This window comes from Cavia porcellus, unplaced genomic scaffold (genome assembly GCF_034190915.1).
Source record: "Cavia porcellus strain 051 isolate PalLab524CR breed Dunkin Hartley unplaced genomic scaffold, mCavPor4.1 scaffold_10, whole genome shotgun sequence".
Taxonomy (NCBI): domain Eukaryota; kingdom Metazoa; phylum Chordata; class Mammalia; order Rodentia; family Caviidae; genus Cavia; species Cavia porcellus.
This window is the reverse complement of record NW_026947493.1, coordinates 68,675,940-68,748,028: the sequence shown is the minus strand read 5'-3', so window position 1 is coordinate 68,748,028 and position 72,089 is coordinate 68,675,940. Positions and strand designations below refer to the sequence as shown.

At 39.8% G+C, this 72,089-nt stretch overlaps 1 non-coding gene across 1 annotated transcript; it reads right to left on the bottom strand.

Annotated features, from left to right (window-relative positions):
* Positions 1 to 48,843: 48,843 nt before the first annotated feature.
* LOC111754710 (U6 spliceosomal RNA) lies at positions 48,844 to 48,950 on the bottom strand. Its single transcript, XR_002789379.1, has one exon. It is a non-coding gene; the product is annotated as a U6 spliceosomal RNA (small nuclear RNA).
* Positions 48,951 to 72,089: the final 23,139 nt, after the last annotated feature.

Below are 72,089 nucleotides of genomic sequence, written 5' to 3'. Positions count from 1 at the left end.
TTTCTAAATTCCCTTTCAATTCATTGAGTCCTATTTTACAATGAATATATCTACGTCCAAAGGCTTTTCCTGTGGGCACATGCCACTAACACTTTCCCACTCCTGCCATCCTCTACATCCCGAGAAGCTCTGGTGGAGTCTTGCTACATGCAAACACATTAGCAGACTCCAGTACAAAGGAGTGTGAGTGAACAGAAAGATGAACACCACTCCATCTCAGACTTGCCAAAGTCCCCGAGTCACGTGAAATCTTCCTGTCCTGGTCTCTTTAATTAATCCAGAACAGGAGCTCAGTACTTTCATGGGAGTTACTTTTTAGGAGGCTTATTAAGAAGCTAGTATGTGCCCAGCACGAAGTTTAATCCTGAACATTCTTATAAACAAAACCAGTCCCTACCTCAAGAGATTAAAGATCTTAACTACACAAACAAGGTCCCTTTCCTCAAGTTTCCCCAGAATAATTATCCCAGGGAGTTTATGTGAGAGAGAAGAGGAGGGGTTGGGGCTAGTATTGAAGAGAGGAGCATCCAAGGGTTTCCCTCTCCTACCTGTCTGCATAGAAGTCTACAGTTAACTTGTGTACCATGTGAAGACTGCTTTCCCAAGGAGCAGGCTTCCACCAATCGATTTCTTTAGACCACACCTAGCACCAAACATGCTGGTATCATGTCTCCTGCGAAGGAAGAAGAGACAGTATTCCTCTCCCCTCAGATGGCAAATATTTCTTACTGGTATTCTTTTACCTTTCAAGTTTTCACTTGTTCTGGGGAAGAAAGCATTTTTTAACTTAAGATAGGGACTTCCAAACATAAAAATATCAAAATGCACAAAAGTATACATTGAAATTATTCACCATTTTGTGATACAGGCTTGGCCCAAAATTGTAAGGCTGCAAAATAAAAGTAGGCTCAGGACAATAACCTCAAATTACAGACAGTACAGTTGGCCCCCACAGTCACCAATTCCCTACTTGAGGATTCAAAACACTGTGGACTTAAAACAATCAAGGATCAGGAGTGTAGCTCAGTGGTAGAGCACGTGCTTAGCATGCATGAGTCCCTGAGTCAGCCACCAGCACCAAAAATAAAAATCATCTATATTAGACCTTGTTTCTTATCATTGTTCACTAAACCATACAATATAACAACTACCTTGTGTTAAGGACAAATAATCTGGAAATGATTTAAAGTATACAGGGAATATACATAGGCTATATGTACTTACTCTACCATTTTGTATGAAGGCCTTGAGACTCTGTTGATTTGGATATTGAAAAGAGGAGGGAGGGCTTAGTTACTTCCTCACTGCTGAAACATAATGCCCAAGACCCACAACCATGAGGAGAGCTTTATTTTGGCTTGCAGTTTGTAGAGGTTTCAGGCCATAGTTGGCTGGCTGTAAGGCGGGGCAGCATGGGAGAGGAGAAGCAGCTCGTGCTATGGGAGCAGGAAGCAAAGAGAGATGGGGGAGGAGGGAAACATGCCGGACCACACCCCCATTGCCCTCCTCCTCCCCAGCTTCCCCCCTCAATATCACATTAGCTGTAAGCTCATCCAGTGGCACACAGCCCTAATCCAGTCACACCCCCAAAGCCCACCCACCTATGAGCACATGAGACTTTGGGGGAACCTCTAGATATGAACCATAATGAGGGATAAAAGGGTACCCCAAAATCAGTCTCTTACAGGTGGCAAGGGGTCACTCTAGCCCAGGGCTTATACTCTGGTATCGCCATCTCCCCCAGATGCCATGACAATTCTTTCCTGTCAGGGACTCAAAGGAAGATGCCACCTCATACAAAAGAAATATAGCCATGAGGCATTTTGCTGCTCACTCATGAGGACTGCTGGCTGTCCCAGTGTCTGGTGGAACAGAGCAGACCTTGGATCTAGTTCAGGCCGGTGGGCTCTAAGAATAAATGAGGCCCCTCACTTCCAGACTGAAATACAGCGGAGCCAGCGGTAGCATGTGACACTCCCATTCTCTCCTGCACTTCCCAAAGCATTACTGTGACGTCAAGCAGCCTCTATTTCTAAATCAAGACCTGGAAGCAAGATGCCAGAGAGAACTGCCAGACTTTGCTTAAACAAGAAGTAAACTTTCTGGGTTGGTCCCCTGAGATCTGCAAGTGTGTGCATCGCTGCCACAGAGCCTCATCTGACAAATGTGACCAGGCAGCCAGAAGCACCAGCCACTCAGCGGGAGCTCAGTGGGACTCTGTGGGAGGAACAGAATGCAACAGCTTCGCTCTCAGACAGGACTCTCTGACCTTTCTACAAGATTATCTGGGCTAGAAACAACCAAAAACAGTAATTGTATAACAGGAAATAAAAGGAAGGTGTCAAGGAGAAATGCCAAGTAAAACAAGCTTGGAAAATTTTGGTAGACAATGGAAGTTCCCTCTGATGTAGACACACGCTGATGCTCTAAAGATGTGCAGTTGGGAAAGATACTGTTGGAACAAACTCGGGACACGATCAGGAGGCTTCCAGCACAGCATGGACCCTCAGCCCAGGCCCCACCTTTGATGTCAGGCCAACAGGAGGTGTATTAGAAAGCTTAAAATGTGGGAAGCCATGGCCAAAACTGTAAGTTTATGTTCAGAGCTTGGTATCTCCACATAGCTGTCACAATCAGTATTTGTTATTTATTTGCTCTCCTGACCCTCTTTATTCCACTCCAGGTCCCATTTGTCTGAGGCCCCCAAATGTTGGAGCCATCCTGGTAGTTCTCAACCCCAAAACACCTTCCTTCTCCTCTCTTCTTATCTGACCTGAGTACAATCCTCATGGGGCCCAGCAAACCAGGACATCAACTTACAGGAGCCAAGGTGACCCAGCTACTTGGAGATGAAAACGATGTTCTGATAATGACACCATAAGAGGCAGCATGGTGGTGATTACTGACAGATGTAACCACTGAATTTCAACCCTCAACTTGAAACCAGGGAGGAGATCCTTTGGAGAGAAGAACTCTTTCAAGGCTTTTCAAGTCATCCTGGGGAGACGTGTCTTCTCTACCCTATACCATAGGGCCAGGCATGGTGGCCACAGAACCACCCGACCCCTCCTATCGATGCTGCAAACCCCTCAGTCCTGCTGCCTTGAGCTTCCATCAGTGTGCACCGTGACAAATGTACATCATTCTCTCTGTGACTTTGGAGGCAGAGAAAGCAGCAGACACCTGGGTTTTCTGCCACTGAAATTGGAAAACAGTCTTGGAGAAAAAAGATGTCAAGGTCCAGTGGGACATATTTTTCCATCAAAACATTGTAAAATGAGTAGAGGGTTCACATGACGCTCACGTCTTGGTATGTGTTTGTTGTTTTTAGAGCAGCAGGCTCCATATTTGAAGTGATACTTGCATATACGGTGTACACGTTACCATGGCAAACGCCATGCATTTTTTTTTTTTTTTTTTTGTACTAGAAGGGTAAATAAGGTGCAAATACTGCATTTTCTGTCACCATAGAAATGCAAAAACCTGAGTCTTCGTCATTTCGGATTCTTTTAGGTCATTATTTGGGCTGATTCCCTGCGTGAATATTCCTATCAACAAGCCTCACTGCTGCTGTAATTATGCTCCCCAACCATCACCCTTGATTTGTCCTTTCAGACAGAAAATCACTGATCCCTGGGGGAGAAAATTCCTTCCTTGCTTTTTCTTTTTTTCTCTTTCTTTATTCCCAGATGTGAAACCTATATTTCCAATGTTAAAAACATTAATATTAAAAGCACGTCTTAAAGCCATGATTCTTTTGTCTACCTGGACCTAAAGAAAGATACGTCTTTTCAACGTCTCAGAAGGCTCTTTATCTATTTTTTTTAGGCAAAGACTAGTGCTATTTGAGTTATTACCAAGAAAAATGTTTCGATTCCTAACTCTGACATAGAAAATAAGAATTCTAACATGGTCCTGACATCTTCATCACAATTATGATTTAGGTGTTTCTGGCATCTGTGCCAAAACTTATGGTGTAGCTTCTGCTAGATTTATATCTATCATGAACAGAAGTCTAGATTTGGAGATTTAAACCACTTATTCTAAGTGGTTTGCTTCTTATCAACTAATCCACATATTGATTATTGAATGAAGTTAATGGAGTTGAAATTAACCTCCCAGGATAATATTAATGTCTAGTAATAATATATAATTTTTTAAAAGTCATTTAATAAGCACCTACTAAATGCCAGGCACAGAACAAGGCACTAGAAATTCAAAAAAATAAGTAAGAGAATCCCTATCTCAAGGAGCTTGTAATTTTCATAAAGCTTCAAAGAGTTCTTTGGGCTTTTGTGTTTGGTTAAAGTTAGATTAAATGACCTCTTGTGTTTCTTCTAACCTTAAGATTCTGAGATACCAAACTTACTTAACTTGACTAGAAAGTTCAAGACTAAATGAACACCAACATCAGAAAGTTGCGGTTTCTCTGTTCAAATTCTTTCGCGCATTATCAATTCTGAGTTACGCCAGTGGCAGGCAGAGTTGCCCGGATCCCCTCTTGGTGTGAGGTGCAAAGTTTTCCTTCCTGCTCTCTCCTTGCTTCGCCCCAGGCCCATATGATCAAGTGCTTAGAGTTCTAGCCAAGCAAGCACCCCGGGAGAGAGGCTTGCCTAATTCAGTCAGAATTTTTCTAGCAGAAAATTGAAAAAACAAGACTATTCTGTTCTAACATAAATGTGAGTTTGGGGTTTTAGGACTTTTAGTCCCAAGGAGGTGGGCCTTATTTTTTTAATATGGGGTACTCAAAGTTGACCCCTACTCCACCTAATGTCTGGAATGTATGCAAGTGTCCCAAGCCTTTACTTCTGCTGTCCCTAAGGAGAGGGTGGACAGTTCTTATCAGAGCCTGCCACATAGCTGGAAGGCAGCTAGACTGCCCAGGCGAGCCAGAGCCCTCCGCAGGCTCTCAGGGATAGGAGTGTCCCAGGAATAACACAACCCACCCCAGAGAGAAGGGAGCCAGGCAGCTGCCTCCATCAGCAGTGTCCCCAGAGAGTGGGAAGTATGACGCTGGAGAATCCAGGGGCAAAAAAGAATGAATAAGTGGGCAAGTTGACCCAAAAACCTGTTGAAAAGTACTCAGAGGTCTTTTATTAAAATCAAAGAGCCACAAGGCTGATTTCAGATGGACTGAGGCCTTAGTGTATGTTCTCAAGATGAGACCTCTGGCATAGAAACACAAGACATCAGCCTGGGGTGGAGAAGGAGACTCTGGAACCAGACAGAGACCCAGGACACAAGCTCGGGTGTGAAGGTAGGGTCCACGTGACACGCCTGACTGGCAGACCCGTCATTGGCTCGAGGCAAGACAGCAGATGCCGTGGGAGCCCCTAGTAGGCTGCAGGGCTATAGAAGGAGAGGGGAGATGCCACTTTGCCCCTCTCTTCTAGAACAGCCGGGTGTTCGGGATGTGCTGATCGAGCTGTGACTTGCCATGCCAGCCTCCTTGCTGGCCTCTTGCCCCCAGATGACTCCCCTGCCGAGTCCTGTATGCACCTCGTATCACCTGCATGGACACTTCCTTACCACACCGCCTTCCATCTCCCGCTTCTCAGCTCAGCCACCTTTAATGTGTCTAGCAGAAGCCGAACACTGGAAGCCTCTGAGCTGAATCCAGAACACAGATGGCTTTCGTTTGGCTCACGCTGTGTTTTTCAAAATCTTGATTTAGATACAATATTTCAAAATAGAGATTTCACCCACATGCATACACACAGGCATGCACATGCACACACACACACACACACACACACACACACACACACACACAATCCAAATTTCCAGCTTCTCTTAAAACCTCAGAAATTCTGACAACTCTGGCTCCGTGTCCCCACCTGGCAATAAGGAGCAGACATTGACCAGACCCTGACCAACCGTATTCATACCATCTGCTTTCTGTGGCCATTCTGTCCCCACCACCTGCTCTGCATCCTCCTCCACCTTTTACCCACTGGGTTTTACCCACCCTGCAGTTATTAAAAGTTTGTTGACCCTTGACTTACAGGATGAATTCTAAACTAGTGTTCTAGGACACTCTGAGTTGGGCCATGCACAAATCTACTGTCCAATATCTGACCTCGTTTTAAAAGTTTCCTGTATGATGGCCTTTAAAAATATTTTCTTTCCCACCTTGTGGCATAAAAGCAGTGTTACTGATTACTCACCATGTGCTGGACACAGAGAGAGAGCAAGATCTACATGGCGCCTGCACTCCGGAAGCTGATATGCCAGTGGGCAGACTATTGCACTGAAAAGCGTTATAGAGAGACAGCCACTGTTGTGCCGGAAGGGAGGGGCGCTACGGGAGTTCTAAGGGTACTGAGCCATCTAGAGGGGTGCTAAAGGAAGCCATACCTAATTCAAGGTAGGAGGTGAGCAGAGAGTGACCCAGGGAAGGGATATGTCCAATAGCAAGGTTTAAGGGCAACAAGATAGAAGGGAGTCAGGTTTGGGCACCATGGACAATGAGAGTCACATGCAGGCTCAAGGGATGTAGGAGCTGGACCTGCAGAAGTAAGCAGGCACTCTGTACAGCTTATCCTGAGAGCCCGGGGAAGACATGGAGAATTTTAAGAAAGGGTGTGGCACATTCAGCTTTGTGATTTAAAAAGAGGAATATAAACTGCTTCTGGAGAATAGATTGGAAGGGACGGGAGGAAGATAAAAGACATGTCTTAGGAGGTCAGACACAAAATGTTGTGTGATTCCGTTTATTTGAATTAGGCATATTCTGGCTCAACAGATACAGCCATCCCACATACAGTTTCCAAAAGTGTATCACCAACAAGGCATTACTGGGGGAAAATAATATCAACAAAGACACGTCTGGCTCCATGTGTTTCATCCCTAGCCAAGCTGTAAGCCATCAAGTTTGTGGTAATTCACTATGGTGGACCCAAGGAATACATAGATTCGGCCTCTCTGATCTTCAGTTTTCTCATTCCTAAAACATGAGTAATCTTAGTAGCTGTACCTTAGTGGGTAGTTAAAATGAGGTGATACATAGAAAGCATACTCAAAATATGGCAAGTACTCAATGAGGGCTAACCATTCGTATTATTACATATTACTGCTAAAAGTAGTATTGTAGAGGTATAGAAGTCAGATCCAGATGGGAGGGAGAAGTGTCTCATAGAGAAAGTCTCACCAGCTGCAGCATATGGGTGAGGAAGGAATTAGCCAAACCAAGGAAAAGGCAAGCATACTTGGAGAGTAGGGATGGGAAGAAACATGAGTGGACTTCCGGGTGGAACCACATGCTGGCGGAGTAGAAGGTAAGAGAGTGAGCAACCATTCGGGGATGGAAAAGCAGTTTTAGCAGATGTTGGGTGGCTCCATTACATAAGCAAACCTATATCGCATCGGAGATAGCACCCAATAAAGTGTCTCGCACACAACAGGCACTTAATAAAGGTTGAGATCGTTTGTTTGAATTATAACAAGGTATCTGCCGAGACCAACTTGGCTTTCTTGGAAACTTAAATAAACAAACACAAAACAAAATTTTTAAAAAGTCTTCCTTCTAAGAGCAGCAAAATGTTGCTGTCTGCTGGATGCAGACCAGAATTTGCCTTTGAAGCAGCCTTGCCCTTTGTTCTCAGTGCAGTAATTGGGTGAAGCCCTCTTAATGATGAAGCAAGCAAGTTATCTTAGAATTAGCTGGGAAACTTTTAAAAGAACTAATTTCCTGCAATTAAAGCAATGAGTGCTTGAGCAAATTAATTGGGGTATTTTAAAAAGTACACTCTTATTTGCAGGACACAGACTAATAAAACTGGGAATTTATTAGCTACACCAATTACCTCTAATCTTTCTTCGTTGCCAACCCTGGACATAGTGGATCAGGAAACATCTTAAGGAGCCATCAGATGGGAGAGCAGAAAGAAAACCCATTTCATGGTCCTTCTACACAAAGCCCAAAGCTCTGACACAAGTTTCCTGCCTTCTCAAAGTCAAGCTGCTCTATGGTGTATATTTTATACCAAAGGCACTCTGTGCGTTTTAGCCACTCTTTGCTGACTTACAGATTACCCTTGGCCAACTCACTTTCCTCTTTAATCCTATCTGCCTAATCTCCAGCTTACTTTCTTACCTGACATCCCAGGATTTTTCCTGATGGAGCTTGTAACACGCATTCACTTGTCCCCAGTTGCTGTCAATAATGGTCATTGTAGCGCACGGTCACAGCCTCTTTCTCAACAGTCTCTATTTCATTTTGACCCTGCACCCTTGACAAGGGCCTGAGTCACTAAGCTTACTGGAAATCTGATCAATGCTTAATTTTTATTCTCAAAAAAAGGGTTCCCCACTAGGACTCTCCCTTAGGATAGGTCTTCTCCTGAACAGCTTCTCAGCACAGGAAGCCCAGCCAGTTGTTGGGCATGAGTTCTTCCTGGTTTTCGCTCCTTATGAGAAGAAGCAATACTAGAATTTGAGGAGTTTCCATGTTTCCCTTCCCAAAGCTCTCGCTTGTGGGGCAGTTTGCAGAGATCTCTTTTGGTCCTTTTCCTTTCCTGGTCTCACTTCCTCTTCCTCTCCACGCCCCAGTCCTTCACCACAGCCACCATCACCACCACGATCTTCATCATTTCCAAGCAGAGAATTAAGCTCACCTCATGAATCCCAAGCCCTGGGCCTCTGAGATATGGGACTGGGATTCAAGTGGAGGATGAGGGAAGCTGCTAGCAGCAGGATTTGGAAGTCCTTCAGCCATTCTGTCCCTCAGGTCCTCCACAGCCCAGGGAAGCCTCTCCCACCTCAGGCATCGGGGTTGCCTTTCTGTGGCTCTTTCTGTCCCAGCTGCCTCTGCTAAGGGGTCTGTCTACAAGGAGAGCCTGGGGGAAAGAGGCTCCCAGAGGGCTCTATTCAGGCCAGGCCTCCTAGGATGAGTCTCTGTGGAGCAGTGGAGTGGGAAGGAGGTGTGGAGAGGGTAAAAGATCATATAATCTCTGGTCATTGTAGTCATTTCTTTACGTGAAAAACGAAATTCAAAATTCTGCCGTGCTGCTGCACACCCTTCCCAATTTCTTTTCCCCTCAAGTTTTTTTTTTAATCCCTTTTTTAATTCTCGGAATTATCACTACTGCCACCTGCTCCTCCCTGAGAGGTACATCACAGGCAAAGCAAGGAGAAGCCACAGAGCGTGACCCCAGGTGGCCGCCAGCCTCCGAGACTGCAGTGTTGCTCCAGGCACTGCTTTATTTGTATTTGGAAAATGTGGCCTGCACCACCCCCGCAAAAGAAAACACCTATAAAAGGTGAGGCTTGCCTTGTGGAGGACAGGGAGGTGAGATTCAACTTGCACAGGCTTCAGCGGAAGAATCACCATCAGCAGGAAGCAGACCAGAAATAAAAATGGATTCCCACCTCCCACTCACCCAAGTTAAACTTGAAAGGAGCTGGAAGTGGCCACAGATGGGCTGGCACAGCTCTGCCTTGGCAGTGCCCTCAGCCTGGCATCCACAGGGTTTGCTCTGAGTCTTGCCTCAGGGTTTGGCTGGTCAGCAGGAGCCCCTGAACCACTATAAAACAACACTCTCAAGTATGTTTTTAGTTACCATACTGTGTTCTTTGAACCTGACTTTTCTGCTGGGGAAAAAAGGGATAAAATTAAGAGTATTGGATGGAATCTCCAAGATTATTCAACTAAACAATTTTTCTGTGCTTTAGTTCCTGTATCTGAGATGGGGAGCAGGGATGAGTGATTTTTCTAAGGCCCCATAGCGTAAAGGAAAAAAATGTCACAGCAGCACAATTCATAATAGCTACTTAGCTAAGACTTCTTAGAGCCCACCTATATGCCCTATGACAGATGAATGGCTGAAGAAAATGTGGTACCTGTACACAGTGGGGTACAGTCTGCCACTAAGAAAGATAAACTTGAGGCATCTGTAGGAAATTGGATCCACCTTGAGACCATAATGTTCAGTGAAGTAAATCAGACTCATAAGCTTGAACACCATATGGTATCCCTTATGTGAAAATTTTAATAGGAAAGAGATAGAAAAAGAGAAAGAAAACAAAGTTATTATGTTCAAGCTATGTTTCTGGCATCGTTCTCTAGTTTCATTCCAATCTAGGTGAGCGCTTACCTTGCAGGGTTGCCATTTTTTTTTAACATGTAAAGGTCTTTACTTTATTGTGAGTATGGCCTAACTTGAAAAAAAATTCCCAGAATAGGAAAATCTATGTATTGTACTAAGTTGATCATAGGAGCTGGTGTCCACTAGGAAATGGTCTATCCCTAGCCCATATCCATGAAGATAGAGAGTAGCTCAGTGGTTACCTAGACCTAGTGGTCAGAGATTGGGAGATAATAGTAGCTAGAATGTTTCAATGTAACAAAAATGACCTAAGTTTGATTGTGTTATAGTCATACAGTTCTACCAATGTGCTAAAAAATCTATTGAATCTTACATTTTAAATTTATGTATTATGTGTCATGCAACAAAGTTGTTGAGGACAGGCCCTAGACTTTTTTTTTTTTTAATTTTTATTTAAGGAGAAAAGAAAAGAAAGAAAAAAAAACAGTGAAGGGGTACAAGTTATACAGGTTTACAGAATAAAAAAATGCGCAGTAGGAAATCACTAGTTAATGGATTACATATTGCCATCTTAGAAATAATTGTTCAAGTCACAAAATTAAAGCTTGTAGAGTGGACATTCCAACAATGATACTGCAAACAGTTCTGTTCAATGATCCAATAAAACTCTGTGATATCATTTTCTATCTTATACTTTTAAATATACATGCAGTTATATAGTTTAGAGCACTTTCTTTTCCTCTCTTTTGTACAGTGACTATTACACATTTTGGGTTTCATTGCTCCCACAGTTCTTGTTGCTTTTTTGGAAGAGAGTAAAACCAAATGTGACATGACAGAACAGAATCGGTCAAGTCAAAAGGGTGGACATAATAGATAATATAAAAAACATAATACAAGGTGATCAACAATGGTTACCATAATGCCTCCCGCTATTTCTAATAGAATTGCCTATATCATTAGTTGTAATACAATTGAACAAAACCGTAAAGAATAAAACCGACAAAACCAAAACATTGGAGATATTGTAGGTCTTCAAAAGTAGATAAAAGTCAACGAGAATGGGCGTTATAATGAATCTCATTATCTTCTCAGCTGATGCCTAAACTTTCGAACCTGATACTATCCAGCAAAACAGAATATAGGAACCTCAGTCAAAAACAAGATGGTGAGAGTAATACAGGGCTTCAAATCGAGATAATAGAAAGTCAAAGTGGGTTACTATATTATATCCTGCTATATTTTTCCCTGTAATTAAATGGATAAAAATAAAAAAGTAAATAATGGAGTGGAGATTGAGAAAAAAAAAAAAGAGGGAATAACAGCGAAACAGGGCAGATCAAAACATAACCATTTAAGCAGAATAGTGTTTCACCACCAGCTAATCCTGACCCAAAAATGGTTACCATATTGACTCCCTCCCTGAAGTCCTTGAGTACAACTTCATATACTGTAGCATTAAGTATATCAAAACAATGTAAATCCATTTAAGAGAATGACAGCATTATAGAGTATTTAGAATCGACTAACAGAAAATGAACAATGGTCTCTGTATAATCTCCTTGTCTTTAAAAGGTTTTTTCTTATACTATCGTACATAACAAAATCCAATAAGCTACAACCTGTTTAGACCATTGGAGACAGAAGAACAAAAGCTAGATGAGACTTCAAAACAAGATGGTACTAAATCAGCATTACCTATTAAGATGTCATTTTCTCCAAAAAAAGCTGTTCCTATCATCCAATCTTCTCTGTCTCATTTCTGTTGAGCTCTTTTTCTGTCAGTAGCTGTCAGTTTGTCTTCTTCGTTTTGTTCTCTGCTCTAGACTTTTTTAACTCCCACTGGTGCTTTCTCCACATTCTCTGTGGTTGCTTAGCATTGCAAGACATCAGCACGTCATGACTGCATGGTGGTAGGTTGGAGAATGGCCACAATCCTGGGCAGCTTCTCCTTCATCACATCAGGAAGTCCCTCTCACCACACCCTGACCCTGAACTTAGCCATGTCTCTTGCTTTAGCCGGTGGGACTTTAACAGACGTGATGTAAGAAGCTCAGCCTGTGCTCGTGCACTGACACTCACTGTCCCTGGGCTACCTTGTGAACCCACTCCAGCAAACCTGCTGAACAGGTCACACGGGGGAGCCAAGGTACCCTGGCCAGGAGACATCAGTCCACTCAGTTCCTGCCACTGGCTTGAAAATGCTTGAGGAAATCCAGGCAAGACCAGAAGGATTGCATGTCTGATTGCACATGAGCTAATATTATTTATTAATTATTCTGTTTTAAACCATTATATTTAGGGATGATTTGTTGAGCAGCAAAGAGTGGCTATATTATAGCAGGAGAAGACTAGTTTTCCTCCTGAAATGTATCAAGACAGAAACTAGCTTTAGAATGCTCACCATAGACTTCTTTCTACTATAAACCACTTACAATGAGTCAAGGACTCAGGTTGAAATTCTACTATAAGCCACTTATATTATGTCCTGTCTTAGGTTGAACATCTAGACAATTATGTGGCTTTCTTCATTTATTCATTAGAGTCATCTAAAGGTTACAATTACCAAGATGCAAGGATTTATCCCTAATAGAGTTAAATTTTTTGCTCTCATAAGAAAAAATATAGTTCTAGATGTTGGGGAGTCAGGCCTGTTGCATGCAAACCCAAACAGATATCAGGTCTGTCATTTAAAATACAACTCTTCCAAAGTCAGCCTGGCCATTGATGTTCCCCTTGGTGGGAACAGAGTAAGAAATAGAAGAATAAGTATGAGAGGTCTGTGGCCAGGCCAGCGTGCCCTTTGTTGCACTGGCTCACATTCCACTGGAAACGATTCAGATGTATGGGCACATCCAATTGAAATGAGGCAGGGAAATAAAGGAGAGATGGCCCTTGGTGAATACCAGTGGATTCTGCCATGCTTATCATGTGATATGTATGGCTTAGAAATCATGATCTTCTAGTTAGGGCTCCCAGATAGAGTCAGGGACTCGTTGCTGGTGGGGTTTACAAGGGAGAAAAGGTGGATTCATGGATCGATGGATGGAGAAATCTCATCATGTCTCTCACGCTTTATCTTTTCCCAAGTAGACACTGGGCCCACACAGAGGCACTGGGACTCTGTAAGTGCAAAACTAAAGCTATCCTAGGAAATCTAAGCTCTGAAGAAGGTAAAATCAGGAGGAGAATTATGAAAAGTTTTGCTCCACATACCCTGTGGCCCTGTCTCAGGAATTTGCTGGTCGTTTTGCAGAGAAGGCAGGTGAGGTCCAGGGTGGCTTTGTTGAAGCTTCCATTCCATTTAGGGTCCTGTGAGTTGAGAGCAGATACAATCCAAACATCACTTCTCCTCCCAATTTACTAAATTCAAAGAGACTAGAGTGAGGAAATGGGCCCTAAAAGCATCTATCCAGGATCTTACCCAATAGAGAGAATTTTTTTAATATTAAAGGCCACCACACACAGAAAAATGATCAGTTGAGGTATGTTGTCTAAGGAAAAGAATTTTCTTGTAATCTAGAAAATTTCAAGAGAAATAACTATATAATGTTCTATTTATTTAAGGGCAAATATCAATCATTTTTAACACATACACTTAGTAAAACATCTATCATAATTTTATTTTAATGTTAACAGTAAAATAGGCCAATTATTTGGAAATAAAAAGTATTTAGAAAACAAAAAGGCAGAGATCAAACCAAGAACCAAGAGGAAGACAAGAAGTAAAGTAGTATAAGAGACATTTAGAAATAAATTCAGTAATTTTCCCAAAGAGGGCTAAAATAAGAAACATTAAATATCCTAGAACTGAAATAGAAAAGAAACACAAACATAGATCAACCCTGAGAATATAAAGACATCATAAATTTAAAAGAAACAAAGAATTCTTTTCTCTAGAATTCTTTTAGCCAATTCATTAAAATGTGTATTTTCCATCACAATACCTGATTTCAAAATATACTACAGAGTCATAGCAACAAAGAAAAATAGCATGGTGTTGGCGTTTTTTAAAAAAAGAGAGAGAAAGAGAGACAGACCCCGCCCTCTCTCAGTGGGTCAGCGCCATTTGCAGACCAGGGGTAGAAAAACAAAGCTGCATCAGCAAGTAAATCCCAGCGCCACGCATGGGCCACCGCCAGCCTGGAGCAGACAGACCCCAGCCCCTTCCAGCACACAGGCTGGCAAACAAGAGGTACCAACAACCACCACCACCACCACCATCACAGCCACCATCACCACCATCACACCATGAGCAACCAGCTTATCGGGAGAAACACAGAGTGATAGCTATGGAGGTGAGATGCAATTGGATGCCTGTGGTGCTCTGGTGTTTCACTAAAACTGCAGGACTAGGGCCAGTGGTCTGATCACAGGTTCAGAGGATAGCAGTACGCAGTGTGGCATCTAGGGGGGGTCTCCTTCTGAGGGTTGTAGCCATTGTTGACTCCCAATGGTCTTGTTTTGGAAGTCCTTTATCTTTTACATTGTTTTGTTGGGTAGGTTTTAGTCTCTTTCGTATTGTTTAAGTATGGCAAATCCAATGACAGGAGCAGCTATTTCAAAGATAGCAAGATATATTATGGTGGCAATCTTGGGTTTACTATAGGCTTCTTTTGAAGTCCTTTATTGCATTCATTGTTTTAATTGTTTCTATTCTATTCTGTTCTGTTTGATTTTCACTATATCCAAAAGTTATCTGCAGCTATTGTGAAGACATCAAACGGCATTATGGTAACTACTGTTGATTTTGTAATGTTTTGAAGTGCTGTATATTTTACACTGGTTTGTTTTGATTGGTTTTATTGTTTTATGCTCTTTAAAAACAAAAACACACTGACCAACGGAATGACACAGAGAACCAAGAATTAAACCCTCACATCCACAACCAATTGAATCTAGACAAAGGCAGCAAAAAATACACATTGGAGAAAAGATAACCTCCTCAACACATGATGCTGGGGAAACTGGATCCACAAGTAGTAAACTGTAACCAGGTCCTTATCTCTCTCCCTCTACAAAAATCAACCCAAAAAAGAACGGATACCTTAATTTAAACTCAAAGCTTTGAAACTACTAGAAGAAAACATAATAGAAACATTTCAAGATATTGGCACAGGCAACAACACATCTTGAAAATGACTCAGATGGCCTGAGAAACAAAAACAAAAATTGACAAATGAGATTATATCAAATTGAAAATATTTTGCACAGCAAAGGAAGCAATCAACAGAGTAAAGAGGAAATCTATAGAATGAGAGAAAATCCTTGCCAGATATGCATTTGGCTGTAATTTATATGGAGAATGTATTTTTTAAAATACTCAGAACACTTAACATTGATGTAACTTGTAATCCAATTTAAGAATGGGAAAATGATCTAAACAGATACTTCTCAAGAAAAGAAATACAAATGGCCACTAAATACATAAAAAATTCTCAGATCTGTAGCCATCAGAAAACACAAATCAAAACTACATTGAGATTGCATCTCACTTCAGACAGGGTGGCTATTATCAAAAGTACAAAAACTAAATGTTGGTGAAGATGTGAAGAAAATGTCCTTATACACTGTTAGTAGGAATATAAATGAGTACAGTCACTATGGACAACAGTATGGACATTCCTCAAACTAATAAAAATGGCACTGCCGTATGATCCAGCTATACCTCTCCTGGGTAATTATCCAAAAGAAATGAAGTCAGCATACAGAAAAGATACCTGCATATCCATGTCTATTGTGATACACACACACTGTGGAGCCATAAAGAAGAACGAAATCATGTTATTTGCAGGAAAACAGATGGAATTCTCTGGTTCTTCAACAAATATCAAAGATGCATTTGTCACAAAAACAGTAAGTGAATAAAATAGACACAGAAAGACAACTTTTGCATATTTTCTCTCATAAATGGAAAAAATATAACAAAGTGACCTGAAAGTAGAAGATGCCTTCAGTTTTTGTTTTTTGGGTTTTTTTGTTTTCTTGTCATTCACAGGTTTGTTTTGGCTATTCTACATGAATTTTGGGGCTTTTTTATATTTCTGCGAAGAATGTTATTGAGATTACATTTCAGTATGGTCTTTTAAGTAGTATGAACTCTTTCAATCCATGGACATGCAACAACTTTCCATTTTGTAAGTCCTCTATACTTTCTTTTTTTTTAAAAAACCAGGGATCAAACTCATGATCTTGCACTTGCCAGGCAGGCACTTACTCCGCTGAGCTAAATCTCCACCCCCTAATTTCTTTAGTTCATATTTTATAATTATATTGTAGAGATGTTCACTTCCTTGGTTAAATTTATTCCTAAATATCTTATTTTTTGATACTATTGCAAATTGGTTTTGTGTCTTGGTTTATTTTTTAGCAGGTTCATTATCTGTGTATGAAAAGCTACTATCTTTCTTATTTGTAGTTTGTATTGGGAGCCTTTCTGTGGGGTCTGATGCACCCTGGCACTCAAGGCAGCAGCCCAATCACAGCACAGCACCTACTAGCCACTGAGAGGCGCAGCATGCTCCATGAGTGAAGGACTTTGCTCTGTTGTGTGGAGTTCTGTAAGAAACCTAGAGAAAAAAATGAGAATTTCACCATCGGTTGGCAAATTACAAAATATAGCAGGGTTCATTTTCTAAAATCTAGAAACAAGCAAATTTAAGGAAACAATAGATAAATGTCCTTATTTTTAATAAGGTAAGGAGGAAGGTTTCTTTTTCTCTGGTTCTTCAACAAATATCAAAGATGCATTTGTCACAAAAATTGAGGGTAAGGCTTTCCTTTCTCTGGATATTTTTTTGGAAGAAAAGTTACAGAGAAAATAAACCAACTTGGAAAGTTTCTGAATGAAGTGTCATGTAACCCTGGGGCAAGATGACAAACTGAACATCCTTTCATTCAACCTTTTAATTCTAGGATTTTCTCAGTGTTCCAAGACAACAGAAAGGACTCAAGCTTGAAATCATATTCCTAAAAAAATAGGAGCCTGAAAGTTTTTCTTAATCCCTAACTGCTCAGAAGGCAGCCAGAGCAAAATGGCCATTCTTGCATTCATCCAACAAGCACATTTGAAACTTATCCTGGGAAGAGAGTTATTTCATAAAAGTCTAATGAAAGGTCTGTTGGTTTCTTAACTACCAAGCTATGATTATTGAAGTCTGGAGTCTGTCTTGTTTTCTGTGATAAGTGTCCTGTTTGTCTACTGCTGAATAACGAACCAAGCCAAGATGTAGCGGCTTAAAACAAAATTAATCATTCACTTTGCTCATGAATACATATTTAGGGTGGAGCATCATGGAGATAGCTCATCCTTGCTCCATGGAGCCCTAGTTGTGTCTCATAAAGGGCTGGAGATCACCTTCCAAAATGGTACATTCATATGCCTGGCAAGTTGTTGCTGAGAGCTCACATGAGCTATGATCCAATGGCTTTGGTTCTTTTCCACGAGGACCTCACATGGGAGACTTGATCCTCTTCACAACAGAGTGGCTAGATTTCAAAAGTGCGTATTCCAAAAGGTACAGGAGAAAGTTGAGAGCTTTCTTATGATCTAGTCTCACATGTCCCAGAGCATTTCCTCTACATACTATAGTCAGGCAATCGACAAAGACCAGCCCAAAACAAGCGATAAACTATCAGACTCTCCCTCTCACAGGGAGAGTGGCAAAGAACTTATGATCCACTTTGCCACAACCCATGTGGCTCCTGAGGTTCTTGGAGTTAAGGACCACGAGATGATGAGAAAAATAAGAGACAAAGCTGGAGTCAGAGGGAGTCCTTATCCTCCTGATGGGAGGAAAGGTTCTGGCTTCTCACTGTAGAGGATTTATTTGTATCTTTTAGCAACTTAATGTCACAAGACACCCTGTTGTCCTAGCAACCCACTGTTCAGATTACCTTGGGGATAGTTGTTCTCTGGGCTGAAGCAGTTTCTTCAGGTGGTTTGCCCCGGGCACTCTTTGTTCTTGGAATGGTCATGCTCCAGCCTTGCATGTGTAGTCAATTTCCAGTGATAAGTGTCCTGTTCAATGACTCCCAAACACCTTTCATTCTCCCATAGTAAGATCAAACCTCATAAATCCTTACCTACAATTTCTCCATTCCATGTTTCTAATGAGAGTTTATTTTACAGGTCTCAAAAGAAAGAAGTAACCTCTGAAGAGTCTCGCATCTATATCCAGAAAGGCACAACAAAATTGGACTGGCAGTCTGCTGGGTGCGAAAATCTCTAACCATTCTGGCAAGCACAAGGTTGTGAGTTCAATCCCCAGTACCAAAATAAATAAATAAAAATAAAAACTCTAACCAAAAAAAAGTGTAATCTCAACTTGAGATTAAAATTCTTCCAATAAAGTAGTGTATATTTCTTCTTTAGTAAAGTATGATATACTTAACTGGCTAATTACCCAAATCCATTTCCCTTTCCTCTGTACAGACTCCTAGTTTTTAATCAAAATCAACTCTCTGAAAACCATGTACTTCAGAATAACTGGGTGCATGCTCAGCTCCATGAGATGATCAGGATTGCTTTTAATCAATTATGGTGATCTCATTCCACTTGCCAGTGGATAAATGTGTGACTTAGCCAATGAGGTGCAAGAGAAAATTTCTTGGAATGCTTCAAGGAAGGATTCCTCGCTAATAGAAGATACACAGAAATACAATTCCTTTTTTGTTGTGTCTGAATGAGATGTTCAGAACTGTTGCCCATGGCACACCCACAAGCAGAATCAGCTGGAGAATGAACCTCAGTGTCTTCCCACCATCTTTCTGAATATCCCCTCAATGTGTTGTACTTCAGATATGAAAAGCTAGACATGTGGACTGATTGTTTATAACCCTCAAGACAATCATAGAATGACGGTGAATGAAAGAGTTGCTAAATGACATCATGAATAATCACCTTCCAACAAATTATGTAGATTAAGCATTCATACAGCTCAATATTTGGGGCACACCAATTTTGGGTTAAAAGATCATCATGGAGGGTATATAATACCCACTTTTTAAAAAATTTTTTACAGATAAATTATTCATTTTAATTTTATGATTTTTATAATAGTAAACTGTGTGTACTTAGCAGGAAAATTTTTTTAAACAAAATATTGAATTTTTAACATTTTTGAGTGTTTATAAATAGGCACCAAAATTTTCAACATCAACTGTTTTTTTTGGTTTACAAAGTCTAAAAAAACCATAGAAATAAATTCCTACATGAAATACAATGAAAATACCAAAAGAACTCTACAACAAAAATAATCTTCACTTCAATTATGGCCTCTAAGGAAGTCACACAAGACTCAAATTCCATACACACATATTGCTTACACTGATGGAACATGTGTTTTGTTTTCCTGTCTTTTTTGTAGGACATACTTGACATCTTGCTAGTCTTACTATTGTCACAAGGTTATTATGTTAGACAGTGTGTAGTTAACAGGGACACAAAATATCAATAAAATAAAGTATTAAATTCTTAATGTATCTTGCATTTAGAATAAACATCAATTTTAACATCAAGTGTTTTATTACAAAATCTAAAAACCAACAATAGAAATAAATTCCTATATGAAGTACAACAAAAATAACTGTAGAACTCTACAGTGAAAATGTCTTTTACTTTAACTGCCACATCCAAGACAGTTTTCAAAAATGACAACTGCATATTCCACATTCAAGTCTCATTTATACTGACAGCATGTGTATTTAGCTTTCCTTTCCTGTGTGGCAGGCTGTTCTTGTCATCTCTCTTCTCTTCCCCTTTTGTCAGGTCCTTCTTACTATATCCTACAACATAGCACATAGTAGGAAAGTAATATATCAGTAAAATAAATGTGGTAAGTTCTTAGACTAGACATCAACATTTTCACATCAACTGTTTACTTCCTTATAAAATCTAAAAGATAACATCAGATATGTGAACTACCATGATAATATTTTTAAAAGTTTGCCACAGAAAATAATCTTTGTTTCACTTGTCACACCTAAGACCTTCTTCAGACAGGACTAGTGCGTGTTCCATGCACAAATATCACTTACACTGATAGCATGTATGTTTTGTTTTTTCTGTCCTTTTTATTTAGGGCATAGTTGGAATTTTTTTGGTTTTCTTGTTGTCATAGGATGTCTTTGTGATGTTGCACTTGTCTGATCACCTGTCAGCTCATCAGTGAGCTCTATATTTTTTCCATAGTTACCTGGGCAGAAACATTTTGTTCTTCCTCTGCTGTAAATGGTCTCTTATCAGTTCCAATCCCAATTCTCTAAGAAAACTTCTCTATGTTATTTTGTACTTGTTATTTTCTTTTTGAACTACCAAACTGTTTATGCCACACATGTTTAGGATCAAGTAAAACACAACCATTGGCCAACACTTTGTGTTTCAAGTGACAGTATAGTTTCTGCATAACTCAACTACTTCACTTTTGGCTATGTTGTAAAAAGTTACTATCTCTGGCTTCAGTTCAGTCAAGGTTTCTCTGTTCTCTGTTTTGAAATTGCAACATTTCATTGGAAATTTCTGCTTTGTTCTTGCTTACAGTTTCTATACTGGTCAACTTGTGCTCTGCTAGCAAATGTAACATCAATCAGAAACTGATGAACCAATTGTCCAATATCACATTCCTTTCAGTTTGGGAGATGGGAGCAACAAGTCTGTTCACAACATCATCTGATTTATTACTGTATGAATAAAGACCTGGTGGCTGAGTTCAAAAGCAAATTCCAAATTGGAAATATGTCTTCACATCTACCAGGGAGTATATTTTCATATTTGAAGGGGGGTTTTTTTGGGATATTCTACCTAAAGCTACAGAGACCATAAAATGCTTTAAAATATTCATCAATAGTCATGTATTCAGATGGTGTGTAAATTGCTTGACATTTTGACACAAAGCTCTCAGATGATGATCAGATAGCAGCCAGATTATTGGTTCTTTTTCTTTCTTGGTCAGTAGTTTTGTCATCAAGCCTCAGGCAATTTTGAAGGAAACCAAATCTCCTCAGTGTCACTGCTATTCTACAAACTTCAAGCCCACACCCATCACTTCTCTGTAAGTCTTTTACATTCCTACAGTTACCATGAGAAAGACCTGTAAAGTACAGCAGACATTATGAACGCTTTCAGTTCAGCTAGTGAACTGAAAGCATTTTTGAATATTACTGTTGGTGCATAGAGAACATCTTACTTGTATTTCATTATTTATGTTTTTCACATCTTATAGCATATTGTCTGCTAAAACAATTTCCAACATTGAATGGCAGTGTTGGCATTTCATCCATAAGTTTCCTCCTGCCAAGATCCTCAGGATATTTTTGAACCTACTTCTAACATTGGGTCATTCCACAGGGCTGCATGACCGTTTTGAACCATTTCGACTTGTCAAATATGTACTCACATTGCTATTTTCTTCCTCATGTGAATCACAGAGGTCTTCATTTCCTATCTGTGTTGGTTGATTCTTGATCCATTTCACTGTTACAGAACTTTAGCTCACATGGCCAACATCAAAGTCAGCATCATCATCATCATCACCATCATCATCATGTGTACATCAGTCACCTGATGTTTTATTTTCAACCTCCTCCAAAACTTCCAAATCTGGCTTTTATGTGCGATTATACTGAATTGGACTACTTCTACAAGAAAAATCAAAAGAAAATATTTTTTAAACAAATCCTAAATTTATGATTTTTTTGTACGGAGGATCAAACTCATAACTTGGTACCTGTTGGGCAGGGCCTTATGCCACTGAGCTAAGCCTCCAGCCCCAGTTCAAGAAATTTAACAATGAGCATTTTACAGGTAAAACTCACCTATTGCTGCCTTGGGGCTCCTGCCATTCATCTGCTAAGTGGTTGAATGTCCCAAGCACAGCTACTGTAAACCATGCCCCAATTCCATTTGGTAAAATAGATGTTTGCAGATCAAAAGAATGGTATGAGTGTGTAAGGCAAAAAAATTTTGATTTGGCACCTTTGCACAGATGTACACACCTTGCCATTCACTGTACCAAGTGAATGAACACAAAGATTGCTTCCTATATCCCCCAGGCATAGCTAGTGAAACGCACAGCTGGCTACCTTTATGCTAAAGTACATAATTTCATTAGAAAAGCCTGGAATCGGTGTATTTCTGTGATGCCATTAGGCAGATCCTTAGTTATTCAGAGCACATATTTGTGAATTTTTTACTTACTAAAATTAATTCATAACCTGCAAAATGAATACTCAGTCCATTTTAATTGTCATTTGCAAAAATATGCATTAGCAGATTGGGTGAAAATTTTGAGTTGATTGCCACATGTGTTCACAGTTCACAATGAACAAAATTATACCCTCTGCTTTCTTGTTTTAGCTTTTATACTGGGTCTCTTTTGTGGTATAATAAGTGTCACTTTCTTCTCCATTTTGGGGGCTCTTTGTCAGTGACATTGTTAGTTAAAATGCCCACCTTCCAGATATAGTGCCAAAGTGCTAGTCAGGCAATCAACAAAGAAGCCCAAATCAAGGGATAAATCCAAGAAGACTGCCACATGTCTGATGAAGAAAATATGTCTGTTACATAAGCTCTGCTCAGGTATGAGTTATAGTGCGTTAACTGTGAGTTCAGTATCAAGGAGTCAAAAGATATATTGGATAGTGTGTTTCTAAGCAGAAACACACATGAAACAAGTGATGTATTGACTTTCTTATTTAAAGAAAAAGTAAAAAATAAGACAAAATAGAAATAGAAAAAGGAGTGGAAATAATGCAGAATTTCAAAAAATATTAACATTAAGAAATCACTAGTTGATAAATTACATATTGTCCACTTAGAAATAGTTGTTCAAGTTGTAACATCAAAGCATAAAAAATGGATAGACACTCAAACATTGACAATGCAAACCATTCTGTTCAATGATCCAATGAAAACTTAGTAATATGGTCATCTATCTTACATATTAAACACACATACAGTAAAATTCTTTAGAGCATTTTCCTTCCCTTTCATTTTTACAATATCTAGTCTACATTTTGGATCTTATTACTCTTCCAGTTTTTACTATTTTTTACACTAGAGAGACAATGTGATATGTACAAATGTGAGTCTTACTTATTTCACTTATGAGGATAGCCTCAAGTTGCCTCCATTTACCTACAAAGACCTCAAGATCATCCTTTGTTTATAGCTGAGTAATATTTCATTGTATAAAAATACCACATCTTTTCCATCTACTTTCTGGTTAATAGGCATGTTGGTTGTTTCCAAGATTTAGCTATTACAAATTGTGCTTCTATAAACATAGGTGCACATATATTACTGTGACGTGATCTTTTCAATTTTGGCAGGAAAATACCCAGGAGGGGAATAGCTGGGTTGAATGGAACTTATAATGCTAGTTTGTTGAGGAATCTCCATATTGATTTCCATGGTGGTTACACCAGTCTGCACTCTCACCAACAGTGGAGCAGTATTCCTTTTTCCCCGCATTCTTGCCACCATTTGTTATCAGTTGTTTTCTTGATGGCAGCCATTTTTTCCAGTGTGACATGAAATCTCAATGCTGTTATAATGAGCATTTCTCGAATGATCAGTAATGATGAACATTTCTTCATGTATTTGCCATTTGTCTGTCTTCATCTGAGAACTGTATGTTCATCTCCCATGCCCATTTTTGGAGAGGGTCTTTGAATTTGAGGGGCTTGATGCTTTTCAATTTTTATATATTCTCGATATAAGTCCTTTGAGGGATTGTCAGCTATAAGTCTCTCCCATTCTGTGGGTTTTCTTTTCATTCTTTGTTGGTGATTTCTTTTAAAGTGCAAAAACTTTTTAATAAGATGTGAATCCAATTGTTGATTCTTTGGAGTATTTCCCATGCAGTTTGCATTTTGTTCATGAATTCTTTACCTACCCCTATGTCTCCAAGATTTCTACCTACCTTGTCTTCTAGTAAATTTAGTGTTTCTGTTTTAATATTTAGATCTTTGATCCATTTTGACTTTAGTTTAGTGCATGGTGATAGATGTGGATCTAGTTTCAGTCTTTGGCAAGTGGAAAGCCAGTGCTCCCAATACCACTTACTAAAGAGGCTATCCTCACACCAATGGCCCACCCCTTGGCCCAGGACTGCCTACATCACCATGCCACCCTTCCCACACACCCTTCAGATTCCCAGAACAAGGCCACTGGCCATACCCTCAGCCCCAGACTGCCTACACTGCCCTGCTGCACTTCCTGCTTGCCCAGCAGATGCCTAACCCAAGACACCTGCTGGCCCTTCGTGGACACTCCCTACCTCCTGGACTTAATACTGCTGCTGATCTTTGGCTCCCAGCCTTTCTCTCAGAACTTTGGATTAGAGTGAATTAACCATGCTAGCTTGATGGGAGATTCAGTAACTGCCTCACCCAAACAGAGGATCTCAGCAGGTTCCTGACTGTGTGGTGAGCATACCCCTAAAATAGAAGTGTACAGTGGGTAAATAGGGACAGTAGTAAAGCTCCATCCAACTAACAATAAGACCTTGGTGAGTCTGGCAAGACTGTTGGTAACTCTTTCCTGCACACAGAGAACATCAGGCAGGGTGAGGAGTATACCAATAAGGACTCCCCCAACTTGGAGAAAATCAAAAGGGCAAAAGGTCTCAGGTGGCACAGACACTATAAACAGAAAGATTTGATGACCTAGAATAACCTGAAGATAAAGTAACAGCAGGAATTAAGAGCTGAGCTATATCAATACCCCTAGGCTTGTCAGTCCAGGAAGAATATAGGACTCACCCAAGAGGCCCTGCAGGAGAAATTCAGGCAACTGGGCCTCCCATTGATGATGGTACTCAGCAATCAGACAAACATCAATCACACAGTAAGATCCTAAGATCCATACTACCAACAGTTAAGACTATTGGGATTGAAAGGCCTAATAATTGCCCAAAGGGTAACAATGACAAATGAATAAGTAAAATGCAATCTCAAACATCTAGCCCATCAGGAGAAAGTACAGGTGACTTTGAAACAGAGGACTTTAAAAGTCATACCCCAGAAATCTCCAAAAAGATAGCAAGTGAAATAAAAAAGATAGCAAGTTTTCTCACATAAAAATAGAAATAATAACCTTAATAAAGAAGCTGATCAGCATAGCCAAAGAAGAAATAAATTTTTAAAATACAGGAACATGGGAAATTGATTGAAATGTTGAATGAACAATATAGAAAAGAAGCACAATCTATTAAACAAATTGAAAGAGATATCCATGAAACAAAAATTCCATTGCAAGCTGGCAAAACCACTGAATGAAATTGAGGATAGAATTTTAGACCTTGAGGACAGGATTGCAGTCAGTGACATTGAAAGAGTAAGACTTTTGAAAACAAAGCAATATGAAATGCCAATATAGCAGCTTCAGAATATTGCCACGAGAAATAATATAAGATGAATAAGCATCAATGAAGATGCAGGGGTCAACGCAAATGACATAGGTAAACTATTCAAAGAGGTAACAAAAGAAAATTTCCCAAACATAGGGGGAAAATCTGATATATAGATAAGTGAGGCACACAGAATGCCAAATAGTCACAACCAACATAAATCTACATTCAGACATATGATAATTAGAATTCCAGACATACAACATAAAAACAGCACACTAAAATCTATTAGAGAAAAGACAAAACTCACCTATCAAGAAAAACTCATCAGAATTACAGCAGACTTTTCAGCACAAATCCTCAAGTTAAGACGAGGTTGAAGTGAAATATTTCAATCACTGAAAGAAAACAACTTTCCATCCAGACTCAGCAAAACGGTCTTTCAAGTTTAATAGAAAAACGAGATACTTCCAAGATGATGAACAACTGAAGAAATTCATGTCTACAGAACCAACCCTAGACAGAATATGGAAAGACATACTAGATAGAGATAAAAATGATCATAATTTCCAGAACAACAGCAGAAAGACACCACCAAGCAAGGCAAGCAATTAAACAAGGGGGAAAAACAGAAAACAAACAACAAAAACATAACATGGCAAAGTTCAGCCAGTACATATCAGTTATATCTATAAATATAAATGGCCTATCAAAAGAAACAGATTGACAGAATGGATCAAGAAACAGGATCCCACAATGTGCTGTATACAAGAAACACATCTGACTCTAGAGGAAACTCATAGATTAAAAGGCAAAGGGTGGAAAACAGTATTCCATGCAACAGGAACCCAGAAAAAAACAGCAGTAGCTATTCTGTTTGCAGACAATGTGAACTTCAAACCTCAAATGATTAAAAGAGATAAAGAAGGTCACTACATACTTGTTAGTGGAAAACTTTGAAAAGAAGACCTAACAATTATAAATATACATGCACCAAATACAGGAGCACTCAACTATATAAGACAAATACTAATGGACACAAGAGCACAACTGTAATAGGACAGCTTAATACCCCAGTCACAAAGAGATAGATCAACTAGACAAAAAGTCAGCAATAATAGAACTGAATCATACTTGTGAGCAAATGGACTTAGTAGATGCTTATGGAATATTCCATCCAAACACATCAGAAGATATAGTCTTCTCAGGTGCACATGGGACATTCTCAAAAATAGCCCTTATATTAACCTATAAAACAGTCTTAAGTAAATGCAAAGGGATTGAAATTATCCCAGGCCTAATATCTGACCATAGAGCACTGAATTTGGAAATTAATGGCAAAAGAAATTGCAAAATCAGCATAAATACATGGAAATTAAATAACCTTCTGAACAACCAGTGGGCTACAGGAGAAATTAAAGAAGAAATACAGAAATACCTACAATTCAATGAAAATGCAGATACAATACACATAACCTGTGGGATGCAATGAAAGCAGTCCTAAGAGGGAAATATACAACAATAAATTATTACATTAAGAAAACAGAATGAGCACAAATAAACAACTTGATGCTACATCTCAAGCTTCTAGAAAAGGAAGAGCTAATCAAACCCAAAGCTCAGGGAAGAGAGGTAATTGTAAAGATCAGAGCTGAAATTAATGCAATTGAAACTAAAAAACAATACAAAGAATTAATGAATCAAAGAGCTATTTTTTTGAGAGAATAAGCAAAACTGATAAACCTCTAGTCAACCTTACTACAAAAAAGAAAAAAAACCCCTCAAATTCATGCCATAAGGATTAAAAAGAAATTACTGCAAATCCCATAGAAATTAAAAGACCATGAAAATCTACTTTGAAAATCTCTACTCATATAGGGTGGGAAATACAGAGGAAATGGACAGATTTCTAGAAACATGAACTACCAAAGCTCGATCAAGAAGATATAACAATTTCAAATAACCCAATATCAGCTACTGAAATTGAAAACATGATTAAAAACTTACCAACAAAGAAAAGCCTATGTCCTAAAGGATTCACGACTGAATTCTATAAGAAATTTAGAGAAAATTTGATGGCAATACTCCTTAAACTCTTCAATGAAATTGAATGAGAAGCAATCCTCCCTAATTCATTCTTGGAATATCACTCTGATACCAAACCAGAGAAAGACTCAATCAAGAAGGAGAACTAGGGCTGGGAATTTAGCTCAGCGGCCTAAAGCACCTGCCTTGCAAGCAAGCAGTCATGAGTTCGATCCCCAGTACCGATAAAAAGGAAAATGACAAAAAAAAAAAAAAAGAAGAAGAAGAAGAAGAAGAAGGAGAACCATAGACCAGTCTCAGTAATGAACACTGATGTAAAGATTCTCAATAAAATACTGGCAAATAGAATGCAGCAAATCATCAAAAAAAATTATACACCACAACCAAGTGGAATTTATTCCAGGAATGCAGGGATGGTTTAACATATGCAAATCAATAAATTTAATACCGCACATCAACAGAGTCAAATCGAAAATCACATGATCATCTCAATAGATGCAGAAAAAGCTTTTGATAAAGTCCAACACTGTTCACAATAAAAGCCTTAAAGAAACTCGGAATAGATGGTATCTACCTCAATCTCATGCAGGTCATCTATGACAAACCGACAGCCAACATTATACTAAATGGACAAAAGCTGAAAGCCTTCAATCTAAAATCAGGAACAAGACACGGATGTACACTATTTCCATTCCTACTCAACATAGTTCTGGAAATATTAGTCAGATCAATTAGACAAGAGAGAGAAATAAAAGGAATAAAGATAGGATAGGAAGAAGTTAAATTATCATTATTTGCCAATAATATGATACTTTATCTGGAAGACCCAAAAATCTCCATTAAAGACTATTATTGACAATAAACAAATTCAACAGTGTAGCTGGATACAAAGTCAACACTCAAATATCAATAGCATTCCTGTACACAAACAAAAACTCATTGAGAGAGAAATTATGGAAATATCGCCTTTCACAAAGCACCTAAAAAATTAAATATTCTAGGAATAAACCTAACCAAGAATGTAAAGACCTATATGCGGAAAATTATACTACTCTAAAAAATGAGATTGAAGAAGACATTAGAAAATGGAAGAATATTCCTTGCTCTTGGTTAGGATGAGCCAACATTGTGAAAATGGCCATACTTCAAAACTGTTACACATATTCAATGCAATCCCAATCAAAATACCACTAACATACCTTACATATCTAGAGAAAACACTCCTAGAATTCATTTGGAAACAGAAGAAACATAGAATAGCAAAGACGATTCTGGGCAACAAAGGCAAAGCCAGATGCATCTCAATTCCTGACTTGAAATTATACTACAAAACCACATGATAAAAACAGCATGGTACTGGCAAAGAAATAGACTCGAAGACCAGTGGAACAGATTAGAAGATGCAAACACAACTACAAAGACGTTCAGCCACTTTATTTTTGACAAAGGGGCTAAACACATTCACTGGAAAAAGGATAGCCTCTTTAATAAATAGTATTGGGAAAAATTGGCTTACCACATGGAGAAGACTGAAACTAGACCCATGCCTGTCACCATATACTAAAGTTAAAATGGATCAAAGATTTAAATATTAAAACAGAAACGCTAAATTTATTGGAAGACAAGGTAGGTAGGAAACTTAGAGACATGGGGTAGGCAGAAAACTTTTGAACAAAACACAAACTGCACAGGAAATACTTCAAAGAATCAACAGCTGGGATCTCATATTATTAAAATACATTGGGAAATGTTCACCATCACTGGTCATTCAAGAGATGCAAATTAAAACAGAATTGAGATTTTATCTCACTCTGGAAAAAAAGGCTGTCATCAAGAAATCAACTGATGATAAATGTTGGCAACATTGTGGGGGAAAAGGAACACTTCCCCACTGTTGGTGGGAGTGTACACTGGTGCAGTCACTGTGGAAATCAGTGTGGAGAATCCTCAACAAACTAGTATCAGAAGTTCCATTCAATCCAGCTCTTCCCCTACTGGGTATTTTCCCAGAAAAATTGAAGTAGTCTTGTCACAATGATGTATGTGCAGTCATGTTTATAGCAGCACAATTTGTAATAGCTAAATCTTGGAAACAACCAACATGCCTATTAACCAGAAAGTAGATGGAAAAAAATGTGGTATTTTATACAATGCAGTATTACTCAGCTGTAAACAAAGAATGATCTTGAGACCTTTATTGGTAAATGGAGGCAACTTGAGACTATTCTCATAAGTGAAATAAGTAAGACCCACATGTAAATATCACATTGTCTCTCTAGTGGAAAAAAATAATTTAAAAACTGAAAGATTAATAAGATTCAAAATGTGTAACAGAAATTGTGAAAGTGAAATAGAGGGAAAACGCTCTAAAGGATACAAATGTGTGTATGTTTAAGTGTGTAGGATAGATGACCATATTACTGAGTTTTCATTAGATCAATGAACAGAATGGTTTTCACTGTGAATATATGAGCATCTGTTCACCTGTGATCTTTTTGATTTTGTAACTTGAACAACTAGTTCTAAGAAGAAAACATGTAACTCACCAACTAGTAATTTCATATATTTTCTTTGAAACTATGTAATATCTCTATTTTGTCTTTTTTTCGTTCTTTTTAATAAAAAAATACCCATTTTTCTGTTTTGTCTTTTTTTCGTTCTTTTTAATAAAAAAAAGAAAGCAAAAAAGAAGCTATCCTCCTTTGCAGTGAATATATTTAGCCCCTTTGTCAAATATCAGGTGGCTGTGTGTCTTTGTAGTAGTGTTTGGGTCTTCTAATCTGTTCTGTTGACCCTCAGATCTATTTCTTTGCCAGTATCATGCTGATTTCATCACTCTGGCTTTGTAGTGCAATTTCAGGTTAAGAACTGAGATGCCTTCTGTCTTGCCTTTGTTGCCCAGAATTGTCTCTGCTATTCTAGGTTTCTTCTGTTTGCAAATGAATTCTAGGAGTGTTTTCTCTAGATCTGCAAAGATTTTGGTATCAGAGTGATATTCCAAGAATGAATTAGAGAGGATTGCTTCTTGTGCAATTTCATTGAAGAGTTTAAGGAGTATTGCCATCAAATTTTCTCTAAATTTCTTATAGAATTCAGTCGTGAATCCTTTAGGACATAGGCTTTTCTTTGTTGGTAAGTTTTTAATCATGTTTTCAATTTCAGTAGCTGATATTGGGTTATTTGAAATTGTTATATCTTCTTGATCGAGCTTTGGTAGTTCATGTTTCTAGAAATCTGTCCATTTCCTCTGTATTTCCCACCCTATATGAGTAGAGATTTTCAAAGTAGATTTTCATGGTCTTTTAATTTCTATGGGATTTGCAGTAATTTCTTTTTAATCCTTATGGCATGAATTTGAGGGGTTTTTTTTCTTTTTCGTAGTAAGGTTGACTAGAGGTTTATCAGTTTTGCTTATTCTCTCAAAAAAACAGCTCTTTGATTCATTAATTCTTTGTATTGTTTTTTAGTTTCAATTGCATTAATTTCAGCTCTGATCTTTACAATTACCTCTCTTCCCTGAGCTTTGGGTTTGATTAGCTCTTCCTTTTCTAGAAGCTTGAGATGTAGCATCAAGTTGTTTATTTGTGCTCATTCTGTTTTCTTAATGTAATAATTTATTGTTGTATATTTCCCTCTTAGGACTGCTTTCATTGCATCCCACAGGTTATGTGTATTGTATCTGCATTTTCATTGAATTGTAGGTATTTCTGTATTTCTTCTTTAATTTCTCCTGTAGCCCACTGGTTGTTCAGAAGGTTATTTAATTTCCATGTATTTATGCTGATTTTGCAATTTCTTTTGCCATTAATTTCCAAATTCAGTGCTCTATGGTCAGATATTAGGCCTGGGATAATTTCAATCCCTTTGCATTTACTTAAGACTGTTTTATAGGTTAATATAAGGGCTATTTTTGAGAATGTCCCATGTGCACCTGAGAAGACTATATCTTCTGATGTGTTTGGATGGAATATTCCATAAGCATCTACTAAGTCCATTTGCTCACAAGTATGATTCAGTTCTATTATTGCTGACTTTTTGTCTAGTTGATCTATCTCTTTGTGACTGGGGTATTAAGCTGTCCTATTACAGTTGTGCTCTTGTGTCCATTAGTATTTGTCTTATATAGTTGAGTGCTCCTGTATTTGGTGCATGTATATTTATAATTGTTAGGTCTTCTTTTCGAAGTTTTCCACTAACAAGTATGTAGTGACCTTCTTTATCTCTTTTAATCATTTGAAGTTTGAAGTTCACATTGTCTGCAAACAGAATAGCTACTCCTGCTTTTTTTCTGAGTTCCTGTAGCATGGAATACTGTTTTCCATCCTTTGCCTTTTAATCTATGAGTTTCCTCTAGAGTCAAATGTGTTTCTTGTATACAGCATATTGTGGGATCCTGTTTCTTGATCCATTCTGTCAATCTGTTTCTTTTGATAGGTGAATTGAGGCCATTTATATTTATAGATATAGCTTGACATGTACTGGCTGAACTTTGCCGTGTTATGTTTCTGTTGTTTGTTTTCTGTTTTTCCCCCTTGTTTAATTGCTTGCCCTGCCTGGTGATTACTTTCTGGTGATTGTTGTTCTGGAGATTGTGGTCGATTTTATCTCTATCTAGTATGTCTTTCAATACTCTTTCTAGGGTTGGTTCTGTAGACATGAATTTCTTCAGTTGTTCATTGTCTTGGAAGCATCTTGTTTCTCCATTAAACTTGAGAGACCATTTTTCTGGGTACACCAGTCTAGGTTTAAAGTTGTTTTCTTTCAGGGATTGAAATATTTCACTCTAAGCTCATCTTGACTTGAGGATTTGTGATGAAAAATCTGCCATGAGTTGTGTCTTTTCTCTAATAGCTTTTATTATTCTGTTTTTATGCTGTATGTCTGGAATCTTAATTATTATATGTCTGGGTGTAGATTTATGCTGGGTGTGAACATTTGGCATTCTGTATACCTGACTTACCTGTATATTACATTCTTTCCCCATGTTTGGGAAATTTTCTGCTATTACTTCTGCAAATAGTTTACCTATGACATTCACATTGACTCCTCCATCTTTATTGATGCCTGTTAGTTTTATATTGTTTTTCTTGGCATCATCTTGAAGCTGCTGAATTGTCAATTCATGCTGTTTTGTTATTTTTAAAAGTTCTATCCTTTCCTGATTGCTAACTTGCAATCCTGTCTTCAAGGTCCAAAATTCTGTCCTCAACTTCATTTAAACAGTTTTGCCAGCTTTCAACAGAATTTTTTTGTTTCTTAGATATCTCTTTGCATTTGTTGCATAGATTCTGCCTTTTTTCTGTATTGTTCATTCACTGTTTCAATCAATTTCCCATGTTCTTGCGTTTTTTTATCTAGTTCCTTTCTTCTCTTGCTATGCTGAGCAACTTCTTTACTAAAGTAGTTGTTTCTGTCTTTATGTGGGATATTTCTATTTTTTTTATTTTATTTTAAAAAAGACTAAACAAAACAGAAAATGGGTAGAAATAACAAATACGTTCAGAGAAACAATAAGCAGTAAGAAATCACTAGTTAATGTTTATATACTTTCCTTTTACAAAGAGTTGTTCAAGATACCAAAGTGGAACATACAAAGTGGGAATTCAAATAGTGAGACTGCAAACAGTTCTGTTCAACTATCCAACAAAAACTTAGTAACATGGTTGTCAATCCTATACACTTAAACATACATGCAGTTATCCATATCTTCATTTATGTTGAGATTAAATAAACTAAAGCAGGCTAAAGTCATTCTGAACAAAGAATAATAGTACTGCTGGATTTCACATCATGACACTCCAGGATCAGCACTGGATACTGTAGTGTCAATTTTTTTAAATTTTATTTAAAGAAAGACTAAACAAAACATCAAACAGGTAGAAATAATACATACTTTCAAAGAAAAAATAAACAGAAAGAAATCACTAGTTGATGATTACAGATTGTCTTCTTACAAATAGTTATTCAAGATACTAAAGTAGAGCATATAAAGTGGGGATTCAAACAGTGAAACTGCAACCAGTTCTGTTCAACTATCCAACAAAAACTTAGAAATATGGTTATCAATCCTATACACTTAAACATACATGCAGTTATCCATATCTTCAATTATGTTAAGATTGAACAAACCCAAGCAGGCTAATATCACTCTGAACAAAGAATAATACTATTGCTGGGTTTTACATTATGACACTCCAGGATCAGCACTGGGTATTTTAGTGTCTTTTTCTTCAAAGTATCAGTTCATTTCATCATGTGTCATAAGATCAGTTCTCATAAACTGTTTATAGATTCTACACATACATGAATCTTAACATGTATTTCTATCCTTTATTAGAGAGAGAAACAAAACAAAGCAAGATAAAACAAAACATATTCCTATAAACACATTAAAAGAAAAAGACATATAAGGCCGTTGTACAAGGCGTTCTGCCATAGTTCCTGTGTTATCTCTTGTTATCTTCAATAGAATTGGCTATATCATCCTACACAGTATAATTGAATATATCAGTACATAACAGTATTAATAAAAACACAACTTTGTATATAGTATAAAACTTCAAAAACAGGCAGTAATCTAACCAGAATGTGTATCGTAGTAAGTCTTGTCATCTTCAGTATAGTTGCCTATACTCTCAGACCTGATACTATCAATCATATCAGTTTTGAGTAAAATACGTTGATACCAAACAGCAATCAAACAAACCAGATTTAACTAAGATCAGTCATGATAAAAGAGTATAAGTCATACAGGGCTCCAGATTAAGATAATAGGAAATTAAAATGAATACTGTGCTATATCCTGATGTTTTTGGAATAGCTGTCCGTGCCCTCAAATCTAATGCAAGTAGACAAACTGGGACAGAATAAAATCTGTCAAAAAAAGAATAAAATCTATCTAAGCGGAGTGGTGTGAGTAATATGGGTTTTAAATCCTGACACATTAACAATATTAACAATATCTTCTGCCATCTTTTTAAGATTCTCCCTCCCATTCCGCTTCCCCAGATTACACTGAATTTTGGGGTCTGACCAAGACCCTTGGTTTTAAATAGGAGGGGGGACAACCTGCTGTTTACCTAAGTGGTTCCAAACCTTCTCTCTCCTGGACTTGATCTCTAATTGTATTCCTTTACCTATAAAAGCCTGTCTTCCCAATCTATCCGCAAATACTGGTCTAGTTGCCCCTATTACTCTCTGGTTCTCTGTCACATAGAGCATTGTTTTCTCATATTTGAGTTTCAGCCCATGTACTCTTTCTCATGTTAATTATATTTCCTATAAAAAGCATCTCAGTGGACTCTACCTCCTGATCTATTCCACGTGTGGTTCTTTTTTTTTAATTTAGTGTATCAAGACCATCTATATTAGAGATTATAATCAACCTTCTCTGCCTCATTTCTGATATGCTCTTTTTTGCTATCAGTTGTCTGCTTACCTTCTTCATTCTGTTTTCCGCTCCACTCATTGAGGCCTCTCTGCCACTGTTCCTCAAATCCTACTACTTTTTTCTCTCTATAGAATGTCCTCCAGTATTCTCTGTAGAGTTGGATTGCTGGTTGTGAATTTCCCAAGTTCCTCTTTATCTTGGAAGCACTTTTTTCTCCATTAATTTCTAGAGACAGTTTATCAGGGTATATCAATCTGGGATGGAGGTTATTTTCTTTCAGGGCTTGGAATATTTCACTCCAGGCTCTTCTTGACTTGAACTTGATGGTTTGTATGGAGAAGTCTGCCATTATTCTGATGGGCCTTCCTCTATAGGTTATCTGTTTCTTGTCTTTAACAGCTTTTAATATTCTGTTCTTATATTGAATTTTTGGTATTTTGATTATTATATGCCTAGGTGTAGCTCTGTTTTGGTTGTAGGTGGCTGGTGGCTGGAGTTCTGTATGCCTCATACATCAGAATATCATTTCCTTTTCCTATATTTGGGAAGTTTTCCTTAATTATTTCTGTGAATAGCCTTTATAATTGCTTTCTTTGTATCCCTGCTTCTTCATTCACATTCTTTATTCTCAAATTATAGATCCTCTTGTCATCTTCTAGCCTTTGTATTGTTACTGCTTGTTTCCTTGTTATTTTAAAAAGTTTTCCCTTTCATATTCCCACATTGCAAAACTGTCCTCCAGTTTGGATAATCTATTCTTAGTTTCTTTCAAGCAGATTTGCCATCTTTCCATAGAGTTTTTAATTTCCTGGTGATCTCTTTGAATCTGCTTCATGTATTCTATATTTTCTTTATATTCTTCATCAAATAGTTCTCTCCTTTGTTTGAGTTCCTCCTTCCTTTTGTATGTGTCTGCTTGAGGGTGCTTAGCATCTCTTGTATTAATCTACTTATATCTTGCTTTACTTGGCTAAATATTTCACTTTTGAACTTGTCTATGAGGTCCCAAAGATATCTCTTTATGTCCACTGGTGCCGTGTCTGATATTGCATGTTTGCTGTTCTCATTCTCCTTTGTATTTACCTGTCCTGAGTCAATGTTCTCAGGGTTGGGACCTGGGAACTTTTTCTTGTTGCTTCCTCTTCCCATCTTTTTTGTTTCTTCCAGGAGGCCCCAGTTTCTTTCTTTGTTGGTGACAATTCTTCTGAAGCACACTGGCTAGGTGACCTTTCCCTCTGCACTGCGCTAGTGAGTTGCAAACAGGGCCAGTGTATGCTGGCCCCTTCCCTTAAGATCAGTCAAGCTGCTGAGGCCTTCACTGTATTAGTGTGCACCACCTCCCCTCCGGGTCAGTCAAACTTCTGAGGCTTCACTGTGTTAGTATGCACTGCCACCATAGGGAATTGATTTCGGATAACCTATTGGGTCTCAGCCAGGTCATCTGATCCAGGCCTAGCTCACTCCACTAATCCTGTTCAGGAAGGGAACAACTGACTAAAGTCACTGCTTCCCCTTCTACTTGCCAGTCCTGACCGGTCCCAGAGTGTCATCTGCCGGAGCCCCCCTTTCTGTGGAATGGCTCCACTCCTATCACTCACCACAGGTCGATGCAGGCTGCCTGCCAGCTCAGCTCTCCTTTTGGCTGGCTGATCCCCGACCTCAGTGTGACTGCACCTCTAGTGAGTCAAAGCAGCGGGAGTTGCCCACTACAGCAGGAGCACTAAACCTTTAGCTGTTCCAATAATAGCACTGGGACTGTATGTTTGATTGGCTCTTCTCACCTTAGTTTCTTCTTGGGACGAAAGAATTCATCTCCCTCTGTTCAGGGCTCTCCATGCTGTATTATGTTGAATTCTAAGTTGACTATCTCAGGGAGCCTCTGTAGCCTGCTGTTATCTATCTGCCATCTTTTGAGTAATCTCAACAGTCTCTGTCTTTAAAGTTCTAGTGGACTATCCTTTTGTAAGGTGAAAAATCCATCTGTTCACAGGGCACTTCCTAATAATTTGCTAATTTGGTGAACTATAATTTTTATTTGTAGGGTTTTTAAAAAATCTATCTGTGTCTCATAATCATGATTGCTGAGTTTGTATGGTATATTATCACATGCTCACTGCTGGCTGATGACCCTTACTTTCATTTCTGGGAGGTGCAGATGGCTGGAACAGTTACAAGAAAGTTTCAGTTTTTGGAGGTTTCAGTCCATACTCAGTTGGCTCCAAGGCAGGATGGCATGGCTAGGCCACAGTTCATGGTAGCTCGCTATTTCTAATTTTGTTTCCCCTATAGCCTCATGGATTTGTTTCTTTATTTCATTTGCTATCTTTTCAGAGATTTCTGGTATTTGACTTTTAAAGTCCTCTATTTCAATGTCTTCTCTACTTGCTCCTGATAGGCTAGATGTTTGGGACTCCATTTTGCTTTTTTGTTTTGTCATTTTGATCTTTTGGGCTATATTTGGTCTTTTAATCCCATTAGTCTCAACTGTTGTTAGTGTGTATCTTAGGGTCTCACTGTGTGGTTGAGTTTGTCTGATTGTTGAGTATCACAATGTAGAGGAGGTCAGTCACCTGTATTTCTCTTGCAGGGTCTGTTGGGTGAGTCCTAGATTTTTCCTGGGCTGACTAAACTAAGAATATTGATGTAGTCAACCCTTAGTTCCTGCAATTACTACGTCTTCAGGTTATTTCAGGTCATCAAATCTCCCTGTCTACAGTGTGTGTGTTGGCTGAGGCTGTACTGTGTCACTAGGTGTCTCATAAGCCCTTTTAATTTTCTCCAAGTTGGAGGAGTCCTTATTGGCATACACCTCAACCTGTCTGATGTTCTCTGTATGGAGGAAAGAATCACCCACCCTCTTGCCAGGCTCACCAAGGTCTTACAGTTGGAGGGAGCTTCACTACTGCTCCTATTTACCCACTTCAGACCTCTATTTTAGAGGCAAACTCACCACACTGACTGGAGCCTGCTGAGGTCTTCTGTTTGGTGAGGGGTTACTGAGTCTCCCATAACCCAGCATCAGTACAAGGTTCTGGGAGAAGAGGTGGGAGCTGAAGATCAACAGAAGTACTAGATCCAGGAGGTGAAGGGGTCCCTGAAGGCAGCAGGCCAGCAGCATAGAGGGGCCAAGTTGAAGGGTGGTCCAAGAGCATGGTCTATGGGGCAGGTGTGTGGGAAGCATGCAAGCAGCATAGGCAGGCCGGGCTGAAGAGCAGTCTGAGGGCCTATATATTGATTTTGATGAAAATATTGTAACCCAAGGCTGGGAAGAAGCTAATCATGTGTTTTCCCCAAGGGCAATGGCTTATTATTCATTAATTCAGTGTTCACATAATTTTACAGGCTATAACTGCCATGAATAATGAGAATTGACTTCATGTTTTGCTTCCTACTATTTGCCTCTTTCACAACAAGTGTCTTGTTCAAAGAGAAAAGCCTGTAGATAGTAAGTACCATTGATCTCAGGGAATCCTTCCCTTACAAGGTGCGATGACCTCCTTTTCAGTGGTAGCATACAAGCACCAGTAGCAGTATTTGACACTGCTGCTGAGTCCCTCCTCAAAACACTCCTGTTACTTTAGGATTCCTCCTCTCTCGCCTCCCTTCTTCATTTCTCCTCTCCCCCTTCCTTCTTTCTCTCCCACTTCTACTCAGTCTCAGGCACCTCAGCTTGCTCATTTCTTTCACCTCACTCTCAAATTCCTCGATGCCTAGGCCTAAGCCCTCCTCCTCCTCCTCCTCCTCCCTCTCCTCCTCCTCCTGCACCTCCTCTTTCTCTTCCTCCTTTTCCTCCCCTCTATGCACACGCCCAAAACAACAGCTTCATCCCACACATGGCTTCACTTAGCATGTGTGAACAAGCCCCAAGTTTATTTGAGCAACTCAGACTTTTCCAAGCTTTGGACTTGAATATAAATAATAATAATGATTAACATTTATGTGCTATTACATGCCAGACACCAATCCAAGTTCTTTACATATGTTAGACTCATTTGGACCTCCCGGGAGCCTTAGAAGGTAGATACTGTCATTATTATCCCCATTTTACAGACAAAGAAAGTAATTTTCTCAAAGACACGTGGGTTACATGGGCCCCAGACACCATACTTTTAACTGTTACAAATACTGCCTTTCAATGTATTTGCTTACTAAAATTATTTTAGTGTCTTATAGAAATTTAAAATAAACTCAAACTATCTCTCCCAGAATCTAATAATCCCTCACTTGGAGAAGGTTGTCACCACAGTGAAAGTCACTCTGCTGCTTCTTCACCTACAGCAAATCTTGCCCAATCTACCACTGAGATGCTCTCCAGTCTGACTCCTTCCACAGTATACTGATGTCATCTCAGACCACATGACAGGAGACCCTTGTAGGTCTTCTGCACACCTCCCATTATAGAGTGGCTTTTTAAAAAGTCAAAATTTCCTATTGCCCAAAAAATAAAGTACAGAATCTTCCCCAGACCTGCCGAGCCTGTTTTCCTCTCCAGCCTGTGTCCTCCCTATTGTCCTTAGAAGTTTTGTCACTTGCTCATGTAACCTTATTCCTCACACAAGATGGTCTGCAGATGGGTCCTCACCCCTCGTTTCCCCACACCTTCTCCCCATATCTTACTCCACCTAGTTAACATTTGCTTACACTGCAGAGTAAGTTTAACCTGCCTTCCCTATCAGTCAGTCACTGATGTTCATCATAAGCAGCTCAGTATCCAGAATATTAGATTATAAGACCCATGACCACATGGGTCCTGTTTGTCCTGTTTGCACCATGCTCCCAGAATGCATTTTTAAAAATAAAAATAATTTTAAAATAATGTGTTAGTGTACTCCGAAGGGTAGCCACAATATGAGCAGCTTAGATGCCAGATGGACAGGTTGGCACTTACTTACCAGGCAATGAGGAACCAAGGTAATGCTTTGAGTAGGTAGTGGTGAGAGTCAAGTACCACATAGGAAAATTCATCTAATAGCACTGTGGATAATGAGTGACTTGAAGCCTATTTGGGTCTGAGCCTGGACAGCTAGAGCAATTTTGGAAATGAATGGGATTTGGGAGTGGGTACAAAGTAAAAATATGCAAAACAAGGTTAACTCTAGTTATTGACTAGTCGAAAACTGTAGAGTTTGATTCTGCCAGTGAATAGCATGCAGCTCTGTTTTAGATGCTTCTGCTTTAATCACACACAAATCAAAGAACAGAATGCAAATCTGATAGAAGGAAAGAATTGTAAGACAGGTTCCAATTACCTTTAGCACTCTGAGAAAATGCAGATCAATCAGATAATTACATTTTCAATAAGTAAATACTGGCATCAGAAGATCTTTGCAGACGACTGATTCCAGGACACCCCTCCCTTGAAAACCAAGCTTCATGAGTGCTCAAGATCCTTAAATAAATGTGTGGTATTTGCATATAACCTAAATACATGCTCCCATATATGGTACTTTGAATTAGCTATAGATTTCTTAGAATACTAATACACTGTAAATTTATACAACCAATTGTTTTGTTTTGCTTTGCTTTATTTGCAGTACTGGAGGTTGAAACCAGGGCCCTTGTACCAATCTACACCCCCTAGCCCTTTTGTTATTTTGAGACAAAGTCTCAGTAAGTCTCTAAATTGCTCAGGCTGTGCTTGAACTCGTAATCCTCCTGTCTGAGCCTACCAGAATACTGGGATTACAATCACATGCCACCACTCCCAGAGGCAAATACTTTTACACTATATTGCTTAGGGAGCAATTCCAAGATAGAAGTTTGACCATGTCAGTACAGATGCAGTTTCTTTTTTTTTTTTCCAAATAGTTTGATCCACAGTTAGTTCAATCCATTGGTTATGGAACCTACAGATACAGAAGGCTAACTATATGCAGACCAAATGATAAGGCAAAACAGTTATATTTCATCAGAAGATACCCACTCCTCCTCTAGCATCAAAAATCTCATCTACTGCTACTTAAAATCGGGTCAGTATGGTAGTAATAAAAGCCCAACTGCTTTGGTCCATATTCATCAACAAACTACCATTCTTTACATCTGAAACTGACTTCTTATAAATTCCTTACCACATTTGAAAGCATCTAACTCCTCTCATGAAATAAAACTTCATAAAATAGATTGAAGAGAATTTCAAGTATTCTCTGATAATATAGACTGGTGTTACCAAATAGTCTGGTTGTAGTTAGAAACGCATAACAATGTTTTAAGTCACTAATCTGAGTGCTATACCTAAAAGGTAATTATTTACTTTTAACCTTAAAAATCTTCCCACCATGCACACAAAATAAAGAAATAGAAACTCTGAATTGCACCACAAATGAGATACCTCAGTATCTCTTAGACTTTGAAACTTTCTCCCCTCCTTTATACATGGAAACTTTCATAGGCGGCTCAGCTATGACTGAGATATATGTAAGTACAAAAATGTTAGACTGCATTTCTCAGCCGTGGCCTTTTGTACTGAACTTTTAGCTTATGGGGATAAAATGGCACTCAACACCACAGTCCAAAAACATATGTTGGGTGCATCATATAATTTCATAGCCAACAAAAGCTTATCTAAATCAAAATGCATTGGAAATTTCTTTTAAAATGCAATGCTTCATGCAAATCCACAAATTAACGCTCGGCCCCTCCACATTCCCAGTGAGGCTATAAATGAGTTGAAAAGACAAAATCAGTACTGCAGAAAGAAATGTGCCCCGTTTGCCAACTGTAGAACACTTATCTAGCCCAGGCTCCACATGGTGACCAGCTTCTATGTTTGGGTTAGTGTCCCTCTTATCTTAAAAACCCAGACTTATCTGGACCCATTTTCAATATGGTCAGTGGTTATATCAACAAAATCATGGTATCTGGTCTTGAAATGCCTGGGGGAAAACTCTAAGCAAAGAACAATTAAAGACAAAGCAATAATCCACTCAAATCAAGAGGAAATAGCTCGAATGAAAACAAATGACTTGAATTTTTAGAAAATAAACTATTTTTAAATTATACAAATGCAATTTCCCATTTTTGTTTACCTTGCTCATATTATTTTTTCTATTTGTTGATAAGCCAACCAGGGCTTGAAAGCAGATTTCATCCAAGGAAAGAGAACACAAGAGTGCCAAGTCTCTCAGTACCTGTCACCGCAGAAATTGCTGCCCTCGATATTTACAGGGTTCAACCTGTGAAACTATTGGAAATTAATGTGTTATGTGACTTCTTACCTTATACAGTCCTAAATTCATCCTTGCATCAAGAGTGTGAAATCACCTCTGCTGTGCCCATTTTACAGACATGGAAACTAAGACCCTGAAAGATGGGGTGATCAGAAAGAGAATAGGTCAGCAGAGTCATGAGATATCACATAAGTCAGGCCATTTCCAGACACATCCATTCTCCACACACACTACTACCTGATGAGAACAAGCTGAATCATCTGAAATTCCTTATACTTGCCCAGGATTAGGATGCTTTATATTCAAAGTGACTCTGATATCCATAGACTTTTTCCAATCTTTTGAGTAGAATCACAGCTCTAAAGTTCCAGCACTAAAATAAACAGCTTTACCCACTAACCTCTAAAGAATGCTCCAAGGAAAGTATCTCGATTTCCTTCTAATAACACTATTGATCTCTGGCCCAGGGAACTAAGTATCTTGATACTTGTAACACAAAAACTATGACTCCTGGCTCACCTGTCATGAGTGACCACTTTCTAGCTATGGCCAGCGCTAAGAGGAGCTGTGGATCTGGAGTCAGGCTGACACTCCCTAGTTCTGTCACCTGGGTGCCCACACCCACAGCTCCACTGTTTTCTAGCACCCAAGTGAATCCATAAAAATCTATATCCAGATTTATTTTGCCCCAGCAGAGTCCCTTCCCTGTCATCAAAAGACTGAAATAAAATAGTATCTAGGGTATTTTGCTCACATCATTCATTCAACAAATATCTAATGTAGATCACACTGTGTGTCAGGTCTCATGCTAAGGCTCAGGGAATAAGAGCTTATGGAATGCATGGAGATTAGAGATTAAATGCTTAGAACTGTGCGAAGGCTACAGTTGAGAGGAACTGGCTCTTTGGAAGAATTCCTAACACAGATTTAGGAGAAGTTTCCTGGAGAAAGAACACTATTAAGAACAAGCGCGAGTTAAGAGAAAGAACTTACTGTGTGCTGGACATTCTTCTTGTCTTCCCTTTCAACATCCTAATGGCTTTTTAGGGTCGTTATCTCTACCTGAGACGCTGAGGAAATCTTGACTTCCGTGGGTCAGCTAGTGTCAGAAATCATATGCAAAGTCAATGTTCCACTGTTTTTCTGCTACTCTACAAGCAAAAACATTTTCTTCCCAAAGATTGTGTAGGAGCCTATGAACATGTAACAGTGCTGGTCCACCTTCTCTGTGTAGACAAAGTCCAGATGCCAAAGGCTGGAAGGCTCCATAACAGTGTCCCTGAGAAAGATGTAATCTTTTTTTTTTCTTTTTTTTAAAATTTTATTTAAAGGAGAAAAAAAAAACAGTATAAGGGTACAAGTAATACAGAATTTTTAAAAAAAAAAGGAAATCACTAGTTAATAGATTACATATTGTCATCTTAGAAATAGTTGTTCAAGTTACAGGATTAAAGCATACAAAGTGGACATTCAAACAATGAAACTGCAAACAGTTGTGTTCAATGATCCAACAAAAATGTAGTAATACGGTTATCTATCTTAACACACCTAAACATACTTGTAGTTGTATCCTTTAGAGCACTTTTTTTTTCCTCTCTTTTTTACATCAATATTTACACATTTTGGGTTTTATTACTCCCATAGTTCTTATTACTTTTTTGGAAGAGAATAAAACCAAATATGACAAAACAAAGCAGTCAGTCAAAACAAAGGATGGACATAGTACATGATGTAAAAACAGAATACAAGGTAATCAACAGTGGTTACCATAATGCCTCTTGCTACCTTAAAAAGAATTGCCTATATCTTTAGGTATAATAAAATTGAACAAAACAGTACAGAACAAGACCAATAAAACTTAAACATTGGAGACATTACAAGACTTCAAGAGAAGATAATAGTCAAACCAGAATGGGTGTCACAGTGAATCTTATTGCCTTCAAAGTAGTTGCCTATACCCTCAAACTTGATACTATCAAACAGAACAGAACAGAGTAAAATCAGTCAAAACAAGATGGTGGGAGCAATACAGGGCTTCATATAAAATTAATAGGAAATCAAAACAGTTACTATAATATATTCTGCTAATTTTTTTGATTTTTTCCCTTAATTAAAAAATGATAATAAATAAATAATTTTTTTAAAAGGGGGAGATTGAAGTAAAAGAGGACATAACAAGATAACAATACAGGTCAAAACATAACAATTTCAGCAACACAGTGCTTCACCACAAGATAACACAACTTAATAGTAGTTACCATAGCATCTCTTTCCTTGAAATATTTGAATATGACTTCGTATACTATAGCATCAAACATATCAAGGCAGTGTGAAACCATTCAAGAGGATGAAAGTATTACAGGGTATTTAGAACCAGCTAATGGAAAATGAACAATGGTTTCTATATTATCTCTTTGCCTATAAAAATTTATGTTTATACTATCACATATAATAAAATCCAGTAAGATACAAAATGATAAAACCAGTGGAGACAGAAGAGCAACAGTTTGGTGGAGCTTCAAAACAAGATGATATTAAATCATCTAGCTATTATGATGTCTTGTTTTCTTCAAAATAGCTGTTCATATCATCACAGGACAATAATATCAAACAGCCCAGAATAAAACCACTCCAATTAATGAGTGAAAACTTTATAAGGCTTCAAAGCCACATAATGGGGAATCATGATTACCACATACTTTTATATATTTGAATCATTTCTTACAATAGGGAAACTTTGGTATTCATACATGTGAGTTTGATTTATTTCACTTATGAGTATGGTCTCAAACTGCGTCCATTTATTTATAAGTATCTCAATGTGATCCTTCTTTATAGCTGAGTAGTACTCCATTGTATAAAAATACCACAACTTTTTATCCATTCCTCAGTTGATGGACACTTAGGTTGTTTCCAAGATCTGGCAAATACAAATTGTGCTGCTATAAACACGGGTGCACATATATCATTGTGGTATGATGCTTTCAGTTCTTCTGGGAATATGCCTAGAAGTGGAATAGCTGGGTCAAATGGGACTTCCAATCCCAGCTTTTTGAGAAATCTCCAAAATGACCTCCACAATGGTTGCATCAGTCTACACTCCCAACAACAGTGCAGGAGAGTTCCTTTTTCCCCACAGCTTCTCCAGTATTTGTTGTTGATGGTTTTTTTGATCCTGGCCATTCTTTCAGGAGTGAGATGGAATCTCAGTGTGGTTTTAATTTGCATTTCTCTAATGACTAATGATGATGAACTTTTTTATGTATTTATTTGCCATTTGTATTTCTTCATCTGAGAAGTGTGTATTCATCTCAGATGCCCATTTTTGGATTGGATCTTTGAATTTGGGGGATCTGATTTTTAAAAATTCTTTTTATGTTTTAGACAGAAGTCCCTTGTCTGAGGGAGAGTTCACTAAGATCGTTTCCCAGTTTGTGGGTTTTCTTTTCACTATGCTGGAGACTTCTTTTGACATGCAGAAACTTTTTAATACGAGGATGATCCCAGATATTGATTCTGGGAAGTATTTCCCATGCGGTTTGAGTCCTGTTCATGAATTCTCTACCTACCCCTATGTCTTCAAGGTTTCTACCCAATTTGTCTTCAAATAGATTTAGTGTTTCTGTTTTAATATTCAGATCTTTGATCCATCTAGATTTTAATTTAGTACATGGTGATAGGCATGGGTATAGTTTTAGTTTTCGGCAAATGGAGTGCCAGTTTTTCCAACACCATTTATTAAAGAGACTGTTGTTCTTCCAGTGAACCTGCTTGGCCCCTTTATCGAAGATAAGGTGGTTGAGTGTGTTTGTAGTTGTGTTTGTATCTTCTAATCTATTCCATTGATCTTTGGCTCTGTTTTGATTCGAGTTCCATGTTGATTTTACTACGGTTGCTTTGTAGTATAACTTCAAGTCAGGGATTGTGATGCCTGCTGCCTTGCCTTTGTTGCTTAGAACTGTCTTTGCTATTCTAGGTCTCTTCTCGCTCCAGATGAATTTTAGGAGTGATTTCTCTAGATCGATGAGGTATGTTGATGGTATTTTTATCAGGATTGCAATGAATCTGTATAAGAGTTTTGGGAGAATGGCCATTTTCACAATATTTATTCTTCCTATCCATGAGCAAGGGATGTCTTTCCATTTTCTGAGATCATCTTCAATTTCCTTTTTCTGTGTATTATAATTTTCCCTGTATAGGTCTTTCACTTCTTTCGTGAGAGTAATTCCTAAATATTTCATTTTTTTGGTTGCTAGTGTGAAGGGTGTGGCTTATCTGTGATTTTGTTGTTAGTGTATAGGAATGCTATTGATTTTTGAGTATTGATTTTGTATCTACCTACATCACTGAATTTACTTATTATATCTAAGAGTCTTTCAATGGAGTTTTGAGGGTCTTCTATGTAGAGTATCATGTCATCTGCAAACAATGATAATTTAACTTCTTCTTTTCCTATCTTTACCCCTTTTATTTCTCTCTCTTGCATAATTGCTCTGGATAGTATTTCCAGTATTATATTAAATAGGAGTGGTGATAAAGGACATCCTTGTCTAGTGCCTGACTTTAAAGTAAAAGCCTTCAATTTTTGGCCATTTAGTATGATACTGGCTGTTAGTTTGTCATAGATGGCTTTTATTATATTGAGATAAAGACCATCTATTCCAATTTTCTGTAAAGTTCTTATCATGAATGAATGTTGGACCTTATCAAAAGCTTTTTCTGCATCTATAGAAATGATCATGTGATTCTTACTTTTGGCTTTATTGATATAGTGGTTTACATTTATTGATTCACGTATGTTGAACCATCCCTGTGTGCCTGGGCTGAATCCCACTTGGTCATGGTGTATAATCTTCTTGATGATTTGCGAATATTTTATTGAGGATTTTTTGTGTGTGTGTCTTTTTCCTTTTTATTGGTACCGGGGATTGAACTCACGACTGCCTGCTTGCAAGGCAGGTGCTTATGCCGCTGAGCTAAATCCCCAGCCCTTTTATTGAGGATTTTTGCATCTGTGTTCATTAGGGAGATTGGTCTATAGTTCTCTTTTTCAGTTGGGTCTTTCTCAGGTTTTAGTACTAGAGTAATATTTGCTTCCAGGAATGACTTAGGAAGGATTGCTTCCCTTTCAATTTCATTGAAGAGTTTGAGGAGTGTCAACATTAGGTCTTCTTTGTATTTCTTGTAGAATTCTGCAGTGAATCCGTCTGGGCCTGGGCTCTTCTTTGTAGGTAAAGATTTAATTACATTTCAATTTCATTAATAGAAATTGGGTTATTCAGTAGGTCTACATCTTCATGACCTAGCTTTGGTACTTTATATGCTTCTAGGAATCTGTCTGTTTCCTCTTTGTTATCAAACTTTTGAGAGTAGAGGTTTTTGAAATAGGTGTTAATGATCTGTATTTCTATAGAGTCTGTAATGATTTTGCCTTTTTCATTCCTTATTGCATAAATTTGAGCTTTTTCTTCCCTTTTTAAATAAGGTTGGCTAGGGGCTTATCAATTGTATTTATTCTTTCAAAGAACCAACTCTGATTCATTGATTCTTTGGGTTGTTTTCTTAGTCTCTATTGCATTGATTTCTGCTCTGATTTTTATAATTTCCTCTCTTCTTTTGGCTTTGGGCTTGACTTTCTCTTCTTTTCTAGATGTTTGAGGTATAACATCAGGTTATTTATACAAATATTTATACAAAAATGTTTTCCTGCTGTGGGAACTCAGTGCAATAAATTTTCTTCTGAGGATGGCTTTCATAGCATCCCACAGATTCTGGTAAATTGTATTTGTATTTTCATTTGCTTGTAGATATTGTTTAATTTCTTCTTTAATTTCCCCTGTGACCCACTGATTACTCAAGAGTTTTTTATTCAGTTTCAATGTGTTTGTGGGATTTTTGCAGTCTCTTTTATCATTAATTTCTAATTTCAGAGTGCTATGATCCAATAACATGCAAGGGATAATTTCAACCTTTTTGCATTTATTTAAATATGTTCTGTGAGCTAATATATGGTCTATTTTAGAGAATAACCCATGTACTGCTGAGGAGAATGTGTATTCTGATATTGTTGGATGGAACACTCTGTATATATCTATCAAGTCCATTTGTTCACATGTGTGATTCAGTTCTGTTATTTCTTTGCTGATTTTCTGTCTGGTTGATCTGTCCCTTGGTGTCAATGGTGTGTAAAGGTCTCCTGTTATAATTTTGTTAGTGACAATTTGATTTTTAATTTCTGTTAATACTTATTTTATACAACTGGGTGCTCTCAAATTTGGTGCATATATATTTAAGATAGTTATCTCTTCCTCTTGAAGTTTTCTCCTAACAAGTATGTAGTGACCTTCTTTGTCTCTTTTGATCATTATTGATTTAAAGTTCATATTGTCTGCAAACAGAATGGCTACTCCTGCTTTTTTTTTGGGGGGGGGGGGTTCCTGTTGTGTGAAGTATTGTTTTCTATCCTTTGACTTTCAGTCTGTGGGTATCCTTTTGGGTTACACGGGTTTCTTGTAGACAGCATATGGTTGGATTTTGTTTCTTGATCCATTCTGCCAGTCTATTTCTTTTAATTGGTGCATTGAGACCATTTACAATAATGGTTATAACTGTTATATGTTGGTTTATTGTTGACATGTTATCTTTCTGCTGTTGTATATTTATCTTTCTGTTCTGTTTAATTATCTGCTTTGCTTAGTGGTTTTTTTCCTAAGTGTATCTAAACTGTCTTTCAATATATTTTTTGCAATATTTTTTTGGCTTGGTGATCATGAAGTTCTTCAGCTGTTCTTTGTCATGGAAGTATCTTATTTCACCATCGATTTTGAAGGACAGTTTTGCAGGGTAAAAATATGGAACACTTCACAAATTTGAGTGTCATCCTTGCACAGGGGCCATTCAAATCTTCTCTGTATCGTTCCAATTTTAGTATATGTGCCGCTGAAGCGAGCACAAGAAAGACATAATCTTAAGCAATCTGTCTTCAGAATATGTCTTTCCTAGATGCTGGGGGAGCCCTAGGTTCTGTAGTGGGCTGCATTCACAGCACTGGTGATGGATCATGCACATGCAGCCCCATTACTTTGCCTACCAGTTAAACAGCCCTCTGCTTTGAAATCAGCATTGTACAGCTTGATCCACTGTCTTCAACCCCAAACTTTAAACCCAGACATAAAATGTTTTCATAGATCCCATCTACAACCAAAAAAAGAGATGATTTTAGTCCACTGAAGATATTCCCAATAACGTATCTCGGGTCTTGATGGATAATGACAGATCCTTGGGGGTTACCTGCCACATGTTCTGCCGCACACTCCCTTGGGTGAACTCACACACATGTGGAAGCTCTGATGCATTTGCTTGAAGAATGGTTTCATCACAATCCATGTGCACCTTCACCAGATGGTCTCACTATGATGAATGACAATCTTGCAAAATTCTAGAGTCTCATTCTGCAAGTCAGTTCTCATTAGTAAGATATAGGCAGTGCAGACAACTTGCTAGAGCTAGAGTTTGGCCCCTGTAAGCAGCCTCTCATAAATCCTAGATGCCAATTGTTTGCTCCTTCTTGTGACTTTCTTTTAACTACAGATTGTCCTGAATGTATTACTTAATTGCGTTTTCCGATGAGTTACGCTCCAAGTGATAGAGGCATCTTTAAACATGGGTTATTCTTATATTTACGAAGATCTCCTAAATACAGAGACATCTATCTGTACTTGGATGTCTGAACTACTTGGAAGGCTGAAGTAGGAGAATCACTTGAGTTCAACCTGCATGACATAGCAAGACTTGGTCAAAAAAAAAATACTTCCACATGTAGCATGCCATGACAGACATCAGTCTGGAGAGAACTCTCCCTGCAAAGCTGTCTGCACTTATCAGAGAGATGATACTGTTTTCCCACCCTCTCTCCCTCCCCTCTCCTTTATCCATTCTTGGGGGCTTTCCCCCATAGCAGCCCTCCTTAATAACTTCATATTGCCTCTGGTTCTCCACAACCTTCTTTTGTTCTATGCTTCATGTTGGGAAGCAGTGTCTTTAAAGCAAGGCCTTGTCCTCAGGATTTCTCTGTCCTCCAAGCCAGACCTGGTGACATTCCCCAATCTGTCTCCCTAGGCTAAGAAAAGTTTGAATCTAAAGCACACACAATGGTTAAGACAACAATAGCTACCAGGGATATAGCTCAGTTGCACAGCACCTGCCTGGCAAGCGCAAGGTTAGGAGTTTGATCCCCAGTATCCAAAAAAAAAAAAAAAAATAGTAACAATAATTAATATGAGTAAACATAATTTCACTGAAGCCTCTAAAAACATGACTCTGCAAGGCAGCTTCTTGAAGGAATTGCTAAATCCCTAAAGGAACAGACTGTTTTATCCTGGTCTTTGCCAAAACCCCAGAATTTTGATTAAGAGTAGACCTTGGTACTTCCATGCAGTGTTGGCAGCTTGTCTACCCTGCTTTTAAATCCATCTCCCAGACAACTCACAGAGCTGAGAGACAGAGTGAGATACTAGAGTATAACAAGAGCGGGGGCGGGGGGACACCAGCCTGTGTGTGCCTCTTGGCTCTGCTACCATTAACTGTGTGATTTAGGGCAATATTATATTCTCAAACTTCCATTTCCTTATCTGTAAAATGATGAATAAATATATATCTCATACAGTTAACCATTTAATTATAGAATTAATATATATAAGGTATATGAAGTTATGGCTTGTGTCTAGATCCCTCCCCAAAGTCTCATGTGATCACAGGTGGTGCTTATTCAGAGATGGCTGGCTTTAGAGTGTTTGATGCTGGGATTAAGAGTCTGTGATTACTTAATTAGTCCACTGATTGGTTTGGTATAGTTCTGGATGTGGACAATGGAGAGGCGGGTGTGGGTGTGGTGACAGTACCCAAAAGGCAGGTAGCCTGGAAGGGATCAAAGGGAGAGGAGGGCGGCTGCTGCTGCTGCTGCTGCTGCTGCTGCTGCTGGTCCCTTCTTTGCTGTTTTCTGCCGGCAGCCTGCCCTGCCACATCATGGACTGTTTCTCCTCTGCATTGCCCCTCTGCCATGCTACCCTGCCTTAGAACCAGCCAACTTTGCACTGAAACCTCTACAAACTATGGCCCAAAATAAACTGTTCCTCTTTTAACTTTGGATATTGGGTATTTTGTCTCAGCAACTAGAAAAGTAACTAAGACACACGGTGTAAAGCAAAACAATCTCACAGCACCCCCTCATTTCTGGTTTCCTCGCAGGTCACATCTGTCTGTATGTGGAGCCGAGGGAGAAATGACTATTCCTATTCCAAAAGGCAGCAGCATAAAGTGACTCCCAGAATTCAGGTCTGCAAGCCCAGAGAAGTAGAGAACATGGACCCAAGATTAGGTCTTACTTGATTTTGTGTCTAGAATAGACTCATGAGTATCCCAAAGAAATCCAAAGTCCACGGGCACAGACCAATTTGCAGTGGAACTTGGGCTTTAATGCCCACATCCACCCTTTTATTGATCCTTTTTTCTCTAACAATGCTTAAGCTCTTAATGGCTAACATTCTGCTTCTAATAACACCTTGAGAGACAGCCAACCAAGGTAAAATCCGAGGATACATTATAGTCAGCCAGAAGCAGCAATTAGAAACATAAGAGGGAATGGAGAGGCACGAGAGAGGCTTCACTCACCTTACATCCTCTCTGAGGGCCATGCCTGCCTGGGGTACCACCACCATCCCTTAGGCATGAAGAATAGCATTGCTGCAGTTAAGTTCCAGAACTGGAAAAGGGCTTTAAAACCTTTCAGATCTATAATCTTCCCCCAAATTTATCTTTGCCTTATAGTTGTAGGACCACCTAAGAACTATAGCAAAGGTAAAAATATTCACCCAATTACTGAAAAGAAATTCATTTCTCATAAGCCATCAAAAACATTTTTCTAAATTCTCTTCACTGCCTTCCCAAACTCAGGAAACATTTGTGGCTTGACCTTAACCAGCTCTGAGGGGCAAGCAGAAAAAACAAAGCAGAAAAAGAGAAAGGAAAAGCATGTCCAATTACATCAGTAAGATTTAATCGACTGTATGAAGTACAGCGAGGCAGGTGATATCAGAAGACAGTTGAGGTATTGATATCTACTTGTTTCAGAGGCTGTGTTTAGGGTCTAGGAAAAGTTCAAGGGCTGGAAAATCCCTGCCCCTGTTTAATCCTTGGACTTGCCTGATATTAGTACCACTTTAAATCCCATATACTAGGTTGCTGTCAGTGTCAGGGAAAACCAGAAACAATGCAGCAACCCCCATCCATCCATTCTTCCACTGAGTACCTACTGCACAAAGTGTGCAACAGGCCTCCGCCATGCTGGTCTCCTTGGGAAGGAGGATGGACTCGTGAGAGTGACCGTCCCTGGTGAGAGCAGCTCTCCTAAGCTGAGCACCACCACCACCAGCTTGCCCACAAGCACGGGGCAGGGTGAGGCACGCACTCTGCTTCCTCCTCACAGGTTCCACCATGATGCTGAGCCCCCTGCCTGATAAATTCTTAACCACTAGAGCCACAACGCAGAAGAGGAGCTCCTTCGCCTCAGAATAGCATTTGCTCCGTGAAAAAATGTTCTAAGAAAGACCTTTGCAGAGTAGATTTCAAAAGAATACCTGTGTGCTCAAAATAAGTAAATGGACACAAAGTAAGTAGAGGCCACATTGGAGGTGTCCCTGAAACACGGGTACATGTGGCACAGGACCTGTGCGGGCTCCAAGTCCACAACTGCTTTTGTTTCAGCCTTGGCAGCCCCACAGCTTGGCTCCCACATTCAAAGGGATGATGTATTTCCCCGTATTTATTATTTGCACTGGACTACTGAGGAAAAGAGCAGAGCAGCAGGCGCTGTGTCTCAGTGCTCCTGCCAGGAATAACAGAGAGGCCTTGCTCCAGAGCCTCATTAGCTTATGGAAAACAGTTCCCTGAGGAAACTGCAGGGTGTAAATAAATTTAAGACATTTCAGTCTTTTGAGGCCCCCAGATGCCAAATTTGTAAAACAATGGTGGCTCAAGAACGCTGTAGCGTTTGTTGCACATCTCATAAATTTAGCATAAGTTCTATAGTCTGTTATTAGCAAAACAATGCGATATAATGGACATATGTTTTTAAAGTAATATGCATTGCTATGCATTTACATAAAGTAAAAAAATCATTTGTATCGATACATTCAATACAGGAGAACAGAACACTTGTAGAAACAGTCAAGTATGTACCTTTCTAACCCAGGACACTGTTCAAAGAAATTCCTACTGTAGACACTGTACCATGCCCCAGGACATGTGCCAAACTCACCAGAGCCCTCAGTGCCTCTACCAGTGCTTAGAGGTGCTTAAACTTAACTCACTGACTAAATACTTTTAACTGTTAATAAGACACACAAAAAAGTAGAATTATCAGCTTGAAAATCATAGACGTTTGGTTTTATCCCCTAATTTTTATAAACAGGAACCCTGAGATGCAGAGTGACATGCCTGTGACACCACAGGTTGGTGGCACGAGGTTCTTTGTCCATTGCTCATAAGACTAAGAGCAAAGAGCTGGACAGCACTCAGCAGCCCACAGGCTCCTCACAAGGGCTCAGTCCATGGCCAGGATAGTTACTGTTGACATCACCAGGATCCCTACTGTCCCAAGGTGCTCAGTGAATAGCTTATTTTAAACCTCTTTGCAAACAGTGAAGACTTCTCTAATAGGCTCAAATAGAGTTAGTTTCTTCCCTGCAACTGGAATATTTTTAAATGCCATATTAACCCAGTTTCATTGTTCAGTTCACTAATTGATCCTCGCAACAGTAACTTCTGGATCCAAGAACTCTGATGCAATCTTAGTCTCCTTTAATAATATGTTGTTTTCTACTAAATAATAATAATTTTAATTAAGCACCAAGAAACTATGAGCTTTATAAGGACAGCAACTGTATCTGTTGTTCATCATTAAAAAAACCCAAATCCTAGTACGTTGAAGGCACTCATTAAACATTCGGTAGGCATGGTGCCAGATAATTAGAGCATAAAAGCAAATAAGACAGGAGTTTCACTGTCTGATAGAGCTAATGCTCCTTGAACATTTTTGATATTTATTCAATACCAGCCCTGTAAGTGGCTGAAGTTATTTGCTTGTCCTTAATGTAATCCATAGAGCTATAATCCAAAAACAGACCTCAAGCAAGATTTCATAAAAGGCTTGCTTTAAATAATAGACCTAAAAATAACTCCACACAAAATATATTAGAGAAAGGTAACTCAAGAGACAAATGGACACCTCATAAAAGAAATCTATATCACTTGAACCAAATGATAAAAAGATTACAACTTTTTTAAAGCAGCAAGAACTTCATCTAAATTTAATTTAAATCTGATAAAATGAACTTCTCTAAACAAGTTCTGAGCAGCTATTTGGTCTCTACCAAAAGTTTTTATTTGCACTAACAGAACAAAGATCTTGGCACAAGTTCATCAGTTACTTCAAACTAATATCAGCAACTAGCACCTGGTCATAGACTGAGGCTAGTCTCAAGTGTCTGGGAAGACTGGCGACCACAAACAAGATCCCAATTCAGGGGAAATTTCTAGGGGTCTCTGCAGTGTACCTAAAACATGCATGTGCATCAGAATTCTCTGGAGGGCTTCTCAACACAAATAGCTGGCAATACCCAGAGTCTCAGGAGTGGAGACCAAGAACAAGCAAGTTTCCAGGTGATGCTGACATTGCTTCCCAGAGCCCCTTGAATAGGAAAGCACAGTATGTCCCAGGAAGTCGGACAATAAAGAATCAGTGCCAATGACCTGTAGGCCATGTCCTATGGTTGCCTGTTTTTAAATTCCTGGAGCTGGGGATCAGTTATGTGTGCTATACATCGAAATAACTCTCAAGACAAAGTTATTAAGATGAAAGAGTCAAGAAGCCATACAAGTTAACGGAACAGAATGTAGGAAATAGCCTGAGAAAGAAGCCTAAAAATAGTTTCTGCAATAAAGAAGAGTCATCTCCAGGGTAGAAGAAAGAGGTAACTAGAAGAACTTGACAGGAGAAAAGGGTTGAAAAGAAATTGCACTGCAGGGGCTGCGCCAGAGTTGAGGTCCCTACAGGGTATGAGTCCAGGTCCTATAGGAATCCCTTTATTGAGCCTTGTTATTGTCCTAAGCCTTGTCTGAGGGGATACACATCTCTCTGAAACATCACAATATCTTCTTTCACAGATATGGAAATGATTTTAAGATTTTAAGTGGAATAAATTGAGAATTTAAATTCACAACTGTCTGATTTCCAAACTTTGCTGTTATCTGTGGTTCAATCTGCCTTTCTGTGCCCCTTTTGGTTTCAAAGAGGTGTTGAGTATCCCACAAGCAACATATATAGCAATAAAGAAATACAGCCTATCGGATACATGGAGCCATAATGCAGTGACTCAAAGTGCAACTTTGAAATCAAATAGGCCAGCATTTAGATGTGTGTGTCTCTACTTAGGATTCATATAGTCTTGAAAAATCATTTAATCTGACATCCTTTACTTATGTGTATAATAAGAATATTAATATCTATTTTCCAAGATCATCAGAAGGAGTATGGGTCATTTTTACCCTAGAATTTCAGGCACCCAGGAGATTTCTGAGAATATTTCCTAACACCTAATAAATACGTAAAATTGAAGATGGTGGTGGTAATTATGATTTTGGAGAAAAAAAAGACTGAGACCCTAGAAGTTAAAAGGCTAGAAGAGAACATTTGACAGCTTTAAATATTTCAAGTCTCCAGGTTCAGTAAAATCTACATCAATTATAAAGAGAATCTGCCACTGTCAGTTATCAGTGTAGAAGCTGAAAAATGGAGCAGTATTGGTAATGAGCAACTTCTAATCCCATTTTCAAATTAGAATTCTAGATTTCAGACATCCCAGGCTTTCAAGGACCATGGCTGAACCCATATTTGGGCACCATAATGGAGCATTCTTTAATAATTTAGAGATATAATAAATGAGGGTTACCTCTTGAAGGTTATCCAATAAAATCAACACATGATTCTGAAATTGAGACCAGAAGACTCTCAGTCAACTTGAAGAGACAGTGACTCAAAAACTCCCACAGATTTTACTAGAAATATAATGAAAGATATTTGCAAAACTAAAGGAAAAAAAAAAAAAAACATTAAAAGAGGTTGGCCTAAGAAAGACACGGGAGGTAGTGGGGGAAGCCAGATTGGAAACCATGGGCAATAAATCTTCCTTACTGAGAAGAGTTTGCACTGATCCAAGAACCTGACACTGAACCCAAACTCTAAAAGCAGAAACTATTATTTGCCTTTGTGTCTTCAGGAACTAGCACAGTGCCTGGAACAAGACAGCGATTTCCTTAATGAAAGCCCTTCTAGAATGTACCCTGGGAAGGCAGACTATTCTGGACTGTCTCCTCAAACCCCTGTGTGTTAAGATGTGTCTTTGGGAAGGTGACTGAATGGTGGGGGTGTTAATCAATGCATTAATCAGGGTGCTGCTGGAAGTGGGGACTGGTCAGAAAAGGCAGGTCACTCAGGGAATGACCTAGAGGACTGTATCTCCCGCCCTGTCTCCTCCCTTCTCTCTATTTCTCTGCTGCCGTGATGTGAGTAGCTTTCCTCCACCAGACCCTTACCATGCCCTTCGAACCTTGGAGCCAGCCAACTGCAGACTGAACCCTCTAAAACCCATAAGCCATAATAAGCCTCCCTCCTTTAATAGTGGATGTCGGCTAGTGTGCCCCAGCAAGGAGAAACTAGGGTAATTATGACAGAGCCTTCTCAGAGAACATGCTGGTCCCTATGCCCTGCTTTTGTGTATCATTCAAAAACTTCTCCTGCTTTTCCATCACCCATAGCCTGAAGGCCCAAGTCAATCTTCACCTGATAGTCCAGCCCCATTCTATCTTTCTCCATTGTGAGTCCCTGTTCCTTTTTCTAAATCACCTCATCATGCCTGCCAAACTAATTCACTCACACCCCTGTCTACCAAGAAGCTTTGTATATCCCCACCTGATTTGGCAGAACTATAAATGGTGTCTCTACTTTCCTGCACCCTCTGAGGTTCTCTTTCTAGAAATCCTTTTGACCATCTCAGGGTATAAATCTGTATATCTATTCTCTCTCTCTCTCTCTCTCTCTCTCTCTCTCTCTCTCTCTGTCTCACTCTCTGGATCTTCAGGTCATTGTTTCTCTCCCTTGCCCACACATCTGGCATCCAGCAAATACCATCTTGGGTTGATGTTTGCGTTGTTTCAAATACCTGTGTTCAACCTGCCCAGACGAACTACAAACATCGTGTCTTATTTATCCTGTCTCCTTGCCATGGATCTGACACAGAGCTAGCACTTAATAACTATTTGTTGCTGCCATTAATGATGAAAAACAAATGTTTTGATAATTCTGAAGCATCAGTTCCCAACCCACCCACAGGTCATCATCTCTTCCACTATAGATAAACAATGTCTCCTTTACCAGAGTTCCCCAGCCCCTCCCTGCATCCTGACCAACTTGAATAAAAGGAAGTACTCATTATTGCCTCCACCTGGATGGGAGCCTCAGCATCTTCAAGGCTCACAGGCTCACACTTCAATAGCCTTGTTTCCAGATCTTTCTTTTGGTTGCCAACCATCTATAAGATCTTCTGGAAAGCATTTAACATCCCTAGAACTCGGGCCCTAAATGTCTCTGCCCTTCTGCATCAGGTTGTCATTAAGACACATGAGATAATAGATCTGAAACTATTCTAAAAAGTTTGAAGTTCTATGCCAAAGAGAAAAGTGATTTTAAGAAAGTCACTTAGCCCTTTTCAATTTCTAGGTGATCAATTAGTTTGGAGCCTTGGCACCCTGACCCCTTAAAAGGCTTGTCTCCCTTTTCAGAGCCTGGTTTTGTTTTGTTTTTTAATGGGAGAAAAACTAAAGCCTGCAAGACTGCTCTGAGAAGAATCCTCAGGCAAGGAAATGTCTTAAGAGTTCGTTGTGCTGCATTCTTTTCTTCTGTGGCTGAATTTTGCATTCTGACGTGCTGGAAGGTGTTTCTTTTCTTTCAAATGCTTCAGAAAACAGACCTGAAAACAATAAAACAGAGATTACTTTAATATTCAAGACAGCTGAGGGCACCATTTCAGGCTGGCCTAGAAAACCTCAGTCCCTCTCACTTTCACCAAGCCACAGGCCACGGTTAAGTTTTTGGATTTCACAATCTCCCATAACTGGCTGACAGAAGCCAAGCAAAAGGCACCATGTTAGAAACCCAAGTGGTTCTTTTTTTCTACTAAGAAATTGCTTTTGGGTTGCAGATGCTCCCAAAGAAATGTTCTTTCCCCTCTACAGGAGTCCCAGTTGGACTGCTAATTAGTAGACACTGATATGCTCAACTAAGTCAATCGAACAACCTGCTGTGTGCTTATGTAGGACCACTCCTGTATGCAATTGGAAGGACCAAGCCTTGACATAATTACCTCTCTTGTGGACTGGACACTTACATTGTTTCACCATCCCAGAGCCATATGTTAATGATCATAGGAAGAAAGTGAGGCTCTTACATATTACTGAGTTTTGCTGGATCACTGAACAGAACTGTTTGCAGTCTCAATGTTTGAATGTCCACTTTATATGCTTTAATTTTGTAACTTGAACAACTATTTCTAAGATGACAATATGTAATCTATTAATTAGTGATTTCCTACTGTTTATTTTTTCTGAAATTCTATAACTTGTACCCTTTTTCTGTTTTTTTCTTTTTCTCCTTAAATAAAATCTTTTTTAAAAAAAAGTGAGGCTCTCATGATGTGATCAATATCCTCATGAGACTCTCTTGATTGCACCTCCATGTATGTGTGCATCTGTGTGTATGTGTGTGTGTGTGTGTGTGTTTCTGTTGTGCACAAAGACGTTGTAGGAACACAGAGTGAGATGCCACCTACAAGCCAAGAAAAGAGTTTCAGAAAGAAAACCCACCTTGCTGGAACCTGGATCTTGGACTCTCCAACCTCCAGCACTGTAAGAAATAGATTTGCATCATTTAAGCCGCCCAGTCTCTGGAGTTGGTTTATAACAGGCAAAGCAAGACATTAGGACATTCCTGTGTTCCTTCATGACACAGTTGTGAGGAAGGGATTATCATTTCCATGCTATAGGTATGAAAATTGAGGCTTAGAGAGGCCATTTAATCTAAAGCAGTAAACTCAGAGTCAAACTCAAACCTACATTCAGCGGAACCACTAGGCAAGACCTCCACTTAGAAGCACCTCACAAGAGAAATCAGCATCAGAGCTGCAACAGCGATAGCTAACATGTACAGGGCAGTTCTGGGTTACGGTATCAGGTTAACCACTTCACATTTAAGTTCACTTCATCCTCACCACACTTTAAGGAGATGCCTTAATACACCGTTTTAATAACACCTGTCAACAAAGCCAAGGACCACGTGGGTCCCTTCACCTCTGACTCCCACTATCAATATGTCAGGTTTACCCTTGTTCCTCTTTTTAACCACCTGCACCAAGTATGTAGGGAGAGTCCTGTGTCATCTTACTGGGTCATGGTGCATTTCCAAATGACCTTACATTCTTTCAGGAACAAGCAAGGTGCGCCCTGACTTTTCTTCTGTTAATCTACAAACCAACAGGCTGTCAGAGCTCCACCAGGCTCACAGGGGAAATGTCTGGAAAAAAGCCAGACGAGACACTTTCTGCTGGTAGTTTCTTATTTTCTGTCAGTTCACATGAAGCCCAAGGTGCGGTACTAGGGAAAGCAAATCGTATCCAGGCACACGCTGAGGAAGCCGTCCAACCCTGCTCTGCTGGCAGAGCACCAGCCTCCACCCCACCCTCTTCGCTGGCTGCCAGCACCATGCTTCTCAGGTTACTGGACAGTGGAGGGGCCACCAGGACCACAGCAGATGCAAGCCAACACCACGATCTATCTTCCCCGGCCTCCTCATGATGTGAACACAAGGCGTGGGTTTCATTCCATGAGTAGTCAGAAATGCAGCCTGACTTCAAGCCTGACCTCTTCTTCAAGGCCCCTAGAATTGTCTGCACCTCCCCGAGACTTGCAGGCTTCCTGGGGTTGGCTTCATCCCTTCACAAGGCTTCAGGGTAGAGCTGACATCACAGCATGCCCGGACTGTGAAGTCACAAGTGGGTTGTGTGCCAAAAAAGTGTCTTGCTTCCTCGTTGGACCCCCGGAGCAGCTTGAGGATGGGCTGTGGGCTCTTGGAGAGGGCTGCAAAGCTGAGAGAAGCATAGTCAGACACTCCACTGGTTTCCATTCAGGAGCCAAATACAGGTAGGAAGGCTGCCCTACAGTGTCAGCTCCATGTCCAAGGGCCACGGTTGCCTGGGAAGGGTGCGGGCAGGTGGTGGATCTGTCAGAAAAGAGGACACTTGCTCCTATACCAACTTTACCTTTTCATGTATGCAAAACCAAAACAGTAGGAGTGCTGTCACCTTCTGACTAGCTGTTCCTAAGGTCTGTGAGCTCCCACTACAATCCCTTAGGCATCCTATGATACTGGAGTGTTGGCCCTCTCTATGCCCAGGGCAGGCAGGGATAACCCGGTTTGGCAGAACAAATGTAGGGACCCGAATTCATCACCATTATCAAAAAGAAACTGAATTTTTCCAACTGGTATCATGGGTGTCAAAGACCTGAGACTCATTCACTACCATTCCAGTGTGCAATATGATTTCTTCTTTTGTTTCTCTGTATCTTAACAGATGAAGCTTGAAAGCCTCCATTCCTTGGGTACAATGTAGAAATGATAATAAACTTTCTAGCTAGGCTTACTCAGTCTTTTCCAATTCAAAGCAGTTTCACGTGGGATAAATTTTCCCTTAAAGCACAAACTCACGTTCAGGGTGTTTCCTTCCCTGCAAAGGGAAAATGTGGCAAGTGAACATCGGGTGACACTTTCGCTCCCTTGAGGCACTAAGAGAAGGCATGTCCTGTGTACCTTCATCTGAAGCTCACTATGCTGTCTCCAGGTGTCTGGATGTCAGCTTGAATGGAAAACTCTTCTGAAGTGATATAGTGATCTGTTATCCTGACCACCGTGAGAAGAATCCCTCACTAGCTGAATGAGCCCAGCCTTGGCTCTTTCTGTGCCCCAGGTCCTCCGAGAGCTGACCACCTGCTTCTGCTGCCCTATAAACTGTCCACCGCCAAGCCCCCAGGTACTCTTGATTGCCCCTCACTGTGAGAACCCCAAAGGACAGGCTCCCTGATTCCCAACCTTCAGTTTCTATCTCAGTGTCCACTAACAGCACAGAATCCAACCTCTTCTCACCTGTGCCACAGACCAGCCCAAGCCACAGGGTCTGCTGCGTGGATTTCTGCAGGGGCCTCTCAGAGAGTCCCCCACTCCTATAGTCTACCCACAACACAGCAGCGGAGGGACCGTCTGAAAATGAAACTAAGGTCTCATTACTCCTTTACTCAGAATGCTTCGGGGGCTCCCACCTGATGCAAATAAAAGCCAACGACCTTAACATAGCCCCCAGGATTCCCTTAAGATGACGCCTGCAGCTGATTTGATTTTATCCCTCCTCCTCTGTCACTGGCTCACTCCATTCACCACACAGTCCTTCTTGCTGTATCCCACTTAGGGCTGGAAAAGGAAAGGGTAAAGAAAACATTAGAAAGTAGAGCCCAAAAGAGAGACAATGATAAAAGGATGAAAGGAAAGGCCGGAGACCAGAGGAAGAGAAGTGTATCTGCTTTGGGCCTCACAGTGAACATGGCAGACACGGGAGAGGACATGGGCTGGGCCCTCTGCCACCATCACTTCCCCAAATTTCCACTTGACCAGTGCCTGCCTTTTCGATACCTCATTTCTCTCCCTCTCCCTCTCTCTCTCCCTCTCCTGTTTCCTCTCCCTCTCCCCTCTTCTTTCCTCTTCTCCCTCCTCTCTCCCCTTCCCCTCCCTTTCCTAGCTGCCATGAGGTAAGCAGACTTTCTCCACAGGCCCTCCCTCCCACCATGTGTCCACCGTGTCAGATCCAGCCAACCATGCATTGAAGCCATGAGGCAAAATAAAATTTTTTCTTCTTTAAATTGTATGTGTCAGGTATTTTGATTAATATACTCCTCTTTTCTCATTGTTGTAGAACTGTACCTGAACATACTGACACCCAGGAAAAAATATATTTTTAGTCTCCTTTAAAGCTCATCTGATCATCTGAATGTTAGCAGAACTGATGTGAATCACTTCTGGGTCTTGTCTTTAAAAGATTAAATATGTTGGGCTGGGGATATAACTCAGCAGCACAGCACCTGCCTCTGCAAGCATGAGGTCGTGAGTTTGAGTCCTGGTAACAAAACAAACAAGCAAACAAAAAAAGATCAGGTGTGCTCATCCCTGGCCCCACGCCCTCTTCCTGCTAGCTAGCAGGTGAGAAAAAGTGTAGAAATATACTGAGCCCACCATCCTGATCCTCTCACCTACTTACTGATATTTTCTAAAAATACAGTTCTAGCTTTATGTAAGCCACTATTTTGGGGTGGAACTGGGGAATTACATTTAAATACAGAGAAGAAATCTAGAAAACCTAAATTCTAGTCCTAGCCCAGGCTTACTGAAGCTGGGTCTTTGGGAATAAAGCCAAAAATAGTCACGCTTTAACAACTCCAGGTTTGAGAATCACTGGTAAGTGAAGAACATTTTTCAAACAATAAGCCTCAAAAAAATAGGTAGCAATGAAGGGGCCACATTCTCTCTCCACAATAAAATGCATCTAATCATTTAAAAATATCCAGAGAATAGAAAGTATTTTAAGTAAGTTATCTCAAGAGCAGAGTAAGAGCGTGAACTGCAGGAGAGCAGGAATGTGCCCAGCGTTGTTTTCTGCACCTGAGTTACCCACTAGGCTTGCTTCAGAACTAAGTTTTAAACTAGATGGGTAAGTTTTAGACACAGGAAAAAGGTTTTGAAGAACTAAGAAATGGGGCCCAAGGTGTCCTTAAAAGTAAATTCATATTTTTCAGTACAATACATATTATTACTATACAAGAGCTTGGGTTTGGAAGTTATGTAGAACTGAGTCTAAATTCCAGCTTGACCGCTATAGCTATGTTCCCTCAAGCAAGACACAAAACCACTATCCATCTCAGAACATTGTTGCCCAAATAATGTGAGCTAAAACAGTGTCTCTCCCAGTACTAGTTTTGCAGTTAGAAATGCATTAACACAAACACACCTAGAAGCCTACCTGCCTCTTCCCTCCACTCTCTGGCAGGCAGGCTACATGCAGATTGGCTGATCCAGATGGTCCTGTCCCACCAGACTGAGAAAGCCTGGAAGACCACATTTGCTTGACAAGAATGAACTGTTTGCTGGCTCTGGTGGCACACCCCTATAGTCCCAGCACTCAGGAGTTTGAGGCAGAAGGATTGCTGGAGGTTCAAGGCCAACCTGAACTGCATGGAAAAACTCAGCCTCAAAAAGACAAAAAAAACAAAAAAGAATGAACCCTTGACTGCACTGCTTGGCCCAAGCAGACATTCAGTGCATGCTTATTATGAAAATAAATAGTGGGGTACAGGGGCACATGCCTGTAATCCCAAAACTCCAGGAAGCTGAGGTAGGAGGATCACAAATTTGAGCCCAACTTGGGCAAATTAGCAGTTGTCTTTGTCATGTTACTCACTGTTGGGGCAAATACCCAATCACAACTGTAAGTGGAAAAGCTTATTTGGGCTGGAATTTCAAAAGTTTTTGTTCATGGTGGGCAGGAGCCACCTGGCAGAAGGGTCTAACCAGAGGAAAGCTGGTCACCTCAAGGTGATGCACAAGTGGAGAGTAAAGGAGGAACATACATGCTTCCCCAGGGACCTGTCACTTCTGGCCAGGCCCCACCTGCCAACAGCACCTGTCCTCAGCCATTGTACTCAGCAGGAAATGGGTCCAGCGATGAGTCCAGCACACCTGTGATTCTGTGTCACTTGCACAAGTCCCTCTTGGGAGTCCATGAGGCCTTTGGGGATATTCTTGAATTCTTCATCTAAACCATATGTAGTGGTCGGTTGATTGTGTCAACTTGAGACATTTAGAAGCTTAACTAATTGGGTTTAGCAACTTCTAGGGTGTAGAAGACCCACCCTAGGGTGGCTCATCACCCGGACAGTTTAGAAGGGAGGAAAGGCAAATGCATTCCATTCTTTGGAGAAGCTCTAGTCTTCGCCTTTGGACATCGTCTTTTGGCTTCCAGTGTAGACTCTTCAGCTTTCGGGCATAGACTCTTCAACCTTCCACTGTAGACCTTCTGTCGCAGACCCATCAGCCTGCTGGCATAAACTTTCACAAGACACTGGGGTGGGCTCCAGACCGTGAATAGAATTCTTCAGCCTCCAGCATGCACACATCCTCTGCATGCTTCTGCATCCAACTCTGTGCCTGACCATCATAAGCCAATGTTGTCATTCTTATGTTCTTGTGTTATATCTGTTTTCTCTAGTAAAGCCCTGACTAATACACCATACCAGCAATTTACCAACACCCTCAGGGTAAAAAAGAATTTTTTTAAAAAATAAAACAATTTGAAAGGTGAGGAGAACTGGGTTGTAGCTCAGTGAAAATGTCCTGAGTTTGATTCCTGGTATTACAAAAATCAATCAATCCATCAAACAATCAATAAGACTTCTATAAACAAAAAGAAGCTTTCTTGGTATGGAAGACTACCGATTATAAGTAAATAGACTGTGCTTATACTTCTTTATGTACAGATTATAAATAAAAGCAATTCATTTAAAGCAGAGAGAGAAAATCTGGGACTTCTTCCTCTACATCTCAAATTTAACCTGTGTTCCATACCTCCAGATACTGTCTTTGACAGAGCATCAGGTTTAATCGGTGGAGAGGAAATGATTTTCCTCTGTGAGGTCAACTTCTTAACTTTCATATATACTTACAGTTTTTGCTTAGAATTTCATCCTCCATGACTCAATGGTACGCTTTTTACTCCTTTGACAGTTATAGACCACCTTGTAGCAGCAATGTATTCCTTAAGTCTATGGCAGAACTATCCTGGGAACCCCCCAGGATTACTTGATCTTACAGCAATCCTATGACCCTTTGTCTTCATCTTGCAGAAAACAGTGTCAATGTTCATAGCCATGCCTCTGTGACTTTGGATTATCTAAAATGTTTTCTCTAATCAAGACAAGAGGTGGCTGTATCTGTCCAGAGCCCCAAAACAATGTGTTTGAGAAAGACAGCCAGCATGCTCTCTACACCCACACACAATTTCACTCCCTGCCTACCCCGCTTCATTTCACCTCCTCCTCTCTCCATCATGTGCCCTAGGCTAGCCTCACACTTCCCATGCACAGGCTCCCCCTTTTCAGAAACCTACACCTTATGTGAGTGAACTACAGATGTTCTGTCAAAGACACAACCAACAAAACAGGGAGAAAGAACAGGGGCTCGCAGCTCCTGAAGGAACTGGTAATAGGCAGAACGGAGAGGAAATGCAGTGAGTAGAAAGCACTGAAGAAAAGGAGAAAGAAAGGAGATATAAAACCCCTTAAAGCTCTCCTATATTCCAGGTCCTGCAGTTGTCAAAAATTTCATGTGCTCCTACATAGGCACCATAGGAATTATTAAGGTCCAGTTGCATCCTTGGTAGACACAATCTGCTAAAGCCCAAGTTAGCAAACTATACAACCAACATTAAACACCTGGTGACAAGTGCTTTCTTCTACATGTTTGTATCCATGTCCCTGCTTTTCCACCAGCCCTACCAAAAATGATGCCATCATGTACATATCTCTTTGTATACAGTTCCACATAAACTTTCTAATGGGCAGAAGTCCCCTCAAATAATACTGAAAGGTAAATGCAAGATAATCCAATTGGCTTTCTGTACTGGAGACATGGACATCCAAGTTCAAGGAAACACTCGGAAAATAAAAGTAGATGTTGGAACCACAGTATCCGTAGAGTTTGGTAACAGGTCAACAGACAGAGAAGTTGCCGTCAGTAGATTTACACTTTCTCAGCAAGAGTAAGAAGACAGAAAGATTGTGTGACTTACCCAAGATCAAAGTTAACTGACACATAATAAGAACATAAACCAGGAGTTTCTAAAAATCACCATTACACACAGCACGCAGTCTTCTTGGTTCTGGAAGGCGTTCTATAGTATGACTTGCTAACCATTGGTTGGTTGGTTGGTTGGTTGGTTAGTTATCATAAGCAGGTCTCTTTCAAAACAGCTAGCAACTTATCCCAGACAAGACAGATTCACAGAAAGTGATATTTTCCCTTTAAAAGTTCCATTAAATTCATTTAGTCTAACAATGTCATAAAGCCAAGAATAGGAAACTCTTGCTTGAAAACCAGGACCCTGATGCTCTAACAATACATAATCACCCGCCAAGTTCCTTAACACTGAGCCACACCAGGCACAACCTACTCCTCACACCATCTGGCACTCTACCTGATCTGTACCCTGATACAGGCACTGTCCCTCCTTATGTCGATGACATATATTTCAGCTGGGGAAAAAAATGTGAAAATGACTAAGGATTTTTTTTTTAAACTCAATTACTTTGCAAGGACCAGGATAAAAATGAAAGTCTTCTATAACTTCAGAAGTGATCCTGCAAAGGAAACAGATTCTATAAAAAGAGAAAACAAAAATTCATTCTTATGGAAAATATTCTTGAATGGTGCCTTTGCTCAAGCTCCATCTCTATGGATACCTGCAAATATCTGCATGGCAGTGGGTCCCTGGAGGTCACTCCGACCCACCTCTACCTTTTGCACACTCTTACCACGTAGGTTTAAAAAAGGCAAATACTCAATTTCCAAGCCTTTTTGCTGCTAGAATTGGTCATAAAGTCCACTGCTGACAAGTGAGGTACAGGAGGACTTTGTATGGGGGACACTGGGCAAGATTTTCTGCTTCTTAATGAAATGAGAGATTCATTTTGTGCTCAGGTTGATCAGAACTGTTTGCAGTATCATTGTTGGAATGTCCACTTTACAAGCTTTAATTTTGTGACTTGAACAATTATTTCTAAGATGACAATATGTAATCCATTAACTAGTGATTTCCTACTGTTTATTTTTTTCTGTAAATCTGTATAACTTGTACCCTTTCTCTGCTTTTTTTTTTTCCTCCTTAAATAAAATTAAAAAAAAAAAAAAAAGAAGTAGGCAGTCATCTTGCAGTCATGAGGGGCAGGTAAAGAGAATACCAGCCACAGGGCGTACTGAGAGTGTTTAACCAGTTCTAGGACCACCTGCCTCCAGACTTCTGATTAGTAATAAAATGCATGTTTCCATAGGTCACCACTTGTTGGCTTTCCTATTGCTCTCTGCCAAAAGCATTCTACAGAACACATTAGACATCTGCCCTTGCTTCCTTACCTGCCTTGAAGCAGGAGATGGGATTTCACTGGAGCCTCTAAAAGCAAATCTCATTCTGCCAAGCAGTGGAAAATTATGTAGAACTCTGTGGAAAATCTAATGAGACTCTAAACAAGGAGGTTAAATCACACATCACTTGGTAAATTTTAATAAAATTCAGAATAAATTTGTTTCCCTCCAAAGTCTCAAGTTCAGACCCAGTTGCCTTATTTCCTCTTGATATTTTTCCCTGATAATTTCCCAGCTTTGTTGTCTTCAGTTTTTGCTTTTTTCTGAAAATTTCCAGTTTTCAACCATTTTTTTCATTTTCAATTTCCCCTGGATTCTCCCATCATGAATCCTTTATACCCATCACTCTATTTAATAAGCAAAAGGTATTGCTTGGTAGGATCTGTCCTCTCTAGAAGATCTATCTGCGGATAATAACAAACAATCCCTCTTTTCACAAATAATTCATGGCTCACTATAACTGGGAGGAGTAAAAGAGGAGAAGGAGAGTCCAAGGAGGATTCTCCTCATTGCTTATATTTCTACTATTATCATTTCCACTCAAAAAAAGAGAACGTTGTTCTGTTTTTCCCTTTGCATTTTGCCTGCGGTCTCCTTCCATTAGGTGGAAAATTTTCTCAAGAGCAATTTATCCTCCCTTTTCATCCCTTTCATTCATATCTTCACCTGATCTAAGGCACTAACCTCCCAGCACTGCACTGGAACTGTGTAGGTAAAAATCTAAAACCTGTTAGGGCTAAGAACCCATCCAAACAAAACCTCATTGCCACATCAGCCCGGGGCTGTTTCATTTAGACGTATGTCCTTACTAAAAACTAGGACCCTACCTTAGAAGAGCTTTCCATCACCTATCAGATTAAAGGATCAAAAATACTATCTTTCAATTCCCATCACTCCCAAGAAAAGCACATATTGCAGGGTCTCCAAACACTGCCTGTGACAATACTGGCTCCCAAAGACTAGGGACCAGTTGCAGCCAGGACTCACACAAGTAGAAAACAATGCCCAAGAAGGTAGACAGTACAATCTACAACACAAAAGGCAGGAAGCAATGGTGGCTTGACAATCACAAGAATGGGATTTAAGGCTTTCTGAGACACTTGCTGCTCTCTTGTCCCCTGGGTAAGGCTCGTATACAATGCTGTGACAGCCCACAGTGCATCTTCACTTGATTATAGTTATGTATGCCAAGGTTATAATCTCCTCTATAGTGCAGAAAAATAAACCATGGGTTGCAAGAAGCTTGTGCCTATTTTTAACATTCTTTCTATAAACATACAAGTTTTTATTGCAAGCTCAAGAGATTTTTCTACCCTTTGGGGTTGAAAGTTGAAAAGTAAGAGTTTGGTTCTTGCCCTCCAACATCACTGCCAGCTGCCTGTGGCCAGATGCATGAAGCTGTTTCACCTCTTTCCCTGGGCTCACAAAGGGAGCTTCAAGATGCGGGCCTGGAATTTGGAGTGCTCTTTTGCCTCACAATTGCAAATGGCATGAAATTGAATCATGTGGAAAGGAGGAGGAGGGAGAAGCTGCCGGATCCACGGGGCTCTTGCCTTGCAGCAGCACCAAGGCTGAGCTTAGAGCGAAATGCCTTTTCTGTCCCTTGAGGTCTCCGCTTGATCGGGTGACATATTGCTGGCCTCATCGTAGCCCAGTCGTCACTTTCAACTCAATTTCTGTCAGGCATCGTGAGGCCAAGGAAAAGGCTGGAGGGGTAAACCATGCATCTGTTTATTCAAGTGTTTTCTGTTTGAGTTGGTTTTTTTCCTTTCATTGCACTGTGCTCTTTCCCAGCCCCATTTGTAGAAAGAGCAACATTGCCAGAAAACTTGGTAGCACCAGCTGCTTCAGAGGAGAGGTGTTTTCAACAGAGCCCAGAGGAGGCCAGTCACCTGTCTGCTCCTCTGAGAAAGCTGCACTCCATGAAGGTTTGCGAAATGCAAGCTGCCTTGGCAGGCCGGCAGGCCCTCAAGTGATATGATTGCGTATGCAGGAGCGTGCGACAGAAAAGCCTCAAAAAACCCAGGTCTAGTGCTTACCGTGTGTGTTGCAGAGCTGGTTTCCACCATGTCCTGAGAGAGAGCATGCATGAAACCTGCTTTCCTAATAACTAGCAAGGAAACGAAAACATGCTGGCCATACACTGCCCTTCACCCTGCAGCTAGAACCTTGCTTATATCCCTGTCCTTCTGGTTCCTGTAACAGGCACAAAGGAGTCCTCCAAAGCTGTCCCAGGACTCATCCTCCTGTACCATATTGTCTTCTAGGAAAGAACTAAGAATCTTCAGGTGGACCTGGCTCCCGCCTTCTTATAGCCAATTTCATATCATGTTCAACTCTTTCTCTCCCAAGACTATTTCACTAAAAGTATCAATTCATGTCAGGCTCCCCCTTGAGTAGACAAGCTACTTGAGAACAGAGACTGTGCTCTTCTTTATCTGCCTCCTCCCAACCTCTTAATTAGCACACAAGACTCACTCTTCAAACATTGATTAAGCTAAAATAGTCATTCTCTGAAAGGAAATGGGATCTAATTTTTTATATTCATCCAGCTAAGCTCAGCCTGTCTTGTGTCTTCAGGACTCCTGAACAAAACAGCTAGGTATGTCTAAAAATTCTTGCTTAGGGTTACCTCGGCCAGCCTCAGTTTACTGCCGTTATTTGGAGCATTACTGCTATTTCATTCCAAGAGCGCCTCCATTTGAAGTATAAATTATGTGGCCCTATATATTGGTCTGAGCCCACAGAAAAGCAGCCACCAAGGTAAGATTACATGAGCAAGGACTGTATTAGGTGAGTCACCTTTAAGAGAAAAAATTGGGAAGTAACTCTGAGACAGCTGCCAGGTCACCAGGCAAATCTGACCTGGTAAAGAAAAGAGGGAGAGGCGTGGGGACACTCAAGATGGCCAATTAGTCTAAGAGAGTCACTGAGGCAGGTAGGGAGCTCTGGAGCCATTATTTGCCATCAGAGAATACAGATCTCTTCCTGGGGTGGACCTGCCTCACCATCCCTCCCACATGCAATTGTTAGCTACAAGCAGCCTTTGGGAAGCATGACTCAGCATGAGGGTGGCAGTGAATGTGCCAGGAGTGCTCTTGGTCCTCCCGAGGGTAGCAGTTCCCAAGTTAGGCACATTCCTACAGCCACCACGTCGATTTACCTAGGAAAGGGCTTGCTGATCACTCCTAAGTCTGCTAAAGACTCACATTTAGGAAGGACAATCATTACAGACAAATCAACTGTCCTCCAAGTAGTCTCAAAGACCTTGTCTAAATCATAGTACGGTTCATCTTTCCTTGCCACAGTCAGGCCCAGAAAGTGATGGAAGGAGCTGAGTTACAGAAGTGCCATCACATTTGGGCCATTGATTCTTCTTTGCAGAAGTAACTAGAAGTAACAGCATGGCCATGACTGCTCAACTCCAGAGGCAGTGGTCACACTGCACCTTACATGCATGGTGTGTCCTTGAGTTGCGTAGGCAATTCACTTGGGGAAGCTTTGGCAAAAGCCCTTTACCTGTATCAGGCCTTTCAGAAAGTTATCCCTAAGAAACTCACGCTGGTTTAAAAGCAGTGCTATTGTCCTGCCAACCACATGCCAATGCTTTCTGCAAAGAGATCAGCAGGACCCACAAAGCATTTCTTAGGCAATCAGTCACACCAAGGACACACAGCCCCTCATCCCAATCTCAGAAGAACTATTCTGTTCCCTATTTTTGTTTTTATGTCTTTAATTAATTTGAAAAAAAAAAAAGAATACAGTTTGGCGGGACCACACTCGTGCTTTCCTTTTTCTACAGCAAAACTAACAGACCACGCTGTCAGACAAGGACCATTCTCCCCTCCCCACTGAGAGATACAGTGGTACCTTGATCCACAAACTCAATTCTCTCCACGAATCTGGTCTCAAACCAAACTGGAGGAGAACCAAATCAAATTTCCCCAGAAGGTTCAATAGTTGAACCTAACCATTGAAATTGATTTGGTTCTCATCCAACTCAGTTTGGTACCAGAACCATAAAATCATGTTCATGAATGGGGGCACTACCATATATGCTTTTCTTTGCCCTGGAAGTCAACCCAAAACCAGATCTCACGTCACTCCTTTCGGAATTCAGTAGCAAAGCCTAAGTATACCTTACTGTCTGACTAAGAAACTGCCCCAGCCCACCAAAGTGCCCACATTGCTGTTTTACCAGAAGGAATGTGCAAATGAAAACACAATTATCTCAGCTTTTCTTCCTGTCAAAATTACTCACCTTGGTGTTAAGGGTAAAACTGTTTGTTAACCCTAAAAACATCGATTTCATATTTAACTTCTAATTCATCTCACATTCTGAACGCTCTACAGGTGATTTGTTCATGTATCCTTCACATAGCTTTGCAGTAAAAGACACCTGATAATGTCAGCAAAAACCACTGCCTGTCTCTGCCTCGAGCCAGCTGTCCAAAATAACATCCAGTCTCCTTATTTGTCTGTTTGGGTGGAAATGAGAGAGAGCCCTGGGAAAGCCATATTTGTAATACAGTTCACTGGCCAGAATGAATATCTAATCCAAACTGAGCCATTTGGGTTGTCTGTTCCATAGATTTGGAATTAGAACTTAAAGACAAGGATTCATATGTGTGGCTAGAAGTGAGAGAAAGTCATTCTCCATCATATGGGCAGATAAAAAGAGAAATATAATCT